This window comes from Gigantopelta aegis, chromosome 7 (assembly GCF_016097555.1).
Source record: "Gigantopelta aegis isolate Gae_Host chromosome 7, Gae_host_genome, whole genome shotgun sequence".
NCBI lineage: Eukaryota > Metazoa > Mollusca > Gastropoda > Neomphalida > Peltospiridae > Gigantopelta > Gigantopelta aegis.
This window is the reverse complement of record NC_054705.1, coordinates 28,198,564-28,270,652: the sequence shown is the minus strand read 5'-3', so window position 1 is coordinate 28,270,652 and position 72,089 is coordinate 28,198,564. Positions and strand designations below refer to the sequence as shown.

Genomic DNA, 72,089 nt, shown 5'->3' with positions numbered 1-72,089 from the left:
AGCTATGTCCACTTCGAACTTTGACCCAGTGAGATATTTGGTTAACTGCAACCTTTAACAGTGTTCGAGGAGGACAACAAAAACAACAAAAGATCCACAAAAAATGACCGTTTATTTATCAAAGGCAGCCTCGGATTATGCGTATACAACAATTAAAAATGACAATTAAATAATTTAGTTAAACACATAATATTATAAATCGAATGAGTAAAGGAGATATGGGTGGAGCCGAAAGTTTAAGTTCTCCATATAATATTGTGAAAAGTGTTAGTATTAATTATGTTTAAGATTAATATGGTCAAACTATACATTCGGTGCAATCAACCATCTTCTCCAGTTTTGATAACTGGAAATTCACCCCCTGTCATCCTCCCCTCCCCAATACCTGCAGATGGAAAGTGAACCCCAATGTTGATTTGGATCCGCCAATAATTCCAAGTACAGGGAGTGTAAAACAGATATTTTTATTAAAGGTCCACGTTTATCAAAAACGTAATTCACTACTGTTTGGTAGCTACATATATCTTTTACAATATATATAAAATATCAATAAAATATATTTTTTTATAAATTTACCCGTTTTTAATATATTCGCGTTTTCCCCATCTCTTGCCAAAACGCCTGTTGAATCGAAGACCCCGTGACGCGCTAACCGGCATAACATGTGTGATTCGCAGCCTTTCAGACATTTTACTGGGAAGGTGAACACGTGTATTTTTAAAACGCGAAAATTGAATTCTATTGAATTGAATTGAATTGTATGGATGGAATATTCTTTTGGAATGTAAAATATGGTGAACCATTGTTTAGTATTTAGTATTAAACTAACCGACAATCACAAGGTTTGCATGGAAGTGGTTCTTAAACAGAACCCATGCGTAATGAAAAGGACCATCACGATTGGATAGGATCTGCAGTGACCACTTTATCCCTGGGGATTACAATTATTTAAGGTGGTCGATAAACATGACACCTATTTAAAAAAAGAAGAAATTAACTTATCTGTGCCTGTATCCCAACCGGCACATGATCTACGATTGCGCATGATACAGGAAACAAGAAACCACGACGAGTTCGAGCTAAACTAGAGCACAAAAATGTGAGGGGGAGGAGGGGGAAGTGGCAGGAAGGGTACCAGAGCAGGGGCGGCAGAGTAAAATATAGTGGTACGTGTCGAGGTTGCCAGACTCTTCTTTCAAATTCAGTTGAGGACATTTTCACAGATACAACAAATATAACCCTCAAAAGTGCCTCTTTGAAAAGTGTTACGGCCATGCGCCGTCCCAATATAAAATCCTACATACGCCAGTGAAAGGTACCAAGCGTAGAACGATAAAAAAAAGTATGGGGCTTGTATTTCATAATTAAATACAAATGTTTTTGTGCGTGCGTGCGTGCGTAGATCACAGTTATCTTCTGTCCGCGCAAGTAGTCTGCTGTTTGACTGTGATTGTTTCATGGCAGATAGCTTTGAAGTGGCAACTATTTGACTGAAATTGACAGGGGAGACAATGTAGTTTGTAGACATGTGTAACTTGTTGACACTGAAGACTTGCAAAAGTAATGCTTTTTGTGTAAAATGGGTGTACTCCGGCCAGGTTTAGTGGGTGTGTTTGTTTAAACCAATATCCTAGGAGAAAGAGCTGGACAACAGGGGTTGTCCATTTCAGAGTATGTTTTTCCCCAGGCAGGCGCAGGTACATACCAAAATACATGGGCCTGCTAATATTAATTAAAAACATTTATAGCCACTAAGACTATATAGAAACATATAGCGTAATTAATTGTGGTCTGTGGCCAAATACACCGTATCATTTGCGGGAAAATACAAAATTTTCCGGGGTGTAAGAAATAGCACGTGATTTGCTCGACTGACGAAAATACAAACTGCGGATGAGACTGAGAAAAATTTCTCCAACACACCTCACTGATTAAATTTGTTAAGTCTTGAATTCATTATGAATGGGAATACCACAACTCGGTAAATTTAATTTTTACTGTTTATTTGAAGAGTTCTTGAGCATGTTTGGCCAACAAATGTGCAAGATAGTAGTTTTCGCGTATTTAAAGCTAATGCTAGAATATAGCATTGCCTAATCAGTTACCGTGTTAGAACTTGAGCTATTTGTTTTTTGACATGTTTTTTTTTTTTTTACAGGTTCTACAAGTTAGTATAACACATAGTATAGTGTGTGTGTGTGTGTGTGGTGTGTGTGTGTGTTTTAATTATGGCAATTTTATAACTGAACTGCATAACTTTAAACAACTGACTATTCGAGATTAGAGTTAAAAGTTTCTTTTTTGTTTAACAACACCACTAGAGCACATTGATTTATTAATCATTGGATATTGGATGTCAGACATATTGTCATTTTGACACAGTCATAGAGAGGAAACCCGTTACATGTTACCATTAGTATAATGGGATCTTTTATATGCACCATCCCACAGATAGGATAGCACACACCACGGCCGTTGATATACCAGTCGTAGTGCACTGGCTGTTACGAGAATTATCCCAATGGACCCACCGACGGGGATCGATCCCAGACCGACCGCGCATCATGCGAGCGCTTTACCATTGGGAATTAATTTCTAATTTTAAATTTTAATGGAGGCATACTCAATGAAATCACACGCACGCGCGCGCGCACCCCCCCCCCCATCCCCACACTATAGCTAAAGTCCAGCAAATGGTAAGGAGGGGTAATATTTTTTTAAGGGGGACCGACGCCTCCATCCCCCCGACTACAGCCTGAATGCAAATTGTAAAGAAGCTTTCACTAAACAACGTTTTTGTTGACAGAAACATAAAAAAGAGCATGGACGCTACAGGACGTTTACCACCAAATTAATACACATAAATAACACAAACAAATATAACATATTACAGCAAAAATTGATACATACAAGCTTGCATCATAGAAATAATTATACACGTGAAATTAATGGGGGAAATGGGACCAAAGGTTTTAAAGAAGGTCCTTGACTATCGTACTTTCAAATAAAAAGTTCACATAAACCTGTCTGTACAATTAGTAACATACAGCTATATTGTTAAATACAGGCCAGTCAACTATAGTAACAGTCAACCATACTGTTACTATCTAACCACATATTTGTGATCCATAATAATATTAATACAACTGCTTATTAGAAATACAAAATGTCTACAGTTACTGAGTTAGCAATAGTTCAGTATACTATACTTCGTTCGTTATACAATCTAATTAAAATTAGCTCCACTGTCAGTAATTTGAAAAGAATTTGAAAAGATTCGGGATTATGCCGAGGGTATACGAAAAGATTCGGGTGAATTACGAAGTATGCCGGAAACTAATTTCAATATAAAATTTTATATAAAATTCGTTTCAAGACGAAAAAAAACCCCGTGAAGGTATAGCCAAAAAATCTGTTTATACCAGTATACAATCCAGAGTTTATTACTGTACTTTCCCACCTGTTTTTTCAATGTTGAAAAAGACCAACAAGTTCGCATAAATAGTCTCGCCCGATATTTTTAGAATTTGTATGCTTCCGAATGACGCTATAAAAGGCGAAGTGTAATTGATCGATATTTAAATTGTTATTTATAGATGAAATGTCACATGGACATGGGAGTCCACGCAATGCTGTTAGATCTACTGGCATATACCAGTAGAGCTAATTTTAATCAGATTGTTCGTTATAAGTATAACCCAGTAATATATTGCACACATACTACTAAAACAGTTTGTGCAATTAGTAATATTCTGTAATACTGTTACTAGTACCAAGTTACACACTGAGTACAACCTACTAATACATTACACATAACACGTTGCAGTTAATAACAGTTCTTTATACTGCCAAGTACAACCTACTAATACATTACACATAACACGTTGCAGTTAATAACAGTTCTTTATACTGCCAAGTACTACCTACTAATACATTACATATAACACGTTGCAGTTAATAACAGTTCTTTATACTGCGAAGTACAACCTACTAATACATTACACATAACACGTTACAGTTAATAACAGTTCTTTATACTGCCAAGTACAACCTACTAATACATTACATATAACACGTTGCAGTTAATAACAGTTCTTTATACTGCCAAGTACAACCTACTAATACATTACATATAACACGTTACAGTTAATAACAGTTCGTTATACTGCCAAGTACAACCTACTAAATAGTAATACATTAAACACGAAACTGAATAGTTATTAATAGTTCGTTTTATGATATACATAGCAATAAAATATATAGATCTATAGAAACCATAAAAGTGATATTCGGTGAAAAGTCTGATTTTGAATATAGAAATCGTATTTACTTTTTGAACAAACGCATAATTAAAGTATCTCCCTTGTAAAGTATTCTGTTTTGATTATTGAGGCCAGTGTCACTTCTTCGTGTTTCAGTTTGATTATTACCAATGCATTAATCTAATTAAAATTAGCTCCACTATTACATGTGGATCTAACACCAGCCAGTTGGAGCTCATGTCCACCAATCAAAACCTTACTTGCAGAATCCTGCCAGTGATTTAAAAATAATTTGAAAACATTCCGAATTATCCTGAGGGTATACGACATGTTTCGTGTGAATTACGAATGCCTTAAAACATGTTTTATTTTATAAAATAAATAATTTGTAATGTAAAACTGAAGACTGATTTAGTTGTTTTTTTATATAAATAAATAAATAAGTTTTAATGTAAAACTGAAGACTGATAACCCACCCCGTACGTATTGGTATGGTTCGCTGTACTGCGGCCACTAAAATAGACTCGCCCGATATTTTTAGAATTTGTATGCTCCCAAATAACGTTATAAAAGGCGAAGTGTGATTGGTCAATATTTAAATTATTATTTACAGACGAAATGTTACCTGGACATTGGGGACTACGCAGTGTTGTTAGTTTTAAATCACTAGCAGGATTCTGCAAGTAAGGTTTTGGTTGGTGGACATGAGCTCCAACTGGCTGGTGTTAGATCCACATGTAATAGTGGAGCTAATTTTAATTAGATTGACCAATGCATCTGATGGTATTTGAAAACCAAGCAATTTTTTTAACAATTGTACCTATAAAAAGGGATATGAAATGCAATTACGATAAAAAAAAAAACATCTAAAACTAATTGAATACGAAGCTAAATAATGATAACACAATGTCTTGTTACCGAGTGTAAGTTAAAATTAAACTGGGCGTTCGATTAATTCTGTTTTTGTGGCGGGTTTTTTTTAGGAGGCTCGCTTTGTTAAATGTTAATTTAATAGTTAAATACAGATAATTTTTATTCAAATTTCTTTAAAAAAGTCTATGGTCAAGTAAATTTTGTGGAAAAGTGCCAAGGCTTTACGTGTTTTTGATAGGATAAGCGAAAGATATTAACAAAAAACGAAAGATATTGTCAAAAATTTGGAAAGATGTATATAATAAATAGACGACGATTTTTTTTATGTCAACTGGAAATGGGTGACAACCATACTTTCACTCATTGCTTCCCAATTCATCACTTACTGACATAAAATCGTCTTCGACCCCCCCCCCCCCCCCCCCACGAAATATCCTCTGTATACTTCGTTCAAGACAGTGCACAATCTGTGTAATATTTTGCAATACTGCTAAATAAATCTGTGTAATATGTTGCAATACTGCTAAATACATCTGTGTAATATTTTGCAATACTGCTAAATAAATCTGTTTAATATGTTGCAATACTGCTAAATAAATCTGTGTAATATTTTGTAATACAGATAAATAAATCTGTGTAATATTTTGCAATACTGCTAAATACATCTGTGTAATATGTTGCAATACTGCTAAATAAATCTGTGTAATATTTTGTAATACAGATAAATAAATCTGTGTAATATTTTGCAATACTGCTAAATAAATCTGTATAATATTTTGCAATACTGCTAAATAAATCTGTGTAATATGTTGCAATACTGCTAAATACATCTGTGTAATATTTTGCAATACTGCTAAATACATCTGTGTAACATGTTGCAATACTGCTAAATACATCCCCTCGACATACTACACTCAATGCAGTGTACAATTAGTCATACTCTAGGACACTGCTAAATACATTCACCTCATGTTACTGGTATATACAGTCTATACAGTTAGAAATAGTTATACAGATAAATACACCCAGCCAGATAATACAGTCTATGCAATTAGTAATAGTCCGTTATACTGCCAAATACAACACATTCACATACTACACACATAATAGTCTGTACAATTAGTAATAGTCCGTTATACTGCCAAATTCAACCAGAAAGATACAACACACATAATAGTAAGTACAATTAGTAATAGTCCAATATACTACCAAATACAACCAGTCAGATACTACACACATAATAGTCTGTACAATTAGTAACAGTCCGATATACGGCTATATACAACCACTCAGCTACTATACACAAAACAGTCTGTACCATTATCAATAGTCCGATATACTGCTAAATACAACCACTCAGATACTACACGCAAAACAGTCTGTACAATTAGCAATAGTCCGATATACTGTTAAATACAACCCAGTCAGTTACTGCATACAAAACCGTGTAAAAATTAATAATAGTCTATTATACTGCTAAATACAGCCACTCAGATACTACACAAAAAGTAGTCGGTATAAATAGCAACAGTCTCTTATACTGCTAAATAGAACCCAGTTAGATAATACCCATCGAAACAGTGTATATAATTAGTAATAGTCTGTTATACTGACAAATACAGCCAGTCAGATACTACATATATAACAGTGTGTAAATACTGCCAAATACAGCCAAGTCAGATACTACACACAAAACAGTCTGTACAATTAGTACTAGTCTGTTATACTGATAAATACAGCCCAGTCAGATACTACATGCAAAACAGTGTGTACAATTAGTACTAGTCTGTTATACTGATAAATACAGCCCAGTCAGATACTACATTCAAAACAGTCTGTACAATTAGTACTAGTCTGTTATACTGATAAATACAGCCCAGTCAGATACTACATACAAAACAGTGTGTACAATTAGTACTAGTCCAATATACTGCTAAATACAACCCAGTCAGATACCATACATAGAATATTTTATGCAATTAGAAAGTCAACCATTCAGATTCTACACACAAAACAGTGTTTGTTATTAGTAATACTAATAGTCTGTGACACTGCTAAATATACCCAGTCTGATACTGCATACTAAAGAGTCTGTACAAGTAGTAATAGTCACTTATACTGCTAAATACATCCCCTCGACATACAACACTCAATGCAGTGTACAATTAGTGATACTCTAGGACACTGCTAAATACATTCACATCATGTTGTTGGTATATACAGTATATACAATTAGAAATAGTTATACTGCTAAATACACCCTGCCAGATAATACAGTCTATACAATTGATAACAATCCGCTAAACTGCCAAATACAGCCAGCCAGATACTAAACACATAATAGTTTGTACAATTAGTAATAGTCCGTTATACTGCCAAATATAACCAGTCAGATACTACATACAAATCAGTGTGTACAATTAGTAATAGTCCGTTATACTGATAAATACAGCCCAGTCTGATATTACATATGAAACAGTCTACAAGTAGTAATAGTCACTTATACTCCAAAATACATCCACGGCACATACTACACTCAATGAAGTGTACAATTAGTGATATTCTAGCATACTGCTAAATACATTCACCTCATGTTACTGGTATATACAGTCTATACAATTAGAAATAGTTATACTGCTAAATACACCCAGCCAAATAATACAGTCTATATAATTAGTAACAGTCCGTTATACTGCCAAATACAACCAGTCAGATACCACACACATATTAGTCTGTACAATTAGTAACAGTCCGATAAACTGCCAAATACAACACAGTCACATACTACACACATAATAGTCTGTACAATTAGTAACAGTCCGATAAACTGCCAAATACAACACAGTCAGATACCACACACATTATAGTCTGTACAATTAGTAATAGTCCGATATACTGCCAAATTCAACCAGTCAGATACTACACACATAATAGTCTGTACAAGTAGTAATAGTCACTTATACTGCTAAATACATCCCCTCGACATACAACACTCAATGCAGTGTACAATTAGTGATACTCTAGGACACTGCTAAATACATTCACATCATGTTACTGGTATATACAGTCTATACAATTAGAAATAGTTATACTGCTAAATACACCCAGCCAGATAATACAGTCTATACAATTGGTAACAGTCCGTTATACTACCAAATACGACCAGTCAAATGCTACACACATAATAGTCTGTACAATTAGAAATAGTCCGATATACTGCAAAAGTCAACCAGTCAGATACTACACACATAAAATCTGTACAACTAGTAATAGTCCGTTATACCGCCAAATACAACCAGTCAAATATTACACACATAATAGTCTGTACAATTAGTAACAGTTCGATATACTGCAAAATACAACCAGTCAGATACTACACACAAAACAGTGTGTACAATTAGAAATAGTCGGTTATGCTGATAAATACAGCCCAGTCAGATAATATATACAAAACAGTATGTACAATTAGTACTAGTCTGTTATACTGATAAATACAGCCCAGTCAGATACTACATAAAATACAGTGTGTACGATTAGTAATAGTCCGTTATACTGATAAATACAGCTCAGTCAGATACTACATACAAAACAGTATGTATAATTAGTAATACTAGTAGTCTGTTACACTGCTAAATACACCAGTCTGATACTACATACGAAACAGTATGTAAAAGTAGTAATAGTCACTTATACTGCTAAATACTTCGCACTACCGTGATATACAAATTCAGTATTAAGTGTTATTAAATACATCCCAATTACATACTAAATAAAATAAAGATTTTGATAAAGGTTCTACTAGTTATCATTGAAAAATCCATACATTAAAATAAACGTACACACATATTAATCCATGAGCCGAGACCCCAAATTTGACCAATTGGTACCATCCGAGGGCAACAAGCTTACCTATACGTGTTTGTATCTGGATCTCAAAACAGCATGATGGACTTTTCTGCAGAGTATCTTAAGGTCAGAAAATGAGCTTTAGTAGAGAGAGAGTATTTTTTTTATAAACTTTTATTAACGTTTCTCTGCATTAATATATTTGTCAATATATAGATAATTTTAATAATACAAACTGAAATGAATTGTCAACATTCACCATGAATTCATTTTGAACTATCCCAGATAATTAAAACATTGCAACATCATTGTAATCCAAGATGGCTGCCAATATATATATATATATATATATATATATATATATATATATATATATATATATATATATATATATATATATATATATATATATAAACAAATCGTAATTTATAAAAAGGAAATCATAATTTATCGCATTTTACATCAACTGGGAAGATATTTTTTGTTATTGAATGAATTTTATGGGCGACGGAATTCATTTATAACAACCTCTTGCTAAATGACATATTGCATTATCATTTCAATCAAAGATGGTCATGAAAATGGCCGCCAAGTGTAAGAAGTGGCCAGATATATTTTATCACTGTATGAATCCAAGATTAAAACAATGTTTGCAAAAACAAATAAATGACCACTGTATTTGTTAACTTATCACATATAACAATCATTTTGAAACCAACTGCTACGTTGTATGGGTAAACTAATCCTTTTTCCAAAAACATCTACATATAAGTTGCTTGACATGACTCAAATAGATAACAATGCCAATATTTCTGTGATAAATGGGCATATGCACGTAAGTTACCTGTTACTAGTGTTTATACGAAGGGTGGCCGAAAAGTTCTGGTATTAATTATGAATGATGTCTTGTACACTCATAACAGTTTACATGTATTAAATACAATCTGTTTTATGCTCATTTCCTGCATTTGAACCAAATACATAATCTTGTAGCATATCTCTACAGTCATTAAAGTGACTAGATATTCTCTGTTGATAAAAGATGGACAAAGCTGGTTTCTGCGCTGTCATCAAGTATCTCCAACTGAAAGGATTAACTCCAACACCTATCCATGCGGCCTTGGTATCAACTTTAAGGGATGATGATCTTTTCTTTGCCACTTAAAACAGTTAAGAACAGGAGTTCAGGAGCGGAAGAGGGCGTCAAAACCAGGACACTACCAAAGAAACTGTTGATAAAATACAAGGATAATCGACGAATCACCACACACCACATAGCCAATACAGTAGGCATTTCTCATGAGAAAGTTAAGGAATAAATTGGGTATAGCAAATGTTTCAGCACGCTTGGTTCCAATACACCTATGCACGTGTTGCTGCCATGTCTTCTTTGTATGACTGTGGTTTTGAACGTATTAATCATCCTCCATATTCACCAGATTTGGCACCCCCAGATTTCTACCTCTTCCCAAACTTGAAGAAAAAACTGGTAAGAATTATGCAAATGATGATGATATCACTTCTGCTGTGGATGACCTTTTAATCCACCAGGAGGAAGCATACAACACTAGTGTGATCTAGACACTCGAGCATCGTTGGCAGCAGTGTGTTGAAAAAATAACAAGAGACTTCGTCAGCGTGATTACTCATAGTTAGGCTCAGAACATTTCAGCCATCCCTTATAGTTTTATCATTCTCATTTTCTATCTCTGTATAATTGGTATATACTTTATCCTTGCATTTTGTCAATGAAGACAATTTATCTAACAAAATATATAATTGTGTGACGCCAACATTTCTCACCATAACATGGCAATTACTAGTATACTAGTATGATTCGGCTATACTTGTAATGATCGGCCATAACCAAATGAACTTAGTGGCTAATTATTAATATGATTAAAAGAATTGCAGTATTTGTCACATAACAGCTACATTTGTCATTCCAAATTTGGTATTGTTTATTGAAAGCTACACCGAATTAATTGCATAATTTCACAGATGTTTCTTCTTCTGATTTCTGTCCTAATGATAAAATACTAGCAAAACTGCAATGGGCAATGGGGAAACAGCAACGAAAAAGGTTGCTTCTCATTTGATGACCCATGCCTTTCCAGGCTGTAATACTGCTGCTATAATATAAAGGGTTACAAATTCAAGATTTACCAAAATTCTGCCTGAAGCATTTAAAGCTATTAAACCTAAGGACTTAGATGCTGATATGGATAAGTCACCAGAAAGCCTACATTTAGATGTAACAGATGTTGACTGGTGCAAATACGAGATTTTAGATCAATTCCACCAGTAACTATTCCACATAGAGTGAAACAATGCACCCTCTGAAACCGTCCAATTCAATGCAGCTTTTAAAACATATTTCGCCAACTGGGTAATGTTGGTGTTCAAGGTGATGTATTTTATGTCTGTGCATTGTTAGGCCACCTAAGATTTGGTGATGCATATTCAAAATCAAAAATTTTTGCTAGGCAGCAATCCTTTTGTTGATAGTTGATATGGCAACTCCTTTTTGTAATATTATAGGTATATCGGAATAACTGGATACATATACTAGAAATTACAATGTTACGGTTAGAAAACGTGATGTCTGACAAGTTTTACGAGACAAATTGTCCTGGCTATTTAAATCTAGTGAATCTAGTGAATTATCAAGAGACAGAAAATGAGTATGATAAAAATTGATTCCACAGTCTTTACCAAAATATCAGTTATTGACTACGACTTGCCCATTTATCACAGCCAGATTGTCATTATAGACTTAGTCTATATGATGTAACATTTCTTCTAGATAGTTTCAAAACAGAATTGTTATTTTAGATGACATTTTAAATAACTTTACTTGTAAATATACATGCCTTTTAATAGATTGAACACCATCAAAACTTAGCAACTGGATTCAAAACGATTGTTTCAGGTGAAGCATATAATACATTTCTTTGTTTTTGCAGCAATTTTGTTAACAATCTTGAATTATAGAAACGATAAAATTTCTCAGTAGAAAATTAATGCAAGAATTGAATTTCCTGCCCCTATAAAACCCTGTATTTGAAGTAAAAATTATTGTTTGGGGTAAAATAGAATGTAAAATATAGCCACGTTGTACTCCTAACGACCATTATCGGGGCCATATTGGATTTAAAAGATGATGCAGTATCTCAGTTAGTATCTGTTGTAAATGTATTCCTTGGTGAATTAAAAAAACCCTCAATTCAAGATTTATAAGTGCTTTAATAAACACTAAAACACGAATTTCTCAGATTTTCCGACCACCTAAATGATAAATGTTAAAAAGTATGATAATTAGTTAAAGCTACCCTATTGAAAAGTCCATCATGCATTTTTGTTTTGTCCTAGGGTGTACTAAAACAATTATACCAGTTTTGTTTGATGCCCTCAGATGGTACCAATTTTTGGTCTGGCTCATGGACTATATAGAACGTATTAAAATAGAAATCGACAAGTAACAAAATATTAAACATACGCACAGCTAATGTTAGTGTGAAGCTGCTGTTATAAACATAGCATATAAACACACCATGGGTTGACCTGAGTAACAGATATAAAAAAAGTATATAAGCATTTTAACATTATTTATCCTATAACTTTCCCATAATATCCATGTCATAAACCCATGTGATACTTTTAAAGTATAAACCTGGTTAATAATGGTATGAAATGTGCAAGGTCTTTAGGTAATATGTTGCTGTGAATGAGTTATTTGCTTATAAGCCAGCAAGACCTGTGTACCTGAGCATAACGTTTTCAAAGATTTAGTTAAAATGCGTGACGTCAAACTAATTTGTGCTAATCGTGATGACGTCACATTACCGAAGGCGGCGACAAAAGTGCTGTGATTTACTGAAAAATTGAATTAAAATGTTATTTTAGAAGTGTTATAGGATAAATAGAATTCGCTACTTGTATACTTTAATGTGTAAAATATCAACCTCGTCTAGTTAATCTGTATTTGTCTCGACAGAGCCTCGACAAATACCACTTGGTATAGACTTGCTTGATATTTTCCATATTAAAAAATACTCGTGTCGAATCCTCTATATACAAAGCATTTCAACATTATATTCACAATTTAAATTAACAGTGAAAAGTATGAATTTGTCATCTATGAAATATTTATTAAATGTATTGAAATGTGTAGACATATGATTAACAGTTAAAAATGTGGTGATACAAGGCCCAAGTTCACAAACTACTTCACAAACTCGCGTGAAGTGACACTGGGCTCGGTCAATAACTGAGTTCTGAGTTCACCGAGTTCATTTCAGCTCACCTAGCAGTCCACTGCTGGTTTATCAAAGGTCGTATGTCAATGTGATCAAAACAAATGGGCACTATCAGTAAACACAGACAAACAAAGTAACAAACAAAGAAAATATACATAGGGTATGCTGAAATGTAGGTGTTTAGTTTTAATGCATGTTTGATTGTTCATAGATCGTCTGGCCAGAAAATATTCATACTATATGAATAATAATCGTAGGTGCGAAGTGTGGATATCAGTGTATGCCTGCATGTATGCATACATACATACATACATACACACACACATACATACATACATACATACATACATATACACACACACACACACACACACACACATACACACACACACACACATACATACATACATACATACATACATACATATTAGTTATAGTGTGCATTACTCGATATAAGCACAAATACATAATATATAGGCCTACTGTTGATTATTTAACTCAAAAGAAGTTACATAAAAAGGTATCACTGATTGAAAAAAAGATAAGCAAGCACAAGTATATGCACATAATATATAATAGTGAATTATTTAACTAGTTATTATTTTTTAATTTTGTTTGCTCGTACTGAAAGTGAAAAAAACCCCCCAATCTGCAAAGATTTAATAAAAAAGAAAGAAAAAAAAAGTGCAAAGTAGCTCTGGAACTGAGGACGATTTCGTCCCGATAAAAACTTACGGAAATTAGCGATGTTGAATCGTTTTAAATTAATATGATGAAAACTGGGCGCCATTTTATAATTTTTGAAGTTAACACGTTTTTACTTTTTCTTTCAATTTTGACAACTGGGACGAAACATACTTAAAGTGTTTATTCTCTAGGCGGATTAATCACTGAGGTCAGTCCCTATTTTGAGAGGATATAATGTTTACGGTCCCGACAAGAAATTTGCGGGTTCTGTGCAGGATCCGAATGGCACCTATCGCCCATGCAGACATGTCAGGTTTAAGGGAAGCGAATGCTGTGATTGGCCGAAATACTGTTCGTGTTATTGGGATTACAAGCAAGGTGCAGAAACGTTTATACATGTACCATTAAAACAAACAAAAAATAAAAATAATTAGTGGTTGGCAAATTGGGAAATGGTGAAAACAACCGTGGGCCTAAAACCGTGGTTTTCAGTAACATCGAATAATCGTCCCATTCCTATTTATAACAGCAGGCGGACATCAACATTATTCTTCTGTGCCACAACGGCTTCATTCGTCTGTTGTGTACCGTCAACATTATTCTTCTGTGTACCATCAACGTCATTCTTCTGTGTACCATCAACGTAATTCTTCTGTGTACCATCAACCTCATTTTTCTGTGTACCATCAATGTCATTCTTATGTGTACTGTGAGCCACCATCTCTATTATGTCAGAAGAACACGAACAATGAACAACATTAACACAACTTTACTTTACAGACAACATTTAACAAGTGAACAGCTGATCCACATGATACAGGAAACACTAGAACCACGAGACATGCGCGCGCACATAACACGATACGAATCATACCGAAGAACAACGAATGTTCAAGACGCCGAACAATGACGAATGTTCACGGACAATGACGAGTGTTCTTCGTAGACTGACTTGTTAAGTCCCACATTACCGTCAACTTCATTCTTCTGTGTACCATCAACGTCAGTCTTATGTGTAGCATCAACCTCATTCTTCTGTGTACCATCAACGTCATTCTTTTGTGCACCATCAACGTCATTCGTATGTGCACGATCAACCCGATTATTCTGTGTACCATCAATCTCATTCTTTTGTGTACCATCAACGTCATTCTTATGTGCACTATCAACGTCATTCGTATGTGCACCATCAACGTCATTTGTATGTGCACCATCAACGACATTATTCTGTGTACCATCAACTTCATTCTTCTGTGTACCATCAACCTCATTCTTCTGTGTACCATCAACGTCATTCTTCTGTGTACCATCAACTTCATTCTTCTGTATACCATCAACGTCATTTTTATGTGTACCATCAACTTCATTATTCTGTGTACCATCAATGTCATTCTTATGTGTACCATCAACGTCATTCTTCAGTGTACCATCAACGTCATTTTTATGTGTACCATCAACTTCATTCTTCTGTGCACCATCAACGTCATTTTTATGTGTACCATCAACGTCATTCTTCTGTGTACCATCAACGTAATTTTTAGGTGTACCATCAACTTCTTTCTTCTGTGTACAATCAACGTCATTCTTCTGTGTACCATCAACGTAATTTTTAGGTGTACCATCAACTTCTTTCTTCTGTGTACAATCAACGTCATTCTTCTGTGTACCATCAACGTCATTTTTATGTGTACCATGAACTTCATTCTTCTGTGTACCATCAACGTCATTTTTATGTTTACCATCAACGTCATTTTTATGTGTACCATCAACTTCATTCTTCTGTATACCATCAACGTCATTTTTATGTGTACCATCAACTTCATTATTCTGTGTACCATCAACGTCATTCTTATGTGTACCATCAACGTCATTCTTCAGTGTACCATCAACGTCATTTTTATGTGTACCATCAACTTCATTCTTCTGTGCACCATCAACGTCATTTTTATGTGTACCATCAACGTCATTCTTCTGTGTACCATCAACGTAATTTTTAGGTGTACCATCAACTTCTTTCTTCTGTGTACAATCAACGTCATTCTTCTGTGTACCATCAACGTCATTCTTATGTGTACCATCAACTTCATTCTTCTGTGTACCATCAACGTCATTTTTATGTTTACCATCAACGTCATTCTTATGTGTACCATCAACTTCATTCTTCTGTGTACCATCAACGTCATTCTTCTGTATACCATCAACGTCATTCTTATGTGTACCATCAACGTCATTCTTCTGTGTACCATCAACGTCATTTTTATGTGTACCATCAACCTCAGTCTTCTGTGCACCATCAACGTCATTTCTCTCCACAGATTCTACCACATTCTTTACAGAAGTATTAGGAGCTGATCTTAATTTGGCAGAGCATTTAGGACAAGGGACATCATCAGCAGCAACATCAACATAAAATAGATGACCTGTAAAAAACACCATCAGTACATTATATTAAAAAGAAAACAAAGATTAATTGCACATTAATTTATTGGATATCTACCGTGTGGTTAATGAATTGGGACTGTCATTAGCGTCGAATCGCACCAAGATACACTTTGTGGTTGGTTTTTGTTTTTGTTTTGTTTTTAGTTATGAGGGTTTAAAAAAAAAAAAAAAAATAATAATAATAATAATAATAAAAAAAAAAAAAAAAAAAAAAAAATATATATATATATATATATATATATATATATATATATATATATATATATATATATATGTATATGTATATGTATATGTATATGTATGTATGTATGTATATATATACACACACACACACACACACACACACACACACACACACACATAGCTGGTGTTTCTGCTAGTGACCAAGTGCACCACAAGGCCTATTACATTTTGATTAATCACTGTAAATAAATATTATATTGCCTTCGATGCAAGTTACTTGGTATTTAGTGGATGTCCCAGTCAGCAGTGTGATTATCATATTGGATTGTCCATTGCCATGCAAATCAGTGAAGTAGGTTCAAATCAGCCAATATATACTATTTCTATTTTTATTATAGTCAGCCTCGAACATATATGATAATAAATGTATACTCAAGATTAAAGTTACTCAGACTGTTAGAGTTTTTCCAGAATTGGGGACGGGAAGTGTGAGGCAGGTTTGTTATACACCTATAACAAACAAAATGAAGTGTTACATAAACCAAGTACTAATCATGGGGTCTTCACTTCCCTCGTGTGATAAATTGTGAAAAAGAAACCCACAAAACAAAATAATGGTCACTGGGGAGAGGGGGTAGGGAGGCAGGAGCATGGCCAAAATTAAACAGGTAAAACATTTAAAAGAACAGTGTTTATAAATAGAACATTAAAAAATCACCTCGTTTGCACGTAAGCCAATGGTCTGCACTGAACTTCATGGCTGTCACTGAATCTTCATCTTCCTTCATCCCACATGATACACCAACAATAGCGGCCAATTCCTTGCTAACAGCTTCAACCTTCTGCTGACGATCTGGAGTATACGGGTTTTTATCCCAAATATACTGCTTTGCAAGTTCAAGTTCTTCTGTAAGTTCATCGGAAATTTTGGTACCAAGCATATGTATTACTGGTCTGCTGAATGTAAAATATCCCTTCTTCATTAACTGCTCATACTTATGTACATCAATAACCAGATTTAGTCTTTTCAGTTCATTTTGTGCATCACATTCTTCCTGCTCACTAAAAACTACTCTTCTTTTCAAGATCCATTTCTTTATATCTTCAAATTCCTTTACAAATTGCTGACGCTTGTAATAGTTACAGAAGGAAAATAGAAATATTTCCTTTTCCAACTTGCGGATGATTTCCAGAATTTTCGACTGTCTTCGTACAGCAAGGAGACCTTCTAGCGTGTTAACAGGATTATGGTACATATCGATTTTCGCTCTTTCTGCTATGAGAAATCCTGTTGCTTTAAGTGCAATGTCTTCTTCAGTTTTAATTTTTTCTCCTTCAATCTTGGTCTTCACTGAATGTATCTTTTGTTTTGTTTTTTTGACAAAATGTCCATATCGTTGACTGTGTCTGATGAGGGTTTTACACCAAGGACACTGTTCCAGCTGAATTCTTTCAGAAGGCTGCCTATCTTTCATGATCTTATCAAGAGTCATTACCTCAACAATATGTCCACAGTCTTCAAGCACTATAAATGGTACATGCAGCTCACTTCTCAACTCATACCGAAATTTGCTGATTTCATCTTTATTACATTCTTTACACAAGGCAGGACATTTCTCACCACACAAACCAATGCACCTGTGACCACATTTCAACCTGTGAGGACATTTTTTGTTGCAGCCTGTTCGGCTGCACACCTCACTACAAATATTAATGCATTTCTTCTTACACTTCCTGTTGTTACATCTCAACTGGCATGGTTCTTTGCATGGTGTACACAGCTCACCACATCTCTTGTCACAGGTCCCATGGACACATCTGTTTTCACATGGTAGTTCACAAGGGGGGCAACTGGAACATACACTTCGGCATGTGTGCCCACATATCAGAATCTTGTTACATGGCTCAGTGCACGCAACATGTAAACGGCCTTGAAAACATTCATGACACAGACCTTTACACGTGTGGCCACACATCAAGATAGCATTGCACTGAGCAACACACGGCGCTGTTTCTTTCATGGAACAAGGCACTTCAGTCTCATGACCGCATTTGTGTTTGTGCATAACAGGATACATACACTGATAATATTTTAAATCAACAGAACACGGAACTCCTTGCTCATGTTGACAGGATGGTATGATTTTCTTTACGACAGCAGCACACTCATTACACTTTTTATAACACAAGTCTGGACACTGGTGTTGGAGGTCACATAATATTTTTTCACATGGCTCTTGACACTTGTAATCGACTGGATTGATGGAACATGGCATTACTTGCTCGTGTTGACAGGAAGGAATCACCTTTGTTACCAGAACTACACATTTTGGACAATCTTCAAAGCACAACTTTGGACACTGGTGTTGAAGATCACATATTTTCTCACAAGGCTTTTGACACTTGTACTGCAGATGATTTGGATCAACATGGTGACATCGACTCGCACAAACGTGTCCACAATCCAGTCTGAACAGACAGTGTTTCATGCAGCCACCTTCAGGAGCCATTGAGAAGTTTCCTGCTTTTGAAGCCTTTATTCCTGTTTCAGATGGATGGTTCTGGCAATAGAGACCAAGAGCATTGCCAACCTGACTTGCGGATTTCAAGTCATCAACAATGTTCTTCCACAAGTCACTTTGTTTCCTCAAAAGTTCAAAATTGCCAATCACATAAAGCCCCTGTTTGGCACGTGAAAGTGCCACACACACTCTGTTGTCAATCTTCAGAAATCCAACATTTCCTTCCAGGTTGCTGCGTACCAAAGACAATAAAATAATATCATTTTCCTCACCTTGGTAATTGTCAACATCTGTAACCCTCACACCATGAAATGTTTCCTTTGGGATGTTGCGTTTCAAATATGCCACTTGAGCAGAGTATGTTGTTAGAATTGTTATCCTGCTTGGTGAATATCCTTGTTTGATCAGGTATAGACACAGAGCAATGACGTACTTTGCCTCAAAGATGTTCAAGTGACTAATCAATTCCTCGTTTTTCTCCTCGGGTTCAGAATGGCTGATAAAGAATACATTGCTACAAACACCCAGGATGTCAGGGTACTCCAGAACTGATGCATCATCTCTGAGATCAGGATAGATGTGCTTCACGATTCTTGAAATAGAAGGACGCATTCTGTGTTGTTTTTCAAGACAAATACACTGCAGACCATTCTTCACCATTCTCTCAAACAACGATAACTCCAAGTTGTACCGCTTGGCAAGTGTGTAGACGTTGGTGCTTGGTCGCAGCTGCTGATGGTCACCAATCAGTATGAGATGCTGACACTCTGAGCTCAGGGATGCTATCACGTGACCTTCCAGAATCTCTGCCGCTTCTTCAATGACAATAATTCTTGGTTTTATTTCTGATAAAACCTTTTGGTAGCGTGCTGCAGCAGTTGTGGTCATACCAATGACTGAGCATCTTTTCATTACATCCTTGTGTGTCTCCAATTTTGCAACTCTATACTGTTCACCTATATCAACACACTGTTCCTGCATTTTAGTGAATTCATTTTCCAGACGTTCCTCCAGTCCATGGACCCAAAATCTATACAGGCGCCAGCGTTTGTAATTCTGCAAGGACCAAATATCTTTAACAGACATTGCTTCCTCTTCTGTCATCATTGATGAAGAGTGTATTTCTTTATTCAGGTAATGACGATGTTTTGGTGAAATTTCATTAAGAATCATTCTGAAAGGAACCATGGTTACACCAGGGAAGCTCATTAATTCCTCAAATGTTTCTTCAGACTTCTTGTTTGTAGACTGATCATGCAATCGAGTTTGCTTATCCTCAAATATGTTCATTCCACCTTTGAATACATACTGTTTTTTCTCTGTAGATACATGCTTGGCCACAAGCAGATCAAGCCAAACTAGTAATGTCCAGTCTGCAAAAACAGTCTGGGTTAGTTGATCGTAGTGAGACTTCTTAATGAAAGTCTTTAAATAGGTTGTCTTAACAATTCCATCATGCAACATTTCCAAATGTTTTTGACTTTCGATTAGAGACATTTGGCACTTGACACAATCGTCTAGCAACCTATCAGAATATATTGTATGAATTCCTAGATTATGTTGCATTGTTTTAAAGTCATATTTTTTCACCTTTTCGTTCTTACATTTACTGCCAACACGCACAAGATGTCCAGTGTGAAATGATAATATTCCTTCTAGGAACTGATCGAGAGCATGGTTTGTGTAACAGATAATTAGCATTGGTTTTGGATCAGACTGCCAAACTGCAGCATTACTCAACAACGTTTCCACAATCTTGAGTCCGACATACGTTTTGCCAGTTCCTGGAGGTCCTTGCATGATGACAAACTCCTTGATTAATGCTTGCTGAAAGGCCTTGAATTGAGTGACATCTAGGTTTAGATCTTCCGGTTGTGGCCAAGTGTCCAGTTGAAAAACAGATGCAACATCCTCAACTGTTCTAGAACGACCATGGGAAACCTTTAAAGTAGAGGTACATTGGTCATGAAAGCCATTTAAATTCTCCATTTCAGCTCTTTCTGTTTTATCCAGCTTGGTATCATTCTGATCTTCTGACTGTGAGAGATTGCTACAATTTCTACCACTATGGTCATTACCACAGACACCCTTATTGGACAAATTGTCACTGCTTTCATTATTATCACTATCATCTCCATGTTTGCAATCAGATGCCATGTTAAGAACACCACTGTCGTCGATGTGGACATTTAAACCACCATCATCTCCGATATGTTTTATTTCACCAGAAACCAGATATAAATTACCATCATCCACGACATTCTTGATTTGATCAGAAACCACATTTTCAACACTGTTATTTATCATTTCACCAGAAAGGACTCTTTTTAAACTACTACCATGGATCTTTCGCTCTTCAGCTCTTTTACATTTGTGTGTTTGTAGGCCAAAATTGTATTTGACATTTGGTTTGTCTGTGAGATACGCTGGTGGCTTAACGTCAGTTTTACAATGGACCATGTAGTCCTCAAAAGGAAGCTGACCGTCTTTGATGTTTTGAAGACTTGCAAGGACATGTCGATATGCTTCAAAATATGCAGGCGTTTCCAACATCACCATTGGCTTGGTCATATTTATTCGTCTTTCTCCAATAACTTGCTGTATACAAATATCAACAGTGACTATCTGTTTCTTCGTTTTTGTTCCCTGTTCATTCATTTTAGGCTCAGATTCAACCGTGGCAACAGAGAATGTTTTAAAGTTATCACTTGACAAACATACTAGTGTGCCATATTTAAGCCGCTTTGAATATTCCCACTGAACATGTTTGAGTTTGCTAATGTCAAAGGTTACAGTGTGCACAAACTTGTCTTTGATTAAGTGTTGTTTTTGTGTTGTATGTCCGGACAGACACATAGTGTCTTGGATTATCAACAGCAATTAAATATTCTCTAATGCCTTGTCGTAGCGGCTGAATGAAATCTTCATGCAACAACCTGAACTGAACATCAAGGTAGTCATTGACATCGCTATATCCCCCAGTCGCCTTGATCTTGCGAATGAATGGTGGCTTAGATGGGAAAACATCATCATAGGTGGGCATAATGGAAATTGTTCTGAAATCATCTGGAGGTTTTACTTTTTTGTTTGCTTTTAATCTATCAGTTTGCATTCTTTTGAGAATTGATGCTTTTGTGTCTGTTAGTTGTTTTGTTTTCATAACTACCTCATTCGGGACAGCCATTCCACATCTCTCAACAGATGAGAGTGATGTCTCAACCAAAGAGAGAACTCCAGAAATGTGAATGATGGCATGTGGCATGCGCGTCGACAGCTCAGTAAGGAAGTCAAGTATATCTGCAACAAGTTCGATCAGAGTCTGCACAGTTTGGTCTGAAACTTCAGAAGACATTTTGCCCAATACAGATGGAATGGTCAGAGACATAAACAGTGATGTATCTACATCTAGAAGAAGTTTAATTATTTCTTTCGACTGTGTCTGGTTACTACAAGACTTTGCAAGCAATTTGATAATCAAACAGACATCTGGTACTGAGAGTGCTGGTTGGTTCAAGATTCGGACAAAACCACTTTTGCGTTGACTTAGCATAAGTAATATAGATTGTGCATCCCGGTTGGTTAGTTCTTCAAGGTTTTCAACGGTTAAACATTTGGTGTTTTGCCTCGGATGAGATGGTGGTTTAAGATCCTTTTTTGTATCTTTTGATTCAAATTCTCTGCCTCTGTTTCTTTTACTTTCAGTCTCGTATTTGTATTTCACGGATGGTGGTAGCTTCTTTGAGTCGTTCTCGCTGTCTACAGATCTAGTCTGTTTTGCATACTTTTCAGGTTTGTACGATGATTCTGTCTGACATTCATAATCTTCATTTTCCTTTGCTTGTTCATTGGGTATATCAGACTTATTTTGGCTATCCGGTTTAGCTATATTATGCATGTCCTCGTTCAACTGACCAAATCTCATATACTTTCTGTCCTCTTTATGTTCATTTTTGTCAGACATTTTTTTTACAATGTATGGCCTTTCCCACTTGAACAAACACACACCTGTAATACGTCTGTTTTAATACAGAACGCTTAGTGTATTCCATAGCAAACAATCCTGCCTAATTTCTGGTGGGTTTGTTTTTGTGCTGTCCATAATTTGAATTATTACCAACAGTTAACAACTTTTATCATGTGTTAGTGTTTTCTTTCTGCTGACTGTACATTCTTCAACATCTGATGTTCGTATTCTACTGAATATCTGAAATAATAAAATATTTGCATTGAAAACGATTATGGTGTATTATATACATGTATGGAGATATATATATATATATATATATATATATATATATATATATATATATATATATATATATATATATATATATATATATGTTTATGAATTTTATAACTTCCTAGTTTATTTTTTAATATATTTTTATATGTACTTTATGCCATTCCCCACTGTAGAGTAATTTGGCAAAACGTGTCCATTGCCCCCCCCCCCCCCCCACACTGGGGTAGTGACCCCCCACCCCCACCCCCGACTCCCACCTCCACCCAGTCTCGAACGCTTATGGTGTTCCTAACGGCCAGGTATAATAATACAGAGACCCTTTCCCCAACTCATATCTTATGCTTTTTATGGTCAAAACTGCCATAAGGCAGTCAGTGATAATTAATTTAAAGTGTTTTGATGCTATTTTTAATTGTTCATCAATAAAAGTCAAATTTTCATGCTTATTATTCCTGTTATTTTATATTGTGGTAACTGGTCATTATAGTACTAGTTATAAGTACTAACTACTAGAACTAAGTACAGTTTGTCATATATATGTAATAAGCAAACTATCGGAAATACTAGGACTGAAAGTCTTGTGGACTAGGAGTACCAGGAATAAAAGTCCCACGGACTTACATTCCTCGGAATGCACGTCCCACAGACTTAAATTCCTAGGGATGCAGGTCCCACAGACTAAGATTCCAAGGAATGGAAAATCAAAATTAATCAGATTGTGACTTACCGTCAAAATATAAACTTACAAAAAATATTATTAAAAATTATGTTGGTATATATAGAAATTGTCTTTTGTTGTTCACCAAATGTTAAGGTTTTTTTGGAGTTACCAGTTTTCATATATATATATTTTAAAAACAATTTTGGGCTACATATTGAGGGGTGTGGGGGTGGGGGTATATTTCTTCGTGTTGAACACATGAGCACATTGCCTACTTTATATCTGTAGTTGCATTATATACTTTTGAAAAAGCAAGATATTCGTCCTACTTTAATATGCTAACAAAAATGTAAGACGATTACAAAAATTCACTCACGTGTCCGATCCACAAGTCTGTGACGTAATTTTTTTTATTAAGTTGATACTCAAACTTAAAAATATTTTTTGACATGGTGATTTGAACCCACAACAATATTAAGAGACTCGAACACTTATCCATCACACTACGAGAGAAGGCTGCTAAAACCTCACTTTTTTTCTCGTGTCTTTCTGGCAGCTCGTGCAAATTGCAGAGTATAACAAACGGACATCTAATTTGCCGGACTAGTATTTCTGTCACTGTTGTAGAAGGAATTTAAGTCCGGTAGGAATACAAGTCCTAGGATAAAAACAACTTAAAAATAAATCAGGTACGAAAGTCCAGGTAGGACTATGGTTCTTAAGCTATGGAGGTCCGATAGGACTACTATTCCTAGGAACCGAGGTCCTACGGACCTGCGTTCCTTTTACACCGGCATGGTATGTGGTAGATACTGTTGTATTTTTGTTTAGTCTGGCACACAGTGTGTTATAGCCTGGTACTTTTATTTAGTGTGTTTATGGACCAGAGTAACTTGCCTATCCCAAATTATATATGCGTAGGGAGTATGAATAATAATTATTTGTAATTATTGTACCACGCTTTGGTGTCGGTCTCTTTGATTTTACTAGTGGTGTATCCCATAGTTAGATCACGGGCGTGTCTAACCTACATTTTAGCGATTGCTGAATTGGCTGATGAAAGTTACGCCTACAGGTCACATACAGTTCAGCAGGAAGTAAATTAGAACATTGTTTTAAAAAGTAACACTTTCACTAACATTAGTAATAAAGTTACAATATAAATCAGCAAATATAAAATAATTATTTTCTTTCAAAAAAACCCCCAAACGAACAAAAATTAAATATTAAATAGTTTTGTTTCATTTTTCATTACAATACTTTATCAGTTGCAACATTTAAAAAGGACACCTCCTGTATAGCAGCGTTAAAAAGGACGCCTATAGCAAGAGGTCATGGCACACCACCCACTTTTCCATGTTACACTGTTCAGAAGGCTTGAAATGTATTATAACACCTAAAATTCAAACCCGCTAAAATTAAATTGTAATTCTTCTTTTGCGACCATGGTGACGTCATTAAGGCGTGGTAATGGGGGCGTGGTACAAGCTAGTTACCTTATCCATCACTCGAGATTCGTCTAGTTAGACCACAGTTACTGCGGCCGTTGAGCGATGGGTGTAATAGATCTCGGGCTACGCCTTCGACCATTACACCCGTCACTCAACGACCGCAATAACCGTGGTCTAACTAGGCGAATCTCTCGTACAAGGATGAGGCAACTATAACTTAATGGGTTTTTACGCCAGAGATAACCTACCTACTTATGGTGTAATGGAAAGAAAGAAAGAAAGAAATGTTTTATTTAACGACGCACTCAACACATTGTATTTACGGTTATATGGCGTCAGTCATATGGTTAAGGACCACACAGATAATTAAAGAAAAAACCCCGCTGTCGCCACTTCATGGGCTACTCTTTTCGATTAGCAGCAAGGATCTTTTATATGCACATCCCACAGGCAGGGTAGTACATACCACGGCCTTTGATATTCCAGTCGTGGTGCACTGGCTGGAACGAGAAATAGCCCAATGGGCCCACCGACGGGGATCGATCCCACACCGACCGCGCATCGAGCGAGCGCTGTACCACTGGGCTACGTCTCGCCCCATGGTGTAATGGAGTAAAATATATACCCCGCCCTTTTTCCCTAACCGCCGACGGGTTGTAACTCAATTATATTATTAGTAGTATATTTTGATTTAATTAAGTGTCATACCTGTAACACAAACATCAGGATGGTTCATGATCGATAATTATTACTTTATTCTAGTGGTTAGAGTACGTATAACGTTTATTTCATAACAAATATAAATATGTGTTATTCAATTTTTGTTGTGTTATATATCTAGATATAAAATATCAATAATTAGTCATTATTAATTAAATGTTTACTTGTTTTCATAAAACAAGTTGGGCACTTGTCGAGTTAGCACTTTGTAAAATTAGTTCTATTTATGATTGTGGTGGTTCACCCGTAACAACACACACACACACACACACACACACACACACACACACACACACACAGTGAAACCCCTCTAAGCCGGAAACCTCTCTGCAAATCTTCCCCCTGAAAACCGGCCGATCAAACCGATACCAATCAATATGGCGCCACTAACTGCTCTTAATATATCTCCGTCCAGATTGATTACCTGTCTGCGAACACATAATACGTGCCTACTCGGGTTCGCTGTTATCAGTGTAATCACCGTTACACGCCGCTAAATAGGCCAGGCCAGTGCAGCAATAAACTCTGGATTGTATACTAGTATAAACCGAGTTTATGGCTTTACCATCACGGGGTTGTTTTTCGTCTTGATGATGATGATAACTAGTTTAACGTGCCCATATACCACTAGGGTTTCGAACACGCCCATTCCGAGTCCGACCTCCGATAAGATCGGTGGCCTGACTCGGGAAGGGGGGGGGGGGGGGGGGGGGGATTGAAAATGGGCAGAATTTTGAAAATAGCAATTAGTAAAAAAGTTAATAGAATAAATAAAAATAAATAAAAAGGTTGCAAGCCAAAAATAAAAAGAATTGACTGCTCGGCCGAATATTTATATAACTTGGAGCATTTTAGAAGGACAGTCCAAAATTAAATAAGAGAAAGAAGAGAGGATCGTACTATTTAATAATATATATATAAAAAAAAAGGTAATTTCGACATACAATTTTGAACGCAGATCTAAAAGTTCGATCGATATGTCTACGCGAGTGGCCTTGTTAAAATTTAAATTTAGTCAAGAAAACCCCTAGATTGACAGTCGATAGACGTTGAAGGTGTAGTGCTGTGCTGAAATACAGATCTTGAGAAGCCGGATCCGTCTGAACGAGAGAGAGTATCAGACTAGGGTATAGCCGACCCCGCTTCCTATTTCTTCTTAGAGTCAATCTTCCAATGCTGCTAGGACAGGCTCGGACATGTAGAGACTAAACGCGAACAACCGTGGCGTTCTGCAGAATGGCCGTCATACAAGTCACAAAAAAAACCATGTCGACAGTCAGACGGAGAAATGACGTGGAGGCAAGGAATCTCGCTAAGAAAGAATCCAACCTGGTGGTGCAGGCTGTCGAAACGAGAAGCGTTCCAGCGTTCATTCAGTTCCAATGGCCGCATACTTCATTTCGCTGACAAAAACAACGAAATGAAGGACCCCCAAATCGAGCACACGAAAGCACGTGCAGTGTGCACAAGCGAAACAAACACGTCTTACCGCGTGGAGCTCCAGACTGGGAATCTTTCGTCTTGAAAGGAATTTTATATAAAATTTGATATTCAAATTAGTTTCCGGCATACTTCGTAATTCACCCGAATCATTTCGTATACCCTCGGCATAATCCCGAATGTTTTCAAATTCTTTTCAAATCACTGGCATGATGTTGCAAGTAAGGTTTTGATTGGTCGAATGAAAGGTCAACTGGACATGAGCTCCAACGGGGTGCTGTTAGATCCACAAGTAATAGTAATTAACCAGTGGAGCTAATTTTAATTAGATTGGTCAAATCCAATCAATGAACCAGTTGAATTTTCAGTATGGCGGCCATTTTTCAAGGCGAACGCCATACTGTCCTACAAATGTTCATTATTGAGATGAAATTTAATATAGTTTTTCGATATTAATCGTTTTATATTTTTATGTTTAGAAACATACTGATATGTAACATCTGAAAAGTAAAAAAGGCCTCTGACGGTGGGAGTGGCAAATACTGGGGGTCATTGTATGGTAACCTCCCCAAAACATGGGCACCTACTACTAGGACTACTGGCAGAGCAGATAACAGAAATGACCTTTCAAATGGCGATACAAGCATGAAACTTTGCACAGATGATCTCTTTGGGGAGTTCTTCAAATTCAGTCAATAAGCAACTTGAAATGTCAATATGGCGGTAATGTTTTAAGATGGCCGCCATTTTTCCCAACCATTGTCCGTTATTGACATTTATAATGATAACTTTGTCCAATTTTAGCTATTTCGGTAACTCTTTATGTACTAGTATTTAAAGGCATGTTGAAAGTAATTCTGATATTTAAATTACTAGAACATAAGCTGGTACCAATATACCTTCTTCCTTAACCAAACTACTTTACAATATCATGAAGATCAATTAATACCTTCTTTTGTCAACAGCCTGTTTAATTTGTAACTTAATTAACCCATAATTTACTTTTTTTAATTCCAAATTCAGAAATTTTAAATTGAAAAGCAAATGAGAAATCTGAGAGTAAACGAACCCAAAGCTTTTTATAAAATCTTTAAACCCGAGAAACAGGAGAAAAACCTACCACCCATACAATATTTTTTAAATTTTTTATAAAAACCTCAATGAAGGAGAGCCGCCTGAATCTGATCACGAGAATTAAATCTTGACGATATCGATATAAATAACGATAATATCTCAAACAGAAAAATTGAAGAAGGCGAAATAAGAAATGCAATTAAACAACTGAAAAAATGGCAAAGCAACTGGAATAGATAACATTGTAAACGAGTATATAAAATCTTCTATCGATCTGATAATCCCGATCTACGTTAAACTATTTAACCTTATGCTAGACCATAGTATTTTTCCTAATGAATGGTTAATAGGAATTATTAAACCGATTTTAAAAAATAAAGGAATCCGACTGATGCCTGAACACTACAGACCAATAACGTTGTTATGCTGCTGTTCTAAATTATTTACCACAATTTTAAACATAAGACTAAATTCATTTATTGACGAACATAGCATATTGAGCGAATCCCAAACAGCATTCAGAAAAGGCTATTCTACTACCGACCATCTATTTAGTATTCACAAAATAGGAAAAAGAAACTATACGGTGCTTTTATCGATTTTCAAAAGGCCTTTGATATGATCCCCAGAACCTGCTTGTGGCAAAAATTATTAAACAATAATATAAATGGAATTTTTTTCAAAATTATCCACCAAATGTATCAAACAATATATACTCGGAACTATTCTCATATAACATCGGCGTGCGTCAAGGTGAAAATTTGTCACCTGTCCTATTTTCTTTATACTTAAATGACCTGGAAACGTATCTTCTTAGCCAAAACTGCATTGGTGTCTCTCGTGTTGTCGATGATCTCGATATATTTCTTGAAGCTGGAATTTGTTTGCTTTCCCTGCTATGTGCGGACGACACAACCCTCCTAGCAACGAACCCACGTGATTTACAACATACCCTTAACATGTTTCACAATTATTGTAATAAATGGAAGCTTAAAATCAATATCAACAAGACAAAAATATTATTTTTAAATGGCACAATCAATTATTACAAGAAAACATTTACCATCGGAAATAAGGTTCTCGAAAACGTTAAAGAATATAAATACTTAGATTTAACTTTTAATAAGCAAAATAGGTTCAACACAACAAGAATGTTTTTATCCCAACAACCTACAAAAGCAATGCATTTCATTTTATCTAAATCTAAAGATAACAACCTATCAATAGAATGTAAGTTAAAATTGTTTGACACAATGGTATTACCTATTCTTCTGTATGGATGTGAATTATGGGGTTATGAAAACACTGACATCATTGAAAACATACACATAAATTTCATAAGACGCCTGTTCCGTGTTAAAAAAGGTACACCGATATTTATGTTATACGGAGAACTAGGACGCAGACCGATTAAACTAATTATTCAACAAAGAATGATACATTTCTGGGCCACAATTGTATCAGGAAAACAAACAAAGCTATCCTTTCTATTGCATGCATTTGTGATACAGGACTCGTCCGTAAATGGACACAACTACACTTGGATTCAACTTTTCAAACAATTATTTAACAATCTAGGTATGACTGATGTATGGTTGTCTCGAAGATTTTCAAAAAAAAAAAAAAACTTCTTGAATATATCAAATTGAGGCAGCATGACCAGTACCTTCAAACGTGGAACAATAACATTGCATCATCGTCTAGAGGAAAACATTATACAATTTTTTTAAATCAGCTAATTTTTTTTAAATACCTGACCATAATGCCCATAAATTTACATTCAAGTCCCACGGAATTACATATGCCCCTACAGCCTACACTACTACCTCGAATACGCATACGCGTATATTTGATATTAGATTATGAGACAATTTTAAATTCGTACTTACCCAGATTAATAAAGTTTAGTGTTGCACGGTAAACTACTTAGAATGGCAAGACAAAGGGCCATGGTTACTCATCTGCAGGTTAACCGCAGTGGTATGATTTCTAGTCAGTCACTTAAGTATTATGCTATTTTCGGTATCAATACCGTACATATTGGAGCAGAAGGCCTGAACATTATATAATGTATGATGCATGGGCGACTGATCAAAATCCAATCTGATTAAAATCAGTTCTACTGGTCTCACCAGTAGATCTAACAGCATTGCGTGGACTCCCATGTCCAGCTGACATTCCATTTATAAATAACAATTTAAATATCGACCAATTACACTTCGCCTTTTATAGCGTTATTCGGGAGCATACAAATTCTAAAAATATCAGGCGAGACTATTTATGCCATAGGCGAAATTGTTGGTCTATTTCAACATTGAAAAAACGGGAGGGGGGGGGGGGGGGGGGGAGTGCAGTAATAAACTCTTGCTTGTATATTAATATAAACAGATTTTATGGCTATACCATCACGTTTTTGTTTTTTTCGTCTTGAAACAAATTTTATATAACATTTTATATTGAAATTAGTTTCCGGCATACTTCGTAATTCACCCGAATCGTTTCGTATACCCTCGGCATAATCTCGAATATTTTCAAATTCTTTTCAAATCACTGGCATGATTCTGCAAGTAAGGTTTTGATTGGTCGAATGAAAGGTCAACTGGACATGAGCTCTATCGGGGTGCTGTTAGATCCACATGTAATAGTGGAGCTAATTTTAATTAGATTGGATCAAAATCCTCATTATAATCTATAACACTTAATTGATCGTTGTGAGTGGGAGGCTGAGGTATACTCATTTTATTATAATTGTATTTTCATATATATTTACTACATAAATTGTAATATATCAGTTTTTAATCCAGTCAGACATATTCCCGTGACATAAGATGTTTATATTCCAGTCAAACATATTTCCGTGACATAAGATGTTTTACGGTCCAACTTAATTAATGATTCGTCTACTGTTTCATGGGAATGAATATTTTTTTTAGCACAGTTCTTCATTCCAAATATCGCTATTACGCAACACACGTATATAGACTGTGTATATTAGAAGATGTACGGCATACACAGAGACATGCTAATAATATCAAAGACGTCACTCTAGTTGCCACAACACATGTATACATGTATTGTCTTATACAGTATCACGAGTGTGACTAAACAACCTGCATAAAAATTATAAAAAAAATTAAAGCAGAAATGTTTATGTATACAGAGCTATCAAAAGACAATTCGCAGGGGTGGATCCAGGATTTTGTAAGGTGACGCAATTCTAAAAAGGGCAGGTTTGAGTTTGCCAAAGGCAAGGGGCCATTCATATATCACCTAACGATCAAGGCGGGACGTAGCCCAGTGGCAAAGCGTTCGCTTGATGTGCGGTCGGTCTAGGATCGATCCCCGTCGGTGAACACATTGGGCTATTTCTCGTTCCAGCCAGTGCACTACAACTGGTGTAACAAAGGCCGTGGGATGTACTATCCTGCCTGTAGGATCTATATATCTATGTGTGTGCGTGTGCGTGTGCGTATGCTGTGCACAATGACTAAAAACCAATTAGTAGTGATAAAACTAGTAGTGCGGGATTGAGAGGACTAAAAGTGTGTCTGAGTGTGTGTGCGTTTTTGAGTGTATGTGTATTTGCGCGCGTGTGTACGTATGCATGTGTGTGTATGTATGTGTGTGTGTGTATATATATATATATATATATATATATATCTATATATATATATCTATATATATATATATATATATCTATATCTCTATATATCTATCTATATCTATATCTATATGTATCTGTGTTAGTGTGTGCGCGTGTGCGTGTACGTATGCTGTGCACAGTGCAATGACTTAAAACCAATTAGTAGTGTTAAAACTAGTAGTGCGGGATTGAGAGGACTAAAAGTGTGTGTGTGTGTGTGTGTGTGTGTGTGTGTGTGTGTGTGTGAGAGTGTGTGCGTGTGTACACGCGCGTCTGAGTGTATGTATGTGTGTGTGTTTGCGCGCGTGTGTGTACGTATCCATGTGTGTGTGTTTGCGTGTGTGTGTGTGTGTGTGTGTATGTATGTGTGCATGTATGTATGTATATCTCTGTGTGTGTATGTACCTGTGTGAGTGTGTGCGTATGTTGTGCACAATGACTAAAAACCAATTAGTAGTGTTAAAACTACATGTATAATACTGTCGGAAATAGAATAAAAATTATTTTCGTCGATTATTTCTTACATAATAAACTGACAAGTAAATATTTTGTAAATATCTATTTAATGATAAAGTCAATGAGTGTTGAAAGCAGGTATTTTTCAGGAATAAATATTGTAATGGCAATGTCTACACTCCATTCGAAGTCCATCCCAGCCCACGTGACCCGATCCATAGCACGTGCACAGCGACATTAAGGCAAAAGTGGTTTTTACACGTGCCACTGGTCACGTGACTACAATCGCACACGTGTTTTTATCGTTACTTGCTCACAGTAGTCTAACACAAAGGAAAACTACATTAAAACGATATTTCTTACTACCTGTTTCGATGCCATGCCTCAGAAATGTCGGCATGATGCACGTGGGAACGTCAGTAGCTGACGTTGCAAGAACGTTGGGTTGCAGTCGACGGGCAATTTATGATCTGCGGACACGAGTACAACAAACGGGCACCACAGCTGATCGCTCCAGACAGGCAGATGACCGTCATATTGTGTTACGTCACCTCCGCAACCGTTTTATGACGGCGACAGCAACCAGTAATGAACTTTTCAGACGTCGGGTATCCGCGCAAACGATCCGAAATCGGCTGCGAACCGCTCACCTCCACGCACGGCGCCCATAAGTTGGACCCATTTTGACCCAATGTCATCGACGTCAACGTCAACTGTGGGCACAATACCACTTGCGATGGACTCGGAAGGAATGGAAGAGAGTCGTGTTTAGTGATGAATCAAGATTCACACTGCCATTTGCCGATGGCAGGCAGTGGGTTTGGAAACCACGTGGTGAACGTCATGCTCAGTGTTGTGTCAGTGAAGTTGACAAATTCGGAGGCGGAAACGTAATGGTTTGGGTGCTTTCTGTGGAAATGGACGTTCTGGACTTCTTGTCATCCGTGGCAAGCTCAACGCTGCTGCATACCGCGACCAGGTGCTGGCCCAGGAACGTGTGCCCTTCATGGCAGCTCATGGTAACAGGCCTGATCTTTTAGCATGACAACGCCAGACCCCACACAGCCATCTTGACAAGGGATTACTCGAGGAACGCGGGTATCAATATCATGGATTGGCCTTCAAGGTCGCTTGACCTGAATCCCGTTGAACACGCCAGGGATGTGCTGGGAAGACGCCTGCACACTCTCGGGAACCCTCCACACACTTTGCAGGAACTTGGTGCCTCATTAGTGGAACAATGGCGCCGTATCCATAATGCAGTCTTTACACGAATCAGGTAGTCAATAAGGAGGCGTTGCCTTGCAGTTGTGGGTATACATGAAGGGCATATGCGCTACTGAGCCTGTTATTTGATCAGACGACCCTGCTTGTGAATTACCATGTTTATTGTTTGTGGTTTTGACGAATGCTTTGGACACATCGAACAGATTTTTGACTCAACATTTATTCCTATTCTTTCTTTGGACGTCACACAATAAAAAAAATACCTATTTAACACGTTCTTCTGTCATATTTGCTAATTAGCCAAGATGAAAAGGCTGTGAACTTTTAAATTTGACTCGGTAGACAGAGAGAGAGAGAGAGAGAGAGAGAGAGAGAGAGAGAGAGAGAGAGAGAGAGAGAGAGAGAGAGAGAGAGAGAGAGAAAAGAGGGGCTGAAGAAATAATAAAATAACAAACTTGGTTTATTTATTTTGATACAAATCAAATAATATAGATAAATTGTATATAATATAGATATGAAGGGATCAGGATAAACCAGTGTAAAAGGAACGCAGGTCCGTAGGAACCGAGGTCCGTAGGAACAGTAGTCCTATCGGACCTCCATAGCTTAGAAACCATAGGTCCTACCCGGACTTTCATACCTGGTTTATTTTTAAGTTGTTTTTATCCTAGGACTTGTATTCCTACCGGACTTAAATTCCTTCTACAAATTATATGTCCGTTTGTTATACTCTGCAATTTGCACGAGCTGCCAGAGAGACACGAGAAAAAAGTGAGATTTTGGCAGCCTTCCCTCGTAGTGTGATGGATAAGTGTACGAGTCTTTAAAGATCATCGTGGGTTCAAATCTCTATGTCAAAATATTATTTTTAAATTTGAGTATCAACTTATTTTTTTTTTTTCCGTCATAGACTTGTGGATCAGATATGTGAGTGAATTTTTGTAATCGTCTTACATTTTTGTCCGCATTTTGAAGTAGGACGAATATCTTGCTTTTTTCAAATGCAACTACAGATATAAAGTATGCTATGTGTTCATGTGTTCAACACGTAGAAGTGTGTATATATATATATATATATATATATATATTAAAGAAAACAATATGTAGCCCAAAAAAAAGAAAGAAAAAAAAGAAAATGAAAACTGGTAACTCCAGAAAACTTAACATTTGGCGAACAGCAAAAGACAATTTCTGTATACACCAACATAATTTTTAATAATATGTTTTATAAGTTTATAATATTATTTTGACGGTAAGTCAAAATCTGATTATTTGTGATTTTCTTAATCTTTGTCCGATCGGACTTCCATTCCTCGGAATCCTAGTCTGTGGGACTTGTATTCCTAGGAATTTAAGTCTGTGGGACGTGCATTCCGAGGAATGTAAGTCCGTGGGACTTTTATTCCTGGTACTCCTAGTCCACAGGACTTTCAATCCTAGTATTCCTAGTCCTCTGGAATTTATTTCCGATATTTTTCTTATTACATATATATGTGATTCCTGAAAATCCCTGAAATAAAACTTTAAAAACTGTACTTAGTTCTAGTAGTTAGTACTAATAACTAGTACTATAATGACCAGTTAGGCCCTACTACAATATAAAAATAACAGGAATAATAAGCATGAAAAATTGCCTTTTATTGATGACAATTAAAAATAGCATCAAAACACTTGAAATTAATTATCACTGACTGTCTTATGGCAGTTTTGACCATTATAAGCATAAGAGACGAGTTGGGGAAAGGGTCTCTGTATTGTTATATCTGGCCGTTAGGAACATCATAAGCGTTCGAGACTGGGTGGAGGTGGGGTCGAGGGGTGGGGGGGGGGGGGCGGTCACTTCCCCAGTGCTGGGGGGGGGGGGGGGGCAATGGACACTTTCAGGCAAAATGAGCTGGCTTGAAATCTTCACCATGTATTTCCATCATTCTACTCACAATATTAGTTGTAATCCATGTAAAAATGCAGACTGATTTATTTTGAATCCTATATATGCGTCTTGGTAGTAATGCGAATATAAATATACGTTGTGTTCCAGATTCGGACATTTTCGTTTCATTCGGGCAATAAAAATCAAACACCAGTATATAATGTCTAACAGATAAAATTATTGTGTTGGTATATCGTATGGCAAGTTATACTTATTTGCAAGTACTAATACATGCTTCGAATTATAGAAAATCATTTTCGAGTTACTTTTAATGCTTAAACATTTATTAGTTGGAACAACACGCAATGAATTGGTTCTGCTCGTGTAATAAGGTCAACACAATGTGTACATACTCTTGCAAATGATATAAATGGAAAATATTGGAATAAATAGAAAATATTTAAATAAAGAGAGGCGGCAGTATCCTAAGTTAATTAAATAAACCAGAAAGGAAACTGTTTTTAGTTTTGTTTACATTTATAATTTAATTTCTACGTGTACCACCGGACTTAAATTTTGATTGTCCAGGAATGCAAATCCGACCCGGACTTGATATCCTGGCAGTCAGACCAATATTCCTAAGGAATGTAAGTCCTAGGACTTGCATTCCTAGGTATATTAGACCTAGGACATGCTTTCCTAGGAGATTAAGTCCGGGCAGACAACTATTCCTACGGACTTGTATTCCGTTTACACCGGTACCATTACCAAAACGGAATTAACGCAATTTGGTTCCGTTTTCGCTATAACCCGATATGAATATGTACAAAAACAGACTTACCTAATAAAACGCAATAAACAGTACAAAAGCTAGTGGTGTCGTTAAACAAAGCAAACTAAGTTTAACAAACGTACATGCAACAGAAAAAGCAACGACCACTAAGGCATGGGCGTACATGGGGGGGGGGGGGGGGGGGTTCGATGGCTTCGACCGAACCCCTCCCTGAAATAGCTTTTTTTACAATTTAATATATCTGACATTGATATCTGACATTATTATATTTACTCAACATAGAAATATATGCCCAATATCTCTGCAATCTATTTTGGAACCCCCATTTTCAAAATCCTATGAGAGGGGGGTTCGAACCAAGACTGTCAGTACAAGAGTTCATCACTCTACCAACTGAGCTAATAGGGAAATTCCCGCTAGCTGTTGCCAGTAGGAGCACTTTATACCAACACACTCCCCTCTCAAGTGAAACTACGTCCCGGAGCTGTGGGCCACGGGCAGTTGAACTGTTACGGGTCCTGATTGGGTTGTAATTGTATTCTTGTGTTAAAGGGACATACCCTAGTTTTTAAACACTAAGACATATTTTTTACTGTTAGAGCCGTTTTTGATAACTGAAATCAGACATTATTTAGATCTTATTGATTAAATTATCCATTTCTGTACATTCGAAATGTTTTTGGTCATCCTGTTGTTTTTAATATCACAAAATGCATTCCTTATATGTTTAAAAACGCACGTGCGTCTGAGAAGTAAGAGTTATGGAGTCGAGTTTTAGTCCGTTTTCAGGGGGTAGTTCACCGTTTTAAAGTCACAGACTCATGTTTCACTCAGTTGTAACTTTATCCAAATGTGTTTCAGGTTTGTAGATTAACTAAACTTAGTGTCAATTTTCACGGGTTGAAACTAGGGTCTGTCCCTTTAAGAACACAGTCCCTACATCGGCTCTAAATGTAACAGAAACATCAACCTCCACTCAGTACGAGAGTCCAGCGCTCTGCCAACTGAACTAATGGGGAAATTCCCACTAGCTATGCCAGTAGGAGCACTTTATACCAACACTAGGCCTACTACATACACAAAAGCAAGCCCGTATTAACCGGGGGTGGGGGTGGGGGTGGGGGGCTGTGCCCCCCTATGAAAACTACAATTTACGTGTTTTTGTACTAGGCTACTCCATAAATAAGTAAACAATCTGGCTTGTGCCCCCAATAAAGACTGTGCCCCTCCACTAGACATTGAGTCCGCATTCAAGATATCGTTCATACGGGCTTGACAAGTATTCGCGCTGTTACTCAATATCGTGAACGTCCCTAACTGCGTTATGCTTCCAACTCCGTTCAGTTTGTTTTCTCGTGCACGGTTTGCACAATCAACATCCAATTTGTTGTCGTCTGCGTGTCGTTCATTTGTGAGTTTTTTCTTCACAGTTCTAGAACACTTTTATTAACAATAAAGTTCAGACAAGTGAGTATCTAAATATAAAACTTTACAAACACATAAAACCATTAATTTTAGTTAGTCATTTTTGTTTATTCCTTAAAATTACTGATATCGGGTCCACATGACTTGTTGAAATTGACTTAAAATGAAGGAAGATGAATTAACATTTGGTGCGTATCGCATGACCTCACACGTGCCCGATCAACAAGGCCATATTTAATTTCGATGATTTTTAAGACCCCTAGCTATTGTTAGAATTTGTTGGCAATGATGATATTCGATATGCAAAAGGTATGTTACATTTTTTTTGTGTGTTTAGTATTCATAATCCATTCATAACAATTGTAACTAATTTTGAGTGTATAAATTGTGTTAATTACGAATCAATTCATTTGAAAATTGATATTTTACAAGCTATTCACTGGTATGGACGTAATGCCTATGTGTATTGGCATCAAGTTTTAGCGATGGGTGTTGGGAAAACGCGAACCGGACCGGAACGCTTGACAAACTGAATTTATCATTTAAAAAAATATATGAAACAAAGTTTTCGTCCACTGTACATATTTCAGAAACATATATTTCTTTCATACAGCGGCCTTAAAAAGGGAAAATGACGAACCGCACATGCGCCGTACGATACTTTTTGCAAAGCATGCGCTTGAATGCAATTAGTAACGTTGAACTCGTTCCTGTTTACTGCAGGGTGCTTCACTTTTGTTTACTAGAATGGATTTGTTTTATTTTACGCCCACATTGTAGGCTTTTTACCTGAACTGACTGCAATCTAGTTTGTTTCACGTATCGTAACTGAAAAATTTAGAATACTTTTTCCGTAAATATCGGCTCTGTGCTTTTGTCGTTAGGTGAACGCAGTTTGGGACATCGATGGTAACTGTTTAACGTAACATGTCATCTTTGTCACCAATGAGAATTGATATAGTATGATGCAACCTTCTAACCGAGTCTACTATACTTCCGGTTTGACGTCATCCCAAAAGAAAAATGGCAGACTTCGATCAATTTGAGGGTGCTGTTCAAGAAACGGTGGTCACTGAGGAAGACCCTGCAGCGGAATTTTTAGCTCGAGAACAGACAGAACTGGCTGGTCTTGATGATGACAATTTTGATGTAGACTCGTCAGCCCAAGCTCAGCAAAGTATATAACAACCTAAAATATCTTGCCATGTGTGATCCGCCCACTATTTTTATTTTTCAAAATAGAAGTCAATGAATGAATGATAATCCGACTCACTGCATTTTTAAGTCTTGTCTATAGCTTTTGCTTTTTACCCATAGTAATATACTACAGTAAATAAAAACAAAATGGAAATGGAAAAACATTTAGGTGTGATTTTTTCTTATTGAACATTTCTTATTCCATTTTACTTTTCCAAAAACACCAAAAGATGAATAGGAGCTGTTCAACAAATTTATGTAAAAACACTTCGGTGGGGTGTGTGTCAACAGTTACATAATTGCCTCATGTATATTTCTTTAATATGAATATTAGATGTGAGTTTTGTAGACGGATGTGTCACAGAGATGTCTTACATGTATGTACTGGTATAGCCTGCTTACTTTGCCGTTCGAGAGCTAGATGGACATTTGGACGGTATGATTGCTTTCTGCCGTCGGAGATCACTCTATAGCGAAAACGTGGAATAGACAAAGATTCCCACACTAATACAACAATAATTCTAAGTTTGACGCTAAATACGTTTACATTAATAATTTACGAGTTTGCCGATAACAAATATTTCACTTATTCACCACTAATACACACACTACAGGAAGAAACCCGTCAGCACCTACATACTTGACTGGAATAATTACTGTTGTTTTTTTTCCTGGAGGATGTATATTAGGTTTTACTATATAAAAATATTTGTTATTGGCGCACTCAAAAATGATCAATGTAAAGGTATTTAGTATCAAATTTAGAATTTTTTGTTATATTAGGAATTTAGAGCAGGAATCTTTGTCTATTGTGTGGTTGTCAGCCATTCCACGTTTTCGCTATAGAGTGATCTCTGTCGGCAGAATGATCATAACTGTACAAAAGTTTGTCTATAGCTCTCAAACGGCAGAATACTTGGGCTAGTACTGGTAATCCCTTAATATTTGTGATGTACAATATTTCCCATCTGTTTCTGTCCCTATGTCCACCATTTTTATTATCAACCTCAATATGAAAATATTCTCCTGGCCTCGTTTCGACAAGAATTTTATTAAATTAATATGAAATATTTTCTGTTCCTCTGTTACCATTTGATGCATGTAGTCAACTTAATCACAAGCACTCCCTGTTTTATAAATGAAGTGAATATGACGGAGTATGTCTACGACAGATTTCCCTTCTTTATTTATTATTTGTTTACTAAGTATTAAGTTCATATCCAGACTTACCAACTGCAATGGCTTGATCACAATTTGCTTCATGAAGTTGATGTTTGCTGTACTCATGGCAAAAATTTTCTATGCTCTGTTATAACACTCCAGAAAAACTAAAAGTTCTTACAAAGAAAAAAAAGAAAAATAATAATCAAGTGTCATATACTTAAAATACATGTTTGAAGAGTTGTGGGAGAGAGATGCGGGTAGGGTGAAAAGACAATTCAGCCTAAAAGTTCAGTAATTGACTTTCACACTTTATATATTTTAAAAATAAAAGAATGAAACAAACTGTTTGTGAATGTTAACATTGATTGCTGTCACAGAAATAAACCCAGGAATTGGCAGAATTTCATTTTCGCTTGACCCAGTCTTTTGCTACTATGTTACCTACAATGTACATGTATACAGCCTGGACTATTGACCCAGGGGTGCAGAAAGTACTCGCCTGCTCGCAACGGGCAGTTTGTCTTTTTCTGACAGTATTTTGTTTTTATTTTATATATTTTGAATTTTTAAAATCAATATGAAAAACTTTATATTTTGAATTTTTTGTACCCATGTTAACCAATGGGCATTTGCATTTTAAAAAAGATTCGAGATAATTTCTAACAGTGGATGTTTGTGGACAGTTTACACTGCTGTATCATCAAAGCTTGCCACACACCATTATGCTGGGGGAAAAAATCTTATGGCAGATATCGTTCTGATAATTAGCAGAATGAATACAATGTCTTTGTGTTCAGCATAATTTTGTCACATGCTAAGCTCAGATAATTTGCTACTCTGTCAGGATTGCTACTATCACTGCTAGCTATGGGTTGGCAATAGGGCCTCCACAAGTCCAAAATATTGGACTCAAGGGTCAAACTCGACACAGACCAGAGTACCTGACACTTGCATTAGAATCTAAGATGATAATGATACTAAACAATTAAGTAAAATAGCATTATGTAGAGCTCTTAATTCCAGTGCTGAACATGAATGCCAAATCATGTCATTGTATTGCATTTCACACATTTAACTTTTGTTTTCCTTCCAGGTCTCATAGTCTTATAATGTAACTGGTGTCGGACATGGCGAAATGATGTAAATGATTTTATAATTAAATTAGAGTGCTCTTCCTTGCATGGGTATTCAAGTCTTACTACAGGCCTCTGAGAATTGAACATCTGCGTGACCCATTTATCCGTTACATAAGAATAAATAGAGGATTCGTCACGAGTATTTTTTAATATGGAAAATATCAACCGAGTCTATGTTAATCGGTATTTGTCGAGGCTCTGCCGAGACAAATATCGAGTAACTAGACGAGGTTGATATTTTACATATTAAAAAATACGAGTAGCGAATTCTGTTTATCCTATAACACTTCTAAAATAACATTCTAATTACTTTTTTAGTAAATCACAGTACTAAAGTAGCCGCCATCGATAATATGACGTCATCACGATTAGCACAGATTAGTTTGACGTCACGCATTTTAAACAAATCTTTGAAAATTTTACGCTCAGGTACACAGGTCTTGTTGGCTTGTAAGCAAATGGCCCATCCACAGCAACAAATTACCTAGAAACCTTGCAGATTTGCATACCAGTATTAACCGGGTTAATAAAGTATATTATCATATGGGTTTATGACATGGATATCATGGGTAAGTTATAGGATAAATCCAGGTAACCCATTTCCTTTTGTTGTATGTTCCAAATTTTGCACAAACAAAAATAGGTTACGCAAATTAGATTTGCACGAGTAACATGCGAACAAATCAATTGGTCTCGCAATTTTCAGAGGCCTGTGCCCGAGTACTTGTAGAGACCCTAGTTGGCAAGTCTGCATATCATATTAAAATTACTAATTACAAATTATCTTTAAATTGTGAAATGTGTGTCAGCCTTCATTTTTACATACTGACTGTTGCGCTATAATTTGCAGATAACATTAATCTAAACTGATGGATACTTTTAGTGTGTTTTGTTTTTAATTAATTAGACAGCAAGTCGGGCAATTGAATTTTTAATGATTGCCAGTGACTTCTTAAATCAACTGGTTCCAATGACAAGTGCATTAAAAAAAAACCTGATCACACGTTGTACAAGGATACTAAATATAGCTGCCCAGGGTTTCTGCCAGAAAGACATTTTTTGCTTATGGCGCTATAAAAGACAAAATGATGAATCCAATGGAATAGAGTGATATATTCATGTAGATAATCTCTGTTCACTTTGCTTTGTATATAATCCTTCCTCAACGGGTCATCCTGCTGCACATATGAGTGATATATTCATGTAGATAATCTCTGTTCACTTTGCTTTGTATATAATCCTTCCTCAAAGGGTCATCCTGCTGCACATATGAGTGATATATTCATGTAGATAATCTCTGTTCACTTTGCTTTGTATATAATCCTTCCTCAAAGGGTCATCCTGCTGCACATATGAGTGATATATTCATGTAGATAATCTCTGTTCACTTTGCTTTGTATATAATCCTTCCTCAAAGGGTCATCCTGCTGCACATATGAGTGATATATTCATGTAGATAATCTCTGTTCACTTTGCTTTGTATATAATCCTTCCTCAAAGGGTCATCCTGCTGCACATATGAGTGATATATTCATGTAGATAATCTCTGTTCACTTTGCTTTGTATATAATCCTTCCTCAAAGGGTCATCCTGCTGCACATATGAGTGATATATTCATGTAGATAATCTCTGTTCACTTTGCTTTGTATATAATCCTTCCTCAAAGGGTCATCCTGCTGCACATATGAGTGATATATTCATGTAGATAATCTCTGTTCACTTTGCTTTGTATATAATCCTTCCTCAAAGGGTCATCCTGCTGCACATATGAGTAGAATATTGTTATAATCATTTTTAAAACCATCATTAAGTGTCATTAAGTTTGTCTTAAGGTCAACTAAAAATAATAAAATCTGCAAAACAATATTTTTTGAGGATGGTATTTTACCTGTTTTTCGCTCTGGCAGAGACCCTGATGCCTACCGTGCATAAGCAGTTTCCCATTTGAAAACACATGTATGAAAACCCCATAACATGTAATGCTTTGTTTTTCCAGATAACAACTTTGATTCATTTGGGGACCAGTCTGGAACACAGCAAGATTTCACCTCTGACCAGGTTTAGTGTTTTTTTGTTGTCCTGACTGTACTTACTAGTATAAACATATATTGAATTAGTTTTATGATTGATATCACTTACAAAAGTGTGTTTTCTTTTAGGTTTTTTAAATATACATGTATATATATTTTTTTTATGAAGATACCCTCATACTGTAAACAAATTAATGGTTAATTTTCAAATCAAAAAGTCATAGCTTTGATGTATTGCATTCTTGTTTTTCTTGTTGATATGAGAGACTTGTTTTTCTGGTTGATATGAGAGACTTGTTTTTCTGGTTGATATGAGAGACTTGTTTTTCTGGTTGATATGAGAGACTTGTTTTTCTGGTGTTCAGGGGAACATTCCTTGGGCTAGTTCTGACACCCATCAAATTCGCCAAATGTGAATCTTAAATTATTATTTTTAGCAAATTTTGTTTATAATGTGACAGTATATTTTTATATAATAATTGATATTTTGTTAGAAACTAACTGGGTTTCTGCAGTTTTTGAAGTTTAATAGGTAATTTGGAAAACTTTTCTGGTTAATGAGAGCTAACCCTTGATGTACATGTACCTGGTGCAATTTTGAAACTTTTTTGCCTTAGACAAAGTACTCACCTACAAATGTACATGTATGGCAATTTTGAGCCTGCCTACAGAATTTTAAACCAGTTACTTTTGTAACCAAACACAAAATTATAAAACAAAAATTATTCCTTCAACCAACGGCAATAGTTTAATCCAGTGGTGAAAACTGCCATTGGTTAAGCCTATTCATGAACCAAGGCACTTAATTTGGCAGGTACGGCAATTGCCGTTACGTACGAACCTTGTGATGGGTGTACCAGGTACCAGGTGGCTTATTTGTACTGCTTCATTGCATGGCAATTTTGCTCAGAGTTTGTGTGCTTTGTGGTAAATTGCTCATCTGAGGTGTGTGGGGTCACAGGATCAATGACCTTCTGAGGACTTGTTTGTAGTGTTTTGTCTTGTCTTTACAAAGTAAAAGGCAAGACACAGATATTACTATTCCGACAGCGACGCCATTAACTTTTGCATTAAAGGTCCTATGTCAAAATTGAAACTACAATATTTTGTTATTTTTTCATGTCTTTGTAATAAATAACTAGAAATTAAGCGATCCAGCACATAATCTTTCCATAATTAACTCTTGAATACTAATTAATAAAAGATCTTGTACTGTGTGACAAGAGGGGTTTCCAGAATAATTTGGCCACAATCTCTTTTTTTTTGTTGGTTGACTGCAAATAATTATTGGTAAATTTACATGTAAACTTCTGTGTTGAATGTGTACACATGAAACAGTGATGTCACTAGTTAATGCGTGTGAGTCTGTTACACACTATCAATATTGCCCCTTACAAAAAAATTGTTTCTACTAATAAATGGAATTATTTGGTTGTATTTTGTTATTGGCATATAGCTGAAGGTATAAACTTTGTTTCAAAGCAAAAGTTTCACATTAAAGTTTGCGTTTAAATCTGTTTCTTAAAACTGTAAGTCATAGATCAGTGAAACTTGGTTTTGCATGTAAAAAGAATTAAAAATTAATTAATGAAACATTATTTAAAAATATTTTTGCATTTAGCTCCATTGCTCACAAACTAAGTCCTAAAATAAATCAATGAAAATAGTTTTTTAATATGCACTTCTCGAATTTAAAATAATCCACTAGCCATGGGATCAGTGATTTTAAAAATCCACTAGCCATGATTAAAAATCTGTATTTGTAAATGTGTACCAATAATATCAGAACATAAAAAATAAAACCCAAATACATGTATTCCCCAAAACACTTTGTAATGTTCATCATGAACATCTATGGATGCATACAGCCATTAGTGAGACCGAATATGTTTATGGTAGGCGAGACATTGAAGTCTGTGGAATTCTTGTTTTTCGTATTGACTGTCTCAGTGAATGCCCTATTGACTGTCTCAGTGAATGCCCTATTGACTGTCTCAGTGAATGCCCTATTGACTGGTACATCAGAAGCCGGTCTGTGAAATGTGCATGCAGAATATCCCTTGCTGCTTTTCAGTTGGAGTACCCAACCTGTGGCCACGGCATGTTGTTTCTTTGTTTCACATTTTTAATAATGTTTGTACCTGTAGCCTGTGTAGGTGGTGTACCTGTATATCAGGCCTCTCAAAATTAAAAATGGTCAAAAATAAATTTAGGTAAATTTAATTTCTTTGAGTGTAACTTGTTGTGACCATCTAAATGAAGTCCTAAATTCAATACGTGTGGCAGAAAGTAGTCCAGTGGTAAATCGCTTGCTTGATGCATGTTCGGTGTAGAATCGATCTCTATCGGCAGGCCCATTGGGCTATTTCTTGTTCCAGTCAGTGATGGTATATATATATCAAAGGCTGTGGTATGTGCTATCCTTTCTGTGGGATGGTGCATACATGTATAAAAGATCCCTTGCTACTAACGGAAAAATGTAGTGGGTTTCTCCTCTAAGACTATATGTCAAAATTACCAAATCTTTAACATCTAATAGCCTATGATTAATAAATCAATGTGCTCTAGTGGTGTCGTTAAACAGAACAACCTTTAACTTTTAAATTCGATATGTGAGCAAAGCATATAGATTATGCAAAATTAGATTTGAGCGAATTCATGATGCACAAACGAAACGATTGTTCTCGCAATTTTCAGAGGCTTGAATGTATAGCTGCATGTTTGTGTTCTACATCGTATGTTGTGTTTTGAGATCTTTTATAAACTTTGTAGTCGGTAGACGGTGTACATGTAGCTGCATGTTTGTGTTCTGTGTGGTGTTTTCAGGACATCTTTGGTGGAAGTGATGGTGGCATGGCGCCAGTGTGCGACAGTTCTCTCGGCGCAGATAACTCTACTGCTGGTGGGCTGTTTGATGGCGGTGACAACCTAGTGAGATTACCTTTGTCACATTTTATCAGTCACTCACTAGTGACGGTTCCAACGATCGATTAGAAAGAAAATTGATCAGTTGGCCTCTACCGATATGGTTGATTATAAATATTTATTACTGATTGTCGTGGAAAATGTTACCTGTAATTGTTCCTATGATTTAGGTGATGGAATTGATGTAAATATACTGGGGTTTGGATTTGCCTTCATGTATTCATAAAACAAATCGATATTGAATAGCCATTAAAGGTAAAATTGATTATTTGTATGGTCTCTCAAAATGAACTAGGTAAGATGAACATAGTTCTCAGGCCATAAGATTTCAAACTTCATGGGAAACACTTTTTCGGTTCCATGCCTTTTGATCATAAAAAGGAAACTGTTTATATTATTTTTGTTGAATAGTTTGGTTCCATGATTTTACTGACACAGAACTGGTTATTGTGAAATCTGAAGGTCTGGTCCTAATACTGTAAACTGGGTGAAAAACACATATTAATTTTCTGTTGTTCGCGGCACACATTATTTTCTGGGATAGAGTGTACTTACAGTGATGTCTCAATTTTTGTGAAAGTATTACTAATATTAATCCGGTTTACAGTAATTAAAATCCCTTTTAAGTTCATATAATTCTATTTGCATAATCCAAAGTTGATTGGTTGGTGCAAGCTGAATCGATGATGAAATTTGCAGCTGATTCCCAACAGTCACCTACTATGTACATGTAGGTCCTACATTATATATAATTATATACACACACCAGTGCACAGAGTCAACTAGAGCCAGCTAGGTCATGAAGGTGGTCTCACTGGTCGCATGTGTGGTTAGCGTAACAAACATAAAGTGACAATAGTTGCATGCACACACCCCCCTCTCCAGTGTTTGACAAATGTTTGGGAATGTCACAAGTCCTCCCAGCAACATGGGCTAGTGCCCTATATATTATAGTATCACAGGTAAATAGTTCTACTAGCCCTGGCCAAACATTCACTAGCCTAGCCAGAGGGCTAGTGCTCTATATATTATAGTATCACAGGTAAATAGTTCTACTAGCCCTGACCAAACATTCACTAGCCTAGCCAGAGGGCTAGTGCTCTATATATTATAGTATCACAGGTAAATAGTTCTACTAGCCCTGGCCAAACATTCACTAGCCTAGCCAGAGGGCTAGTGCTCTATATATTATAGTATCACAGGTAAATAGTTCTACTAGCCCTGGCCAAACATTCACTAGCCTAGCCAGAGGGCTAGTGCTCTATATATTATAGTATCACAGGTAAATAGTTCTACTAGCCCTGGCCAAACATTCACTAGCCTAGCCAGAGGGCTAGTGCTCTATATATTATAGTATCACAGGTAAATAGTTCTACTAGCCCTGGCCAAACATTCACTAGCCTAGCCAGAGGGCTAGTGCTCTATATATTATAGTATCACAGGTAAATAGTTCTACTAGCCCTGGCCAAACATTCACTAGCCTAGCCAGAGGGCTAGTGCTCTATATATTATAGTATCACAGGTAAATAGTTCTACTAGCCCTGGCCAAACATTCACTAGCCTAGCCAGAGGGCTAGTGCTCTATATATTATAGTATCACAGGTAAATAGTTCTACTAGCCCTGGCCAAACATTCACTAGCCTAGCCAGAGGGCTAGTGCTCTATATATTATAGTATCACAGGTAAATAGTTCTACTAGCCCTGGCCAAACATTCACTAGCCTAGCCAGAGGGCTAGTGCTCTATATATTATAGTATCACAGGTAAATAGTTCTACTAGCCCTGGCCAAACATTCACTAGCCTAGCCAGAGGGCTAGTGCTCTATATATTATAGTATCACAGGTAAATAGTTCTACTAGCCCTGGCCAAACATTCACTAGCCTAGCCAGAGGGCTAGTGCTCTATATATTATAGTATCACAGGTAAATAGTTCTACTAGCCCTGACCAAACATTCACTAGCCTAGCCAGAGGGCTAGTGCTCTATATATTATAGTATCACAGGTAAATAGTTCTACTAGCCCTGACCAAACATTCACTAGCCTAGCCAGAGGGCTAGTGCTCTATATATTATAGTATCACAGGTAAATAGTTCTACTAGCCCTGACCAAACATTCACTAGCCTAGCCAGAGGGCTAGTGCTCTATATATTATAGTATCACAGGTAAATAGTTCTACTAGCCCTGACCAAACATTCACTAGCCTAGCCAGAGGGCTAGTGCTCTATATATTATAGTATCACAGGTAAATAGTTCTACTAGCCCTGACCAAACATTCACTAGCCTAGCCAGAGGGCTAGTGCTCTATATATTATAGTATCACAGGTAAATAGTTCTACTAGCCCTGGCCAAACATTCACTAGCCTAGCCAGAGGGCTAGTGCTCTATATATTATAGTATCACAGGTAAATAGTTCTACTAGCCCTGGCCAAACATTCACTAGCCTAGCCAGAGGGCTAGTGCTCTATATATTATAGTATCACAGGTAAATAGTTCTACTAGCCCTGGCCAAACATTCACTAGCCTAGCCAGAGGGCTAGTGCTCTATATATTATAGTATCACAGGTAAATAGTTCTACTAGCCCTGGCCAAACATTCACTAGCCTAGCCAGAGGGCTAGTGCTCTATATATTATAGTATCACAGGTAAATAGTTCTACTAGCCCTGGCCAAACATTCACTAGCCTAGCCAGAGGGCTAGTGCTCTATATATTATAGTATCACAGGTAAATAGTTCTACTAGCCCTGGCCAAACATTCACTAGCCTAGCCAGAGGGCTAGTGCTCTATATATTATAGTATCACAGGTAAATAGTTCTACTAGCCCTGGCCAAACATTCACTAGCCTAGCCAGAGGGCTAGTGCTCTATATATTATAGTATCACAGGTAAATAGTTCTACTAGCCCTGGCCAAACATTCACTAGCCTAGCCAGAGGGCTAGTGCTCTATATATTATAGTATCACAGGTAAATAGTTCTACTAGCCCTGGCCAAACATTCACTAGCCTAGCCAGAGGGCTAGTGCTCTATATATTATAGTATCACAGGTAAATAGTTCTACTAGCCCTGGCCAAACATTCACTAGCCTAGCCAGAGGGCTAGTGCTCTATATATTATAGTATCACAGGTAAATAGTTCTACTAGCCCTGGCCAAACATTCACTAGCCTAGCCAGAGGGCTAGTGCTCTATATATTATAGTATCACAGGTAAATAGTTCTACTAGCCCTGGCCAAACATTCACTAGCCTAGCCAGAGGGCTAGTGCTCTATATATTATAGTATCACAGGTAAATAGTTCTACTAGCCCTGGCCAAACATTCACTAGCCTAGCCAGAGGGCTAGTGCTCTATATATTATAGTATCACAGGTAAATAGTTCTACTAGCCCTGGCCAAACATTCACTAGCCTAGCCAGAGGGCTAGTGCTCTATATATTATAGTATCACAGGTAAATAGTTCTACTAGCCCTGGCCAAACATTCACTAGCCTAGCCAGAGGGCTAGTGCTCTATATATTATAGTATCACAGGTAAATAGTTCTACTAGCCCTGGCCAAACATTCACTAGCCTAGCCAGAGGGCTAGTGCTCTATATATTATAGTATCACAGGTAAATAGTTCTACTAGCCCTGACCAAACATTCACTAGCCTAGCCAGAGGGCTAGTGCTCTATATATTATAGTATCACAGGTAAATAGTTCTACTAGCCCTGACCAAACATTCACTAGCCTAGCCAGAGGGCTAGTGCTCTATATATTATAGTATCACAGGTAAATAGTTCTACTAGCCCTGACCAAACATTCACTAGCCTAGCCAGAGGGCTAGTGCTCTATATATTATAGTATCACAGGTAAATAGTTCTACTAGCCCTGACCAAACATTCACTAGCCTAGCCAGAGGGCTAGTGCTCTATATATTATAGTATCACAGGTAAATAGTTCTACTAGCCCTGCCCAAACATTCACTAGCCTAGCCAGAGGGCTAGTGCTCTATATATTATAGTATCACAGGTAAATAGTTCTACTAGCCCTGGCCAAACATTCACTAGCCTAGCCAGAGGGCTAGTGCTCTATATATTATAGTATCACAGGTAAATAGTTCTACTAGCCCTGGCCAAACATTCACTAGCCTAGCCAGAGGGCTAGTGCTCTATATATTATAGTATCACAGGTAAATAGTTCTACTAGCCCTGACCAAACATTCACTAGCCTAGCCAGTGGGCTAGTGCTCTATATATTATAGTATCACAGGTAAATAGTTCTACTAGCCCTGACCAAACATTCACTAGCCTAGCCAGAGGGCTAGTGCTCTATATATTATAGTATCACAGGTAAATAGTTCTACTAGCCCTGACCAAACATTCACTAGCCTAGCCAGAGGGCTAGTGCTCTATATATTATAGTATCACAGGTAAATAGTTCTACTAGCCCTGGCCAAACATTCACTAGCCTAGCCAGAGGGCCCTGTAATTGCAGTGCCGTGGAGATTTCCGTCAAGTTTCTAGTTCTCTGTGGCACACTTTTGCCTATAACTATATTCAGGTTTTTTGTCAGTGACATGTTTTTCTGTGCCGTGGACATTTTCTTAATTGCAGGGGTTGGTGGATATGTCAAATCATGCCTCCCTTAAAATAACTGCTGGTCATTTTTCCACAAAGTTTGAGACAGATGCTGTAGTTATTATTATCTCATATGCTAGTTAGATTTTAATTCATGGTTCTGCTGGCCATTTGTAATCTACAGGCATTTTGAGTGAAAGGAAATTTCAATTTGGTTACAGAAATTGGTAATAATTTTGGGGTTTACCATCAATGAGCACTGAAAGTTTTTTAGTTTCATCATGTCTTACTGACAAGGGGAAGGACGTAGCCCAGTGGGTGAAGTGCTCATCTGATGCGCAGTCCGTCTGGGATCGGTCCCCCTTGGTGGACCCATTTGGCTGTTCTTTTGTTCCAGCCAATACAACATGACTAGTATATCAAAGGCCTTGATATGTGCTATCCTGTCTTTGTGATTGTGCATATAAAAGATCCCTGAGTAGTAACAGAAATATATAGCGGGTTTCCTCTCTAGACTATATGTCACAATTACCAAAAAATTTACTTCCAATAGGCTCTGATTATTGAATATATGTGCTCTAGTGGTGTCTTTAAACAAAACAAATTTTTACATTACTTTCAGACAAATGGGCCAAGTGATGGATATTCTGCTATTTCTCAAATGGATGAAATACGAGCGGAACCCGAGAAAATAAAGAAATGGAGAGAGGAGCAGAAAGACAGACTGGAGAAGAAAGGTTTGGTGCTCAAATCATAGAGAATACTAAACGAGTCCCCGTGAGAGACCGTTTATATTACAACGAGTGTTTACACACGAGTTGTAATATAAACGGGCTCTCATGGGGACGAGTATAGTATTCTATTTATTACAACGCGCTACATTATTAATTTGAGTCGCCAAATATATTTTTTGTCTCTCACTAAACAGAACACTGAACGTAAACAAAACAGCGGAGTGATTCAGAGCGCATATGCACTCTTTTTATACTATTAAAGTATTTATGCTTTCGCAATGTCATAGAGTCCCTCCATCCCAAAAATAAAAATAATTAAAACAAATAACACACACTAGTAGTAAACAGAATATCAGTTTAATAAACTATAATATAACAATCACTATTCAAAGTCCATCATTTGAGTTTTCTGCAAAACGTTTAAACTTTCAAAATTCAAAGCGCGTTGGTCTCAGTGTCACGTGTGAGTTTTCGACGTTTGGGCTTGCTTTTAGGAGATTCAGTTTCATCGTTATTGTGTTTACAAAAGTTAATATTTATGGTTCCACCATATATTGGAGCAGAAAAAATTGAAGACAATTTGCCAAGAAGATTTGTAGAAGATGTAGTACAAGAATCAATAATTTTCGTTGAAGTTGTGTCTGTCGAGTGCATTTCCAAAGCACGTGCCTGGTGGTCCGATACCGTGTTACTGAGAATATGACTAATTTCACGGTGCTGTGTTGTGGAAATGTGGCTGTATGTAAAATGTATTTTTTATTTTTATTTTTTATTTTTTTTATTAATTGCATCTAGCCACGAACGTAAAGTTTTAATGGCATGTTGTTTATGAATGAGATAAAGTAGTTCCGTGGATCATGTGATCGGAGGTCATGACCTCTCAAAAAGCATATCTCACATTGTGGGATATGAAAAATCTCTCACGGGTATCTCCATCACTTGTTACATGTTAAAGAGGCTCACTTCAAAATCGTATTAATAGACTAAAGTACTAATCAAAATTATACCCAGGTGATTTTCCAGTCTTATATATTATTTATGAAAATCTCTGGATTAAAAACCATAAAAATGTATCAGTATTATCATGACCTGTTATGGTATTCAAACAACCGATACCTAAAATGACAATAAATGACCTGTTATAGATAGAAATATGACATTTATTTATAATTTTATTGCAAAACATATGTAATTTGAAACAGACTATAACACCCAGTTTGATATTGAACACACCTGAGACCAACCCTCTGCTTAGCTTAGTACTTGTGATTTTACCTGTCAGCTTTAATCAATATCAATCTGGGTGTTATAGTCTGTTCCAAATTACATATGTTTTGCAGTATAATTGTAAATAAATCTCATATTTCTATCTATAACAGGTCATTTATTGTCATTTTTTCTACTGGTTGTTTGAATACCATAACAGGTCATGATAATACTGACACATTTTTATGGTTTTTATTCCAGGGATTTTTATAACCAATATATAAGACTGAAAAATCACCTGGGTATAATTTTGATTAGTACTTTAGTTACATGTTAAAGAGGCTCACTTCAAAATAGTATTAATAGACTAGTTACATGTTAAAGAGGCTCACGTCAAAATAGTATTAATGGACTGTAGTTACATTTTAAAGAGGCTCATGTCAAAATAGTATTAATGGACTGTAGTTAAATGTTAAAGAGGCTCACGTCAAAATAGTATTAATGGACTGTAGTTAAATGTTAAAGAGGCTCACGTCAAAATAGTATTAATGGACTAGTTACATTTTAAAGAGGCTCACGTCAAAATAGTATTAATGGACTGTAGTTAAATGTTAAAGAGGCTCACGTCAAAATAGTATTAATGGACTAGTTACATTTTAAAGAGGCTCACATCAAAATAGTATTAGTGGACTGTAATTACATGTTAAAGAGGCTCACGTCAAAATAGTATTAATGGACTGTAGTTACATTTTAAAGAGGCTCACATCAAAATAGTATTAGTGGACTGTAATTACATGTTAAAGAGGCTCACGTCAAAATAGTATTAGTGGACTGTAGTTACATTTTAAAGAGGCTCACGTCAAAATAGTATTAATGGACTGTAGTTACATTTTAACCTTCTGACTACTGCAGGCGAGATATCTCGCCTGACGTCACGCCATTCGACATACTGTATACAGTGCAATTCATATTTCCTGCGGTTTTTGCATATGACACTCACCAGAATCGATTTAATAACAGGAAACGGAAGACAACTCAGTTTCCTGTGTCTTTAAATTTAGATTTTTCACTGTAAAATGCCTTGGAATTTTGAGTTGTAAAAGTGGTTTTCGGCAAGTATTCTCACTTTATGACTAAATTCTGGTCAGAAAACCATTGTTATTGAGAATAATGGGTATAAATACTGGACAGCTGGCCACAACTGCCAGTAAGAATATGTGATTTTTTGCCTAAAGAGGCTCACGTCAAAATAGTATTAATGAACTGTAGTTACATTGTACATGTTAAAGAGGCTGTGCTCTATATATACAATGTACATACAAATAGTTTTTCATTGTGACGTGTATGTTGTGATAGAGACTGTTTATCACTGTGACGTGTATGTTGTGATATCATTGTGACATGTATGTTGTGATAGAGACTGTTTATCATTGTGACGTGTATGTTGTGATAGAGACTTTATTATTATGATGTGTGTGTTGTGATAGAGACTGTTTATCATTGTGACATGTATGTTGTGATATCATTGTGACATGTATGTTGTGATAGAGACTGTTTATCATTGTGACGTGTAAGTTGTGATAGAGACTTTATTATTATGATGTGTGTGTTGTGATAGAGACTGTTTATCATTGTGACGTGTATGTTGTGATAGAGACCATCATTCTGAACTGTGTGTTGTGATAGAGACTGTTTATCATTCTGACATGTATGTTGTGATAGAGACTGTTTATCATTCTGACGTTTATGTTGACATGTATGTTGTGATAGAGACTGTTTATCATTTTGACGTGTATGTTGTGATAAAGACTGTTTATCATTCTGACATGTATGTTGTGATAGAGACTGTTTATCATTCTGAACTGTGTGTTGTGATAGAGACTGTTTATCATTCTGAACTGTGTGTTGTGATAGAGACTGTTTATCATTCTGAACTGTGTGTTGTGATAGAGACTGTTTATCATTCTAAACTGTGTGTTGTGATAGAGACTGTTTATCATTGTGACGTGTATGTTGTGATAGAGACTGTTTATCATTCTGAACTGTGTGTTTTGTGTAGATGTGGAGGAGGAGGAGAAGCAGGAGAAGTGGCTGGCGGCGGCACGGAAGGAACTCGAGGACTGGTACAAGCACCACGCCGAGCAGCTTGAGAAAACCAAGGAAAACAACAGGTGGGCCATACACGTAGCCGGTCAGCTAACCTGCGCACACATTGTCAAAGATATCACAGCGCTATGATGTCGTAAAACCATCGTAAGCGATGACATGCTATAGTAACGTATAGCCTACAATGGTTTTTGTGATATCTATAACAGTGTTCGAGATTAACGGTATCCCGATATCCCGGGGATACTAGAATTTAATTTTGGATACCAGACTTCAAGAACCCAGTATCCCACCGGGATACCATATAATACTAAATTCTCAGGTGGGATACCAGATTTTGAAATGTTAGTATCCAAATGGGATACTGGCCAAAAAATTTAATCTCGAACACTGCTATAATATGTTTTGTTTTATTTTTATGACATTGTAGCGCTAAGATATCTTTGACAATCTCTAGTCTGATCTCCTAATCTGTCACTTACCCTTGTTTGACAATCTCTAGTCTGATCTCCTAATCTGTCACTTACCCTTGTTTGACAATGACAATCTCTAGTCTGATCTCCTAATCTGTCACTTACCCTTGTTTGACAATCTCTAGTCTGATCTCCTAATCTGTCACTTACCCTTGTTTGACAATGACAATCTCTAGCCTGATCTCCTAATCTGTCACTTACCCTTGTTTGACAGTCTCTAGCCTGATCTCCTAATCTGTCACTTTACCCTTGTTTGACAATCTCTAGTCTGATCTCCTAATCTGTCACTTACCCTTGTTTGACAATGACAATCTCTAGTCTGATCTCCTAATCTGTCACTTACCCTTGTTTGACAATCTCTAGTCTGATCTCCTAATCTGTCACTTACCCTTGTTTGACAATGACAATCTCTAGCCTGATCTCCTAATCTGTCACTTACCCTTGTTTGACAGTCTCTAGCCTGATCTCCTAATCTGTCACTTACCCTTGTTTGACAATCTCTAGTCTGATCTCCTAATCTGTCACTTACCCTTGTTTGACAATCTCTAGTCTGATCTCCTAATCTGTCACTTACCCTTGTTTGACAATCTCTAGTCTGATCTCCTAATCTGTCACTTACCCTTGTTTGACAATGACAATCTCTAGCCTGATCTCCTAATCTGTCACTTACCCTTGTTTGACAGTCTCTAGCCTGATCTCCTAATCTGTCACTTACCCTTGTTTGACAATGACAATCTCTAGTCTGATCTCCTAATCTGTCACTTACCCTTGTTTGACAATCTCTAGTCTGATCTCCTAATCTGTCACTTACCCTTGTTTGACAGTGACAATCTCTAGCCTGATCTCCTAATCTGTCACTTACCCTTGTTTGACAGTCTCTAGCCTGATCTCCTAATCTGTCACTTACCCTTGTTTGACAATCTCTAGTCTGATCTCCTAATCTGTCACTTACCCTTGTTTGACAATCTCTAGTCTGATCTCCTAATCTGTCACTTACCCTTGTTTGACAATCTCTAGCCTGATCTCCTAATCTGTCACTTACCCTTGTTTGACAGTCTCTAGCCTGTTCTCCTAATCTGTCACTTACCCTTGTTTGACAATCTCTAGTCTGATCTTCTAATCTGTCACTTATCCTTGTTTGACAATCTCTAGTCTGATCTCCTAATCTGTCACTTACCCTTGTTTGACAATGACAATCTCTAGTCTGATCTCCTAATCTGTCACTTACCCTTGTTTGACAATCTCTAGTCTGATCTCCTAATCTGTCACTTACCCTTGTTTGACAATGACAATCTCTAGCCTGATCTCCTAATCTGTCACTTACCCTTGTTTGACAGTCTCTAGCCTGATCTCCTAATCTGTCACTTTACCCTTGTTTGACAATCTCTAGTCTGATCTCCTAATCTGTCACTTACCCTTGTTTGACAATGACAATCTCTAGTCTGATCTCCTAATCTGTCACTTACCCTTGTTTGACAATCTCTAGCCTGATCTCCTAATCTGTCACTTACCCTTGTTTGACAGTCTCTAGCCTGATCTCCTAATCTGTCACTTACCCTTGTTTGACAGTCTCTAGCCTGATCTCCTAATCTGTCACTTACCCTTGTTTGACAATCTCTAGTCTGATCTCCTAATCTGTCACTTACCCTTGTTTGACAATCTCTAGTCTGATCTCCTAATCTGTCACTTACCCTTGTTTGACTTGTTTGACAATGACAATCTCTAGCCTGATCTCCTAATCTGTCACTTACCCTTGTTTGACAGTCTCTAGCCTGATCTCCTAATCTGTCACTTACCCTTGTTTGACAATGACAATCTCTAGTCTGATCTCCTAATCTGTCACTTACCCTTGTTTGACAATCTCTAGTCTGATCTCCTAATCTGTCACTTACCCTTGTTTGACAGTGACAATCTCTAGCCTGATCTCCTAATCTGTCACTTACCCTTGTTTGACAGTCTCTAGCCTGATCTCCTAATCTGTCACTTACCCTTGTTTGACAATCTCTAGTCTGATCTCCTAATCTGTCACTTACCCTTGTTTGACAATCTCTAGTCTGATCTCCTAATCTGTCACTTACCCTTGTTTGACAATCTCTAGCCTGATCTCCTAATCTGTCACTTACCCTTGTTTGACAGTCTCTAGCCTGATCTCCTAATCTGTCACTTACCCTTGTTTGACAATCTCTAGTCTGATCTTCTAATCTGTCACTTACCCTTGTTTGACAATCTCTAGTCTGATCTCCTAATCTGTCACTTACCCTTGTTTGACAATGACAATCTCTAGCCTGATCTCCTAATCTGTCACTTACCCTTGTTTGACAGTATCTAGCCTGATCTCCTAATCTGTCACTACCCTTGTTTGACAATCTCTAGTCTGATCTCCTAATCTGTCACTTACCCTTGTTTGACAATCTCTAGTCTGATCTCCTAATCTGTCACTTACCCTTGTTTGACAATGACAATCTCTAGCCTGATCTCCTAATCTGTCACTTACCCTTGTTTGACAGTCTCTAGCCTGATCTCCTAATCTGTCACTTACCCTTGTTTGACAGTCTCTAGCCTGATCTCCTAATCTGTCACTTACCCTTGTTTGACAATCTCTAGCCTGATCTCCTAATCTGTCACTTACCCTTGTTTGACAATCTCTAGCCTGATCTCTTAATCTGTCACTTACCCTTGTTTGGTAACCTGGTCACATGGCCATGGGTTAAGCGGTCTTTCATCAAAGCGTGATATATGAATTAATGTTGACGATGAATATGTTTCATTATTAGTTGGCTGATAGGCTACTGGTACTTAAAATATCACATAGAGTATATGACCAAATTTGCCAGATTGCTAATAATTTGTTGTCATATCCAAGTGAGTGGTTGTGTTCTATAGAAAATATCACCCGAAAAGCTTGCACATATTGATAAAAAGAAGTTTTGAATAATACACAATGAACAGTCACTGAATGAGTATAATGACGTTCAAACACTTGGGCTGGCTGGTGTTAAAGCAGCTTGTTTTCAAACGACCTTCAGGAGATGTGCAGTTACTGTATTATTAGGTTTCTGAGATGACATTAAGGTCCACTGAAGCGTGATCATGCACCTCGGGTGTAAAGGACTGATGCAATGCATCCCATGGTCCCCTCCTTATATAGAAAACAGTATCAATAGATGATAATTTTTGTGCTGCCCAATTTTGTTCTGGGTTTTGTCAATATTTGCTCAGTTTCACCCCCAGCAGTCTGGGTTTTATACCAACCAAGCAATCCGGATTTTATACTTAACCAATAGTCCGGTTTTTATACTAACCACCATTTCAGCGATTCCAACATGGCCGCGGTTATGTTATCCAGGCATGTTATCTTCATCACCATTGGTCCGTTTTCATCTCGCGAAATCTGTGAGCAGTGTAAATGTAGATACTTGTCTGGACAAAAGCGGCGTACACAGGTCAATGCACCCTCGCGTAACCGGCATATTAATTAATACCAGTCAGCCAAACAAGTGACAGCAGCGAATTGTTGGCAAATTCCAATAAGGCAGCCGTTGTTACGTCTCCATCATTTAAACATAATATTGAATAATACAAAGTCAAGGAACAAAAATACTTCCGAAAATTAAAGAATATTTTTTTTTTTAGTGTAATATTTAGCCGTAGTCTACAGCCAAAGACTTGACATAAAATAAACAAACAAAAAAGAATGGTAAAAAACATTTTTTCCCGGTAAACATTTTTAACAAATGATTAATAACACTACATAGACATGTAGAACATAATTCGATATTTGGTGCAAAATGTAAGCTGTAGAGGCGAGAGACAGGAGGTGGCAAAGGTGTTTCTTGATAACTAATGTGTGCCAAATATTGTAAAAAATATAAACTATTATGAAATATAAGATGGATAAAAATATTGCGAAACCATCCCCCCAACTCCCCCCAAAAAAAAACATCAGTTAAAAAAATCTTAAAATTATCTAAACTAATATTTAGAAAATGATTAATCTTTTTACTCAGATGCCAGGAAATTGTCTTTCAGGCCATTATATTTTCAAACTTTTCTTGACTGCCTTGCATTATTATTTATAACCTGCTCAACATTATGACCTTTAAGCAAGTTTCTAAATAAGCCACTGTAATTTTCAATATTTTTTGGGCGAGGGCATTCTCATCTGTGAATGCTACATGTAGGTACTGTTTCAATAACCTGAGCCCATATTTTCAAGATTATTTGGGTGAGGGCATTCTCATCTGTGAATGCTACATGTAGGTACTGTTTCAATAACCTGAGCCCATATTTTCAAGATTATTTGGGTGAGGGCATTCTCATCTGTGAATGCTACATGTAGGTACTGTTTCAATAACCTGAGCCCATATTTTCAAGATTATTTGGGTGAGGGCATTCTCATCTGTGAATGCTACATGTAGGTACTGTTTCAATAACCTGAGCCCATATTTTCAAGATTATTTGGGTGAGGGCATTCTCATCTGTGAATGCTACATGTAGGTACTGTTTCAATAACCTGAGCCCATATTTTCAAGATTATTTGGGTGAGGGCATTCTCATCTGTGAATGCTACATGTAGGTACTGTTTCAATAACCTGAGCCCATATTTTCAAGATTATTTGGGTGAGGGCATTCTCATCTGTGAATGCTACATGTAGGTACTGTTTCAATAACCTGAGCCCATATTTTCAAGATTATTTGGGTGAGGGCATTCTCATCTGTGAATGCTACATGTAGGTACTGTTTCAATAACCTGAGCCCATATTTTCAAGATTATTTGGGTGAGGGCATTCTCATCTGTGAATGCTACATGTAGGTACTGTTTCAATAACCTGAGCCCATATTTTCAAGATTATTTGGGTGAGGGCATTCTCATCTGTGAATGCTACATGTAGGTACTGTTTCAATAACCTGAGCCCATATTTTCAAGATTATTTGGGTGAGGGCATTCTCATCTGTGAATGCTACATGTAGGTACTGTTTCAATAACCTGAGCCCATATTTTCAAGATTATTTGGGTGAGGGCATTCTCATCTGTGAATGCTACATGTAGGTACTGTTTCAATAACCTGAGCCCATATTTTCAAGATTATTTGGGTGAGGGCATTCTCATCTGTGAATGCTACATGTAGGTACTGTTTCAATAACCTGAGCCCATATTTTCAAGATTATTTGGGTGAGGGCATTCTCATCTGTGAATGCTACATGTAGGTACTGTTTCAATAACCTGAGCCCATATTTTCAAGATTATTTGGGTGAGGGCATTCTCATCTGTGAATGCTACATGTAGGTACTGTTTCAATAACCTGAGCCCATATTTTCAAGATTATTTGGGTGAGGGCATTCTCATCTGTGAATGCTACATGTAGGTACTGTTTCAATAACCTGAGCCCATATTTTCAAGATTATTTGGGTGAGGGCATTCTCATCTGTGAATGCTACATGTAGGTACTGTTTCAATAACCTGAGCCCATATTTTCAAGATTATTTGGGTGAGGGCATTCTCATCTGTGAATGCTACATGTAGGTACTGTTTCAATAACCTGAGCCCATATTTTCAAGCCATCATGCCTGAACCTCTTTTCGATATGGGCACATTAATACAATATCCTAATCCTAATCAAAGCCATCTTAGCGCTACGAAATCGTAAAACCATCGTAGGTTATGAAGTCACTACAGCACACACCATAGTTAAGTCATAGCTTATGATGGTTTTATCATTTCGTAGGTTATGAAGTCACTACAGCACACACCATAGTTAAGTCATAGCTTATGATGGTTTTATCATTTCGTAGGTTATGAAGTCACTACAGCACACACCATAGTTAAGTCATAGCTTATGATGGTTTTATGATTTCGTAGGTTATGAAGTCACTACAGCACACACCATAGTTAAGTCATAGCTTATGATGGTTTTATCATTTCGTAGGTTATGAAGTCACTACAGCACACACCATAGTTAAGTCATAGCTTATGATGGTTTTATGATTTCGTAGGTTATGAAGTCACTACAGCACACACCATAGTTAAGTCATAGCTTATGATGGTTTTATCATTTCGTAGGTTATGAAGTCACTACAGCACACACCATAGTTAAGTCATAGCTTATGATGGTTTTATCATTTCGTAGGTTATGAAGTCACTACAGCACACACCATAGTTAAGTCATAGCTTATGATGGTTTTATCATTTCGTAGGTTATGAAGTCACTACAGCACACACCATAGTTAAGTCATAGCTTATGATGGTTTTATGATTTCGTAGGTTATGAAGTCACTACAGCACACACCATAGTTAAGTCATAGCTTATGATGGTTTTATCATTTCGTAGGTTATGAAGTCACTACAGCGCACGCCATAGTTAAGTCATAGCTTATGATGGTTTTATCATTTCGTAGGTTAAGAATGCTTCGAAAATATGTGCCCTAGATCCATTATGCACGCTTGATTACAATTTTAACTTTACAAAAAGAACAGCATATTAATTTATATTTGTGTTTATTATAAAATACAACCAGTAATGGAGGGAATGAGTTGAAATATTCACTTGTGAAATTGTAGGCACCTTAGGAACTTGGCCAATCAAAATGACTTAGGAATCCTTTCATCTTTGACTTGCAATACTTTGACACACATTAACTGTCTAAAATATGGCTATGGCTTGTGCAATAAAGTAACTATTAGTCATATTGTAGTTATGTGACTAAAATACTATGATTGGGTGTTTTTGTTTTATATTGGATAGTGGACCTTTTACTAAAACTTTATGATTTTTTTTTCTTCTATCTCTACTAGGAGGTAAGATTATTGTTACTGTTAGTGTTACTGTTAGTGTTAGTGTGGTTATGTTACGGCACATTGTTCCGTATAGACTTGATGTTAGCTTTTTCTAGTTTGATATTGTTACCATATTTCTTTTAGATAAGGTGGAGGCCATTGCAACAGATTTTATATTTTTGTTATTTCTAATTTTTCTTTATTAATTGTTTCTCTGTCAGTTTAACAGACAGAAATATTTTTGAGAATTCTTTTTAGATTGTTTGTATTTTGTATTTTTACAGTAGTTATTTAGATAAGGTGATGGCCCTTAGAATAGATTTTTAAAAATAGGACCGTTTCTATTGTTTTCTTGTTCCTACCGTCTTAGTGTTAAAAATAATGCCTCTTACAGTTTCACTTTTTAATAGTTTTATATTTGTATTTGCATTTTTCCAGTTCAGAAGAGTAAGCCAGACGTTTTTTGTAGCGAAAGAAATGCATGTTTTTTACTTTACTTTTTTTTTTTAATCCCAGACATTTTTTTTCGCTTCCACCTTTTAATCTCATCATTTCCACTGAAATATTTTTATTCATAATTGTATATAAATAAAATTAAGGTACATTTATCAACATATATCTATGGTATATCCCTTCGTATGCTGGTTTTGGCTTTTTTTTTTGCATTCTTTTTTCTGTTAATTCAAAACGTATACAGGTATGCATGGTCGTATGTCATTAAACTGCACTTCTATTACTCAAGATACCTGACAACTTAAATGTCGACACTTGTTTTCGATGCGTTTTATGCTGCTTTATATTTATGTAGAAATATCTTCATCTTTTTTTAATAACTTGTACTGTTGATGTTTAATAAGAATAAGTTTTAAAATTAGACATGTCAAAAGAATAACATCTAAGCTTTTTTTAATAACTTGTACTGTTGATGTTTAATAAGAATAAGTTTTAAAATTAGACATGTCAAAAGAATAACATCTAAGCTTTTTTTAATAACTTGTACTGTTGATGTTTAATAAGAATAAGTTTTAAAATTAGACATGTCAAAAGAATAACATCTAAGCTTTTTTTAATGATAAATGTTTATTAGGACAAATCAAGGATTTAGACCCAGAACTGGGCCAGGATTTAGTTTAGTCGATTGAGTGCAGGATCAAACCACCTCTATGGATCCATTCAACTGATTTTTTCCCCATTCCAACCAGTGTACCACAATAGGTCAAAGGCCGTGGTATGTGCTTTCCTGTCTGTTGGAAAGTGCATATAAAAGAACCCTTGTTGCATCAGGAAAAATGTAGCGGGTTTCCTCTGATGACTTTTGAGTCAGAATTACCAAATGTTTGACATGCAATAGCTGATGGTTAATTAATCAATGTGCTCCAGTGGTGTGTTAAAACAACAACCTTTAACACCCAGAACTGTTATGATCACATGTTATGAAAATTACAGTGGTCCATCATTTGAGGTTTTTCTTTTTTTAAATATAGTTAATATTAGTGGACATACATTTATATAACATCTTAGCATGGATAGCTAAGTAAGAAGGATGCCTGGTATTAGCAGTATGTCAGTATATTATGATTTAAAGTGTAAATAATACATAAATAGAGCATAATAAACAAGTTACCAGTTATTATCAAATTTATGTCTCAAGTGAAATAATTTTCCCTTGTAATGAGCTTTAGTGGCATAAATTTTATAGTAGCTTGTATCAAGTTTGTTTTGTTTATTACCTCGGAATTTGTTTTTCTAAAAGCCTTTTATTTTCAGTATCAATTGTACATGTATAAGAAATGATGTAATCCACTTTACACACTGTTCCCCAATCTAATTAAAATTAGCTCCACTATTACATGTGGATCTAACTTCAGCCACTTGGAGCTCATGTCCACCAATCAAAACCTTACTTGCAGAATCGTGCCAGTGATTTAAAAATAATTTGAAAACATTCAGAATTATCCTGAGGGTATACGATATGTTTCGTGTGAATTACGAATGCCTTATTTAGACCAGTAGAACTAATTTTAATCAGATTGCTAACAACACTGCGTAGTCCCCAATTTCCAGGTAACATTTCGTCTGTAAATAATAATTTAAATATTGACCAATCACACTTCGCCTTTTATAACGTTATTTGGGAGCATACAAATTCTAAAAATATCGGGCGAGTCTATTTTAGTGGCCGCAGTACAGCGAACCATACCAATACGTACGGGGTGGGTTATCAGTCTTCAATTTTACATTAAAAATTATTTATTTTATAAAATAAAACATGTTTTACGGCATTCGTAATTCACACATGTATACCCTCAGGATAATTCGGAATGTTTTCAAATTATTTTTAAATCACTGGCAGGATTCTACAAGTAAGGTTTTGATTGGTGGACATGAGCTCCAACTGGCTGGTGTTAGATCCACATGTAATAGTGGAGCTAATTTTAATTAGATTGACTGTTCCCAATCAATATGACTTTGTATTTTATTCAAGTGATATACATGTAAATTTTAAAAAAGCCAGAGTTCTATTTATTCAGTGTACAGGATACCACAACATATGAACCTGGTCCCCTGTAGGTTACGACAGATTTATAAACGTTACAATTTATACTGATATTTAATATTTTGTTTCACTGTGTTCATACTGTGATGGTGTCTGTTCATTGATACTTTCATTACTACAGCATTTACAGTGTGTTTTAATAATTTAAATTTATAATTTATTATTTATCCATTCTTTTATGTATCTATAATTAAATTTCCCTTGCATTCATTACAATGTAACGTCATCCCATTGGTGCAGACAAACATGTAACAATGGGAGTTTGTTAATTTCTTGATAAACATAAAAAAAATTACGTTGTCAGGGTACGTCATACACATGTATCTAATGATGTCATTTTATATGGGCAAGTTGTCTTATTGAGTGTTATTGTCTATGGACCAAAAATAATTCAAAATAAAGTTTGCACTTCAAAAGTTATTATTAGAAAGTATGTTTTAAATTTAGTTATAAGGATTGAACGTAAAGATCATCAGCAAACTTACATGTACCTGTGAGTTAGAACGGCTTTGCCGATTCACACAGTTTGATGATGATTTTTTTGTGTTCATACCCCAGTGAATGTAAAAGAAATAACAAACAATCCTTAATTGTTCCTACATGGGTGATGTTGATGATTTTATTTTACATCTATTCACACTGACTGGTATTCATTCATTGATAGGTGTTTTTAAAGTCTTGCTTAAATTACATAATAAAAAGATGAGATATACACGTAGGTATTACTTTTCTAATGGAGGTGATTGCGTCAACTTTTGTGTTGAAGTTTAACGTTCAAAGCTTCCCATTTATATCAGTTTATCACAAACTTGGCATATAGTTGCACCTATGCATGTTCATACCGAAAATATTCATGCTAGGTGAGACATTTAATTCTGCAGATTTCTTTATAATATTTACGGCATTATATATCATAACTGTACATCTTTGATATTTAACTGTGTATTTCCTCCTCAGAGCGGCCGAGGATGCGTTTGTGAAGGAGCGCGATGAGTCGATCCCAGGCCAGCAGTGGGAGAAAATCTGTCGCCTGTGTGAGTTCAACCCGAAAAACATGAAATCTTCGAAAGACGTGTCGCGCATGAGATCACTGCTACTACAGCTGAAACAAACCCCACTCGTTCGATAGTCACCTCGTGTACGTGGACGGCGGTTCAAAACTCAGTGATCAGTCAATGACTGAACTCAGTCAGTAATGATAAGAAATGTAAACATGTATTCATCTCTTCCTACAAACTGACAGCATGTCCAAATGTATGCTTCAACCCCATTTCAGTTCACTATTTGTATATTTATTGCAATGTAAAATTGTAATTTAAGGTTTATCTAAGTCTTGTCATGATTCGTTTCCAACCTGTACATTGAAAAGTCAAGTGAAACCGTATCTAGTTGTAGGGGATTGTATTTATTTTTTGAGACTTGAATTACAATACATTGTGTTGTCATGCTTTGTTGTATGTATATTACTGTTCATGCATGGAACCAAGACTCCTTGGAATCAAGTTATTAATTTGATAATTAGCATGAAAATAATCATCTGTAAAATTTCTTAATAGATCACTACTGTTACATTAACTGGTGTGAATTATCTCCCTTTAGTTTGAACGTTTTGTACACCCCACCAGAATGTTTATTATCATACCGTTTTGTTGGTTGTGTGAATGTTTGGTGTTGGAAGAAAATCTTGCAAGAATTGATGGTAGACTGACAGATTGTCTTTGTAAAATTTGTAGTTGCTCTTAATCAAGAAAGGTTACTTTGCCAATTTTCATCCATGTTATATACATCATTATATGTAACTATTGTCTTTGATGTTTCTTCCTTTATCAGGGTGCATATGTATGTAATATGTTAGCCTTAGTCTGTTTCTGATCTACTACATACTCATATAATAATAAACTTGTGTACAGCTAATGTTTTGAACAGTTCACAGACCATACTACCATTTCGTAATGAACGATGATGAACACCGTGTCCAACTGAGTTTTATAACTGAGATAATCACCTTAATTTACAACAGACAGCAGCACAAGCAGTACCTAAAGTTTGACTAATTAAAAAGTTGACTTGTCTTAAAATGTTTACCACAGTGATTGTGTTTTTTGTTTTTTTAATTTTACTGTTATCCACAGATTATTGTGACCATTTCTTGATGGATTGATCTTTACAAATGTACTTTGCTAATTTGATTTCCAGTGTACCTACAGAACTGTACTGAATCACTGATTTTTGAACCGTGGACAGTGCCATGCGATTTAATTGTATTGTCCCTCATACAGATCAAATTAGAGTTTGTGTAATTTGTTTCATTTTGTATATATGCATGTTAGTGACATGTTGTTTTGTGCAACTGGGGACATTGCCATAGATAATGATAAAATGAAGAGATTCTAGCAAACCTTTTCATTTACCACTATAAATACTTGTTTGATAATCTAACAGTCATAAAAATTACAAAGTTGTGATATATTTCTGAAGTAAAAAAAATAATGTAATCCTGGGAAAGTGTTGTTTTTTGAAGTTGCAGGGTTATTGTTTTTTTTAATCATGATAGGTCTTTTCAGTAGAAAATGTGGAATTGAATAGAGCTAAAAAAAAAACCAAAACCTTTATTACAGCCTCCACTGAGAGATAATAATTTAAACTATTTAAAAATATCACTGCTCTGTCAAAATTTATCACAGCCTCCACAGTGCAGTGACATTTTTTAAATTTAAAATTATTTAGTTTCAGTTTTGAGGGGAAAAGTGGAAATTTGTAATTGCCATGTGGGGGTAGACCATTCCAATAAGAGTTTAATTATATTACTGGTACTTTTAAAAAAAAAACACAGTCGTAATTTTTTAAAAAGAAGTAATTTTCAATTTTTGGCTGCAAGTCCTCTGTTGCTGATATCAGAGTTATCTCCCTTGTGTATGGGATGCTGATCTCTTTATTGATTGGTCATTTCTATGGTTGCACAGATAGTTGATGTCATAGTGAATGTCCGTGATATTACACTTATTGACATAATACATATTTACATATACATGTAGAGATGAGTCATTTGATGTCACAGAAGCAAGTGGTCATTGATAGAAATATGATAGCTAAAATAGCTTCAGGTTGTTCATACACACACACACATGCATACAAATTGTGAAGTGAAGGAGGGCTAATAACTCACTAGTAACCGATTCCCCCGGAATTTATTATCTTTTTGAGACCCAAATTTACACATTTCTAAGGGACCCAAACACCAAACACCTTCATTGTATCACTGCATGCATGGTCTATACTTAATTGTCATAACACTGGTTATTCTAATAATAATTTTCTGTAATTAAAATGATTTTGCAAACAGAAAACAATTAGATATATAGTGATATTATTGTGTGTGAAAAACGAAAGAGCCACTTTTTGGAATACGTTAACAAACACACAGATATGGAAATTTTAATGGGATGTATTTAATATACAAAACAAATATACAGTTGCTATTTCATGTTTTATAAGAGCGTTCGTTCCAAACTTTAAAAAGTGTGCATATGTGATTCTCATTCATTTAGATCACATTTTTTGTTGTTAACTAGAGCGATAATAATTTGAGTCGGTGATTATAATTTTGAGTTGAGAGTGTCGTGCATTCCACGGTCATTATTTCATGTAAAATAAATGTAAAACTGTTAGGCTATTTTGTGTTTTCTGTTCTTTGGCTGCCTTAGCTGGATTGGTTTGTAGCTAGCTTGTATGACTGTTCAACCGAGGTGCAGTCTGGTGTATAAAACAGGCTAGCCCAGAATATACCTCTCTAGTTTATATTTTGATGTCCAGAGAATTTTTTTTCCATCATAATTTATATATTTTGGGCTAGAGAATATCGACTAATCTATGATAGTTTTATTTTCATGAAAGCGATAGTTGCTTTTCTTTTAAAGCGTTTATTATTATTAATTAATTTATTTATTTTGTATACAGGTTAGTAATAAAAAATGAGGGTTAGGGGTATAAAACAGGCTAGCCCACTTTAACCCCGGATATAGTTTGGGCTGTTACACAGTATATTTGATTTTGTGGCTGGTGACTAGTTTCTTCTCTAGTAAAACTGACTGGTGACAAGTTGCTTCACTGCTGTAATTCCTATAGAATACAGACCGGTGGTTATTTTTCTCACTAGTAGATCCACCCCCACCCCTCTCCGTAATACCAACTAGTGGTCATTTTCCTCACCAGGGTAACATATTTGACCCCAGTTCCAATTTTGACTGGTGTTTATTTTCTTCACTAATGGGTCGTATATTTGACCACCACCACCACCCCCCCCCCCCCCCCCCCCCCCCCCCCAGTACTTACTGGTTATTTTCCTCACCAGTATAACGTAGATATCTGACCACCACCCACTCCATACTGACTTGGTCATTTTTCCTCACAAGTATAACGTAGATTACACACCCCTCCCTCAATACCGACTGGTTATTAGTTTCATCACTAGAGTAACGTAGATTAGACACTACCTCCCCCAATACCGACTGGTTATTGGTTTCATCACTAGAGTAACGTAGATTATACCCCCCCCCCCCCCAATACCGACACTAGAGTAACGTAGATTAGACACCCCCTCCCCCAGTACTGACTGGTGATCAGTTTCAACACTAGAGCAACGTAGATTAGACACTTCTCCCCCAGTACTGACTGGTGATCAGTTTAAACACTAGAGTAACTAGTGATCAGTTTCTACCATAGTTAAGTGTATATTTGACCAAAGAATATATTAGTGACTGCATGTGGTAAGTTCTACACTGGTATAATGCAGATTTGCCCCTAAAAAAAAAAAAAAAAAAAAAACTTCTCCAGAATATAAACATGCAAAAGACATTACGGTTTTTTGGTAAACTGGTAATGGACAACATGGAGTGGCTTATAATTAACGTATCAGAAATAAACGTAGTTTCCCAGTTCCCTCAGGCTCACCACAGCCTCTCCCCCACCCCACCCCACCACCACCATCGCCGCTTGCAGAATTACACACCGCCAGGTAACAATGGGAAGTAATTGGAAAAGTTTCAGCCGTCCCATATTTATTTATCTCTATGAAACCACCAGTAACGGATCCAGGCCTATTGTCAAGTAATACATTTTGTTTTTTGAATTATGGCCTACAGACTAGTATGTCGTTCGACAAAACATATTTTTCATAGCCTAAGGGGATCTTCAGACCCCTAAGATCGTCCTGCATCCGCTGTTGTAAATCAATCTCTTTGTATTGCTTGCTGCCACAACTTGAAACTTTTATTTGCATTTTTCAAAACAAACATCCATGGACATGAGCTATACAAGCGGAACATTACGTAATATTAATTTTCACAATGAACTATTAATAACAAAATGACATTTTAACAACCAAATACAATACATGTATTAAATAATACGCATATACGACTATTCAGGCTATATACATAATTAGTATGTACAGTGTAACAGGCGTCGGACGAATTGGCGTAGGCCGGGTTTTATATTTGGGGCGGGGTGGGGATTCAAGGCCGTACCCTCTCCCCCCCCCCCCCCCCCCCCCCCCCCCCCCCCCCCCGAAAATCTTTTCCTTTTTTTTGACTCAGAAAATAGCATACACATCTCGGGGTTTAATTTGTATAGTGTTTCATTTGTATATAAAAAGTAGTGCCCCCCCTAGGAGTTTGATCAAGGTACGGCCCTGGGATGGGGGTGACAACCACACTATCTGTGAGTCATATTAGGGAGAGACAGTAAATATAAAAGGCAGTGATTCCCATGCCCCCCCCCCCCCCCCCCCAGGCTAGGCCAGTGATCAGAAGCACCGCCCCCTCCTCCAAATTTGATGTTTACTAGTATACATTCCTTTCCAGTTGAAAGATGAACTAATGTGTAGCTGCCTCCAACGTAGCCCACCCACCTCGGTGTCATCTTGCGACGCCCAAAATATACTATACATCAAATTAAAGGCAAGGGTGCACGACCGTTGAGAAACTAAGATGGCACACATTATGTGACTTGAACAATGGAGCGTATGCGGTGCTTGCGTCACAGGATCGAACTACCTCGGTGGATCCATTCAACTGACTGGATTTGGTTTTTTCGTTGCAACAAGTGCACCACAACTGGTCAAAGGCCGTGGTATGTGCTTTCTTGTATGTGGGAAAGTGTATATAAAAGATCCCTTGCTGCATTAAAAAAAATGTAGCGGGTTTCCTCTCATGACTTCGTGTCAGAATTACCATATGTTTGACATCCAATAGTCGATGATTAATTAATCAATGTGCTCTAGTGGTGTCGTTAACCAAAACAAACTTTTGAACAATGGACGCCGCTCTTGAGCTAACGCTCGCTATCACAGATCAGTTTTCATATATACAGTAAAATGTGTTGAGTGCGTCGTTAAATAAAACATTTCCATGTAATAATAGATATAGTTTAAACAGCCAGTAGTAACTAAAATAGTTTTAGCTACGTCAGGTCAGGTCAGATCATAGGTTTTAACGTGCACATTCAGAACAAGCTGTTATAACACGCCTGTCATGGGCTCAGCTTTAGCTACGTAGCCCAAATACAATTACACACACACACACGCACACGCCACCCAAAAATATCAATAAATGGAATACATCTAGGTTATTGGTTGAATAAGTTAAAAGTTAAAGTTTGTTTTGTTTAACGACACAACTAGAGCACATTGATTTATTTATTTTTAACTCTTAGTGTTTAGCGGAATCCCGCTACATTTATCCATTAGCAGCAAGGGGTCTTTCATGTGCCCTTTTCCAAACATGACAGCACAGACCACGACCTTTGGTTGGGACGAAAACAGAAGCGAGAATGGCTCCAATGAGGACCTCACTCACCTCTGACAAACATTCTACTGACTGAGATTGATCCCACCTGGTTGAATAATGTATATCAATATTGCTGGTAATATTTTACTGGGCCATTTAGTTGATCATGTGCCGTGCAGCCCAGCTTTTAAGAGATAAAGTAAATATGAAATTAAAATAAAACAATTAAAACAAACAAACAAACAAAACAAAAACAAAGCAAAAAGCAACAACAAGCTTGAACAGTTAGCAAAAAAAAACCCCCCAAAAACAAAAAACAAAACAATACAACAAAAAAGCCCACTGAGACGAGCACTCTGCCACTGAACTAAATC

The 72,089-nt window shown here is 36.4% G+C and overlaps 1 protein-coding gene across 2 annotated transcripts; it reads left to right on the top strand.

The window, feature by feature from the left end:
* The first annotated feature begins 39,077 nt into the window (after window positions 1-39,077).
* On the top strand, window positions 39,078-68,598 carry LOC121377644 (clathrin light chain A-like). Of its 2 annotated transcripts, XM_041505716.1 has the most exons (6): window positions 39,078-39,254; window positions 43,571-43,632; window positions 46,431-46,535; window positions 51,702-51,816; window positions 55,079-55,190; window positions 65,888-68,598. In XM_041505716.1, the coding sequence occupies exons 1-6, from the start codon at window positions 39,101-39,103 to the stop codon at window positions 66,057-66,059; spliced, it is 720 nt and encodes a 239-aa protein (XP_041361650.1). In that variant the 5' UTR covers window positions 39,078-39,100; the 3' UTR covers window positions 66,060-68,598. The 2 variants fall into 2 exon arrangements, with proteins under 2 accessions (XP_041361650.1, XP_041361651.1); XM_041505717.1 differs by lacking the exon at window positions 46,431-46,535 and having other exon boundaries at window positions 55,079-55,191; window positions 65,886-68,598.
* The last annotated feature ends 3,491 nt before the right edge of the window (window positions 68,599-72,089 follow it).

What these genes read in the sequence shown, in the direction of transcription:
- LOC121377644 (XM_041505716.1), top strand. Translation starts at nt 39,101, where the DNA reads ATGGCAGACTTCGATCAATTTGAGGGTGCTGTTCAAGAAACGGTGGTC. An exon ending in GTCAGCCCAAGCTCAGCAAA is followed by an intron (nt 39,255 to 43,570) that starts GTATATAACAAC and finishes TTGTTTTTCCAG; the next exon opens with ATAACAACTTTGATTCATTT. An exon ending in AAGATTTCACCTCTGACCAG is followed by an intron (nt 43,633 to 46,430) that starts GTTTAGTGTTTT and finishes TGGTGTTTTCAG; the next exon opens with GACATCTTTGGTGGAAGTGA.